This window comes from Camelus ferus, chromosome 4, assembly GCF_009834535.1.
Source record: "Camelus ferus isolate YT-003-E chromosome 4, BCGSAC_Cfer_1.0, whole genome shotgun sequence".
Taxonomy (NCBI): domain Eukaryota; kingdom Metazoa; phylum Chordata; class Mammalia; order Artiodactyla; family Camelidae; genus Camelus; species Camelus ferus.
The window spans coordinates 51360251-51432339 of NC_045699.1; the positions used below are offsets into that span (position 1 = coordinate 51360251).

At 41.3% G+C, this 72089-nt stretch overlaps 1 long non-coding RNA gene across 2 annotated transcripts; it reads left to right on the forward strand.

Annotated features, from left to right (window-relative positions):
• The first annotated feature begins 6527 nt into the window (after positions 1 to 6527).
• Positions 6528 to 60015, forward strand: LOC116663207. Of its 2 annotated transcripts, XR_004319378.1 has the most exons (4): positions 6528 to 6990; positions 7357 to 7516; positions 59114 to 59227; positions 59843 to 60015. It is a non-coding gene; the product is annotated as an uncharacterized LOC116663207 (long non-coding RNA). The 2 variants fall into 2 exon arrangements; XR_004319377.1 differs by lacking the exon at positions 59843 to 60015 and having other exon boundaries at positions 59114 to 59446.
• Positions 60016 to 72089: the final 12074 nt, after the last annotated feature.

Below are 72089 nucleotides of genomic sequence, written 5' to 3' on the forward strand. Positions count from 1 at the left end.
GTGCTTTTCTTTATTCATTTTTCTTTACATTTCACATGCTTCTATACCGGCACCTGTATCTGCCTCACTGTTTGTAATACGTGTTCACGATTCTATTTTATGCCTATACCAGAATGTATTTAATCTGGTCTTTATTGATGGATATTTACATTGGTCCCTGTGTGTTTGCAATTACAAACAATGTTGCAGCGAATATCTCTGTAGCTGTATCTTTGCAGCCACGTGCAAATGTATCTGTAGGGCAGACTCCTAAAATAGAATTGCATTTTAAGTTTGATGGACATTGCCAAACTGTCCTTCCAAGCTGTGTTCCAATTCACACTTCCGTCAGATGTGTGAGAGTGCTCAATTTCTCCACTTTATTTGCAATCCTGGATATTGTGTCTACCATTTTTGAAAACATATAGAGGGGAGAGTGATGTGTCATTGTTTTGTTTTGCACATCCCTAATTAGGAGTGAAGCTGAGAATCTTTCATATATTTATCAGTCACCTATATTTTTTCTATGAATTGTCTGTCCATATTCTTTCCTTTGTTTTTTTATCAAGTTGTTTGCCTTTAAAAAAATTTTAAATTGATTTGTAAATTCCGTATTGTATGGATATTCAAGCTTTGTCTGTTTTAGGTGTGGCGAATATTTTCTCCCAGGGTGTCTTTAGTCTTTGAATATTGATTTTGGTACAACTCCACCTTTTTGGTGGTGGAGAACACTAGGATTCCTGTGTCGACCACATTTCTCTGATGCCTTCCGGTAGCTATCTCAATGTATATTTGAGTAGTTTTTTTTTTTTTTTTTTTCTTTTTTCTGCTTTTTCTTGTCAGCCAAGATTCTCAGGTGTCCCCAGTCTGGGGGACCACAGCTGAACCCTGACCTAGTGGGGAGGAGGACCCTCTCCCTTGCCTTACTGTTGTTGGCTCTCCCATGCTGAGGGCACTTCCTCATTGATTTGCGTGTTTTCCTGCCAACAAAAGCACTTTTTTGTTTGTTTCTTTTGTTTGAACTTTCAAGACTTCACATCTTTGCTCCTGCCCCTTTTCAATCTGAAGTGCTTCTGCCTGAGTTTCCCTCTGAAGAAAGCAGTGGTTTCTGTGCTTAAGCAGTCTTGGAAACTGGTACTGTACTGGGAGGTTTTTATTTCCTAAAAGCCATCAAACTTCATGGGCTTCAAAGAGTGTGTCCTTTGCTCTGCCCCCTTTTAATATGAGGCCATCTGGAAGCTCTGGGGGGACACACATGAGCTTCAGGCTCATGAGGGTGTAAGGCCATCTGGAAAAATTCTTTCTTGGTGAAGGTACTCCATAGTAAGATTCATTAGTATCTCTCAGTTTTAGAGTAACATCCATCCACGTCTGCTCAAACAGATGGATGTTCCCATTTCAACCAAGAGGTTCATTGGGGGCAAGGGTCTAGCAAGAGAGGAAGTGAGTGGAGGGTCATCTCTCAACACATCAATTTTATAAAGGCTGATAATTACCTGTAGCTGTTATGATGCTGTAGACTATATAGTGCCAGGAACTCCAACCACTGAAATAGGTATCTTTTCTAAAACAAAAGTCCAAGGTTGGGCTGCTTCAGGGCTGGTTAAGTCGGCAGCTCAACAAGGATCAAGACTTTTGCCTCTTGCACAAGATGGCTGCTGGTGCTCAGGGGTCACGTGCAGATCCAACTTTGTGCAGCGTTTTCACTGCTGGTGGACTTGCCGCCAGATCTCTTTTCAAGAGTGAGGAATCCTTCTCCCGAAGGTCCTGGCCTGGTTCCCTCATGTCAGTTTGTCAGAACTGAAGCCCAAGCCCACTCCCGGACCAGTCACTGCCCAGGAGGATGGGATTAGTTCAGCCCATTACTATCTGCGCACGACTTCACTCTGAGCGGGGGAGAGGGTCACCTTCTCTTGAGTAGGGGTGACCTGGTCAAAATCAGGGAGGGCATCGTCCAGAAGGAGGGAGGGATGAAGAGGCAATCACAAGTGGGTGCTATGCTGCCGCTTGTATTTTAACCAGTCAGTCAATTAATTATTTTATTTTTCCAGAACATCAGCATGATTATTGTTGGAGCATGATGATCCACTATTGTGGATTTTGCAATCCTCCTCAAATGATTATATATGAGAAAGAGGGTACATATGCACATACCTTAAATCTGGCTTCACTTATGAAGGGGCACTTGGTAGGGAGGCGAATAGAACCTTCTTACTGTGGTAGAGTGCATGGTTAGCAGGCATGAGGTCCTGGGTTCAATCTCCAGCACCTCCATTAAAAATTAAATCAATTAGAGAACTTCCTTGCTGTCAACACAATGGAGCATTCAAGAGACTGAATTGTTGGTATCAAGAAACGAAGTGGGTTGTAGTAAGCTATAATGGAAGAGAATCTGAAAATACATGTATACACATGTGTATGTATACATATAACTGTATCGCTTTGTGTACACCTGAAACTAACATTGTAAATCAACTACACTTCTATAAAAAAATCTTAAAAATTTAAAAAAGAAACAAAGTTGGACATTTATTGGAGGCAGAATTAGGTGTTCAGGTCCTTTATAATGTCCTTACTCTCTTTTCTTTGAGTATGTATTGAACACACACTATCCAATTTCAGAATTTCATCTGTTTGAGTTTGCATCAGTCTAGTTTGGCAACAAAGCTGCCATTGATTCAGAAGAATTTCAATTAATTGGTTAATTATTATTATTTTTTGGATTGGTTGAAAGGAGTTTGGACATGAGGATGGAGACTAAATAGCACTCAGCTGGTTCTGGGTATTTTCTCTCCATGAAACAAAGCCCCAGCTTTTGTTTTTTTCAGTGAAAATCTGCAGGTTCCACGAGTTGGTTAAAGAGAACAATGGGGTTGTGCAACTTGGATTGTGCTCAAGGGGGATTACGGATGTCCATGAAAGTTGGCTCTGTGGCAGGTTAAGGTTGCAATGTGTAGATTCCCCTTGACAGAAATGAGATGGTATCTCTTCTGACATGAGCGGCTGCTGGGCTTCGAAGACCCTGGAAATCTAGTTAAGTCACACACAGTGCATCTCGTTCAGCGCGTGCAGCAGTAACGAGAAGCACTGTGCGCCGGGTCAGGATGTGCGTGGTGCCCAGGGAGCGCCACAGGCACCAGAGAACATGAATTATGCCCTATGTAGCTCCAAGCTATTTGAGCTAAAATTGACCCTCCAGGGATCCAGAACCCAGTCCAAATTTCCTCATGCTGTTTTGCTGTGGAATGCAGGAAAGGGAAGACAAGGCTCCCCACCTTGTGATGCTTTTATGTGCTTTCAGACATCCGAACTGATTCTCCAAAGTAATTTTTCTTCATGCATCCAGACATCTGAACACTGCAACCCAGAGTCGAGTCTTGCGCTTCCATAGCAAGTTATTCTGAAATTAAATACCATTCTCAGCCTTGGCAAGTCTATTTTTCATGACCTCAGAGAGATGTAGCAGGGTCCTGTTCTCTTGGGGGGGCGGGGGCTGGAGATACATCCTGATGATGTGATCTCAGCACGGGGATGAGTATCAGATAAAGGAGATGATGACGAGGATGGTGATGATGATAATGATGATGGTGTGTGTGTGAGACAGAGAGAGAGAGAGAGACTGTCCCTGTTTCTAAGAGAAGCTCTGGTAACAGGTTTCTGGGGAAGTGAAAGTTGTATTGTCTTCCATCAGAGATGACTTGAAAATAAAGTGCTTTAATGCTAATACTGCAGATGTCTGCAGGAAACTCAGCACCACACCGAACACTGTAGTTAGATAGCTGTGCAAAAAAGTACATGAAGGAAAGGGCTAATGTGCAATACTTCTATTTAAGATAGAAGGAGGAAATAGAAATTGTGATAGCATGCTATTTCAAGTAATAATAGAAAGTACTTGATGTTTATATGGTGAATGGATCAATACTAATTCTGTAGTCAGTGCACATACAGTAGTTTGGATTATACAAGTGATAGATGCACTCAGTATAGCTGAAACTTCCACCCTGCAACATTTATTTCTTGCTGCGTGTTAGATGGAATTTTCCACCCCACTATCTGGAAGGATTTGCATAAGAATGGTGATAGAGCAGTATTCTTTAATGATGTGCTTTTCTTTGTTAAACTTCAAAAATGTCTATGGTGCATGATGAGGTTTGGGTGAATTGCCAAGCTAATGCTTTTATATTTTCTTTAAAGAGCTTATCTTCAGTGTGTTGTGGGAGTTACTTTATATTGTGGTTATAAAGGCAGTGGCAGTAAAGCTGAATTTGTAGCAATCCCCAATAAATGCCCCTCCTCCTCGAGGGCTTGGGCTTGCCCAGAAGGGAGTTTGAGGAAGGCTGCCACTGGTTCAGCTGCAGTGAGTCCCTTGGATTTGTTTTCTGTTCTCATACCTAGTTCTGCTCACCAAGAAGTGAGGATGCCATCCTCCTCCGCAAACAATGACCTCTTGTGAGCGAAGATCCGCACCGTTCTTGTCAAGGGGGCTTGGGATCAGCCCAACTGGAGCTCTCACGGAGGATGAGTTGAATTATTCAGATCAGAGCCTGGGAACAAATGCGGTTTGGAAAGTGACCTTTTTGTCCTCCCCACCAGAACCTAATGTTTACAATGTGAGGAGGAAAAGGGATTGGAATCTTGGGAATTCCAGGAATGCAGCCACCAAGCAAAAGAAACTTCCTGGGTTGTACACTTCGAGACTCACTCTCCAAATTTTGCTCCATGGCAAGGATTTGCAAGGACAAAGGTGGAAAAACAAAACCCGAAGGGATAGTCCAATAGAGGACTTCATATTAACCTCAGTTTCAATGAAACAAAGAAGTTGAAAGCCAAGAATGGAAGGAAACTTAAGGTCATCTAATCTCACCCTTTGTCCAGTGCATAAATCTCTCTCCCAGCACAGCTTTGCAGCTCACTGATCATCAGTTGCTGCTTGAATACCTCTAAGGACAAAGAACTCACTTCCTCCAAACAGCAAGGACAACAGATGACAGACTTCCTATGTGTCAGGCCTGTGATAAGCTCTTAAGATTCATGATCTTATTTAATGCTTACAACAACCTTATGAGTACTAATTGCACCACCACTTTGCAGATGGGGAAACTGAGGCTTTGTATATTGCAGAGAAAGGATTTAAAAGTGTGTTCTTAACCCCTGCACCACCCCTGCCCAGGCTGTCCCAGCATTGGTGGCCCTGATTTGTATTCTCGGTTCCGAGGAGACGCTTGGAATACACCTTGCCAGTCTTTTACACGATAGCCCTTCAAACATTTGAAGCAGCCTTCCAGTCTCTCAACCTGCCTCCTAGTTTTCCCTTTTGTCTATTTCACGCCAAACACTGCCCTTTGTCTCAATTGCCAAATTGAGACCATGTTCCTCTAGACCAAGTTCCTCTAGCCCCATTCCTGCTTACCCATACTCTTCCCAAAACACGTGTCATTTATCTATCAAACATTTTGAAGGAACCTGTGGGCTTTGTCTGCAATAGCGAACCGTGAAGGCGTCTATCTATTCTGGGTGCGCAGGGAGGCTTTCCAAAGAGCACATGGTGAACTTTTTCCACGGCCCTTTTCAGGGAGAAGGCACTTCAAAAATCCAGAGCTTTAAAATAAGCCATGGTTGAGCTTCGACGTCATTGCTGGTGGGAAAGGCAATGTCAGAGTAAAGGACGAAGCGTCCTTGCAGGTGTCCACAGTGGTCCTCCAAGGCCCAGGGGAGGCAGCTGCTCTTGGGTCTAACTCAGCCTCTGACCTGGATTTTCCGCAGCTGACTGGTGTGTCCCTGTGACCCTCGGCATGAGCCTCCCAGCTTATGAAAGGTGCTGATGATGTTGACACTCCAGCTTGTATTTCTCATGGAGTGAGGTCTGACGTGGAATCAGGCCATCCGCAGCTTGCTGTGTGACTGTAGGCAAATCCCTCACCTCTTTGGGCTTTAGCATCCTCATCTGTAAAGTGGAGATCAGTATGTCTTCTTAACAGTGTTAAATTAATTAAACAAGGGCGCCATAAAGACGGAAGTGACTCCAATGACATGGCACCTACATCAGCAAACCAAAATCTCAGCCTGTAAATGCCTCAAGATTATGAAATCAAAACGTGAAGGACCACCAATCACAGAGGCTACCTAGGCTTGTTGCAGGAAAATGTGTTACAGTTCAGTTGTGACAGCAGCCTGGATCCGGGCGAGAGACCAAGCAGCACACGCAAAGTTGGAGAACTCAGGTTTAATACACCAGCGGGCCCAGAGAAGTTAATACTTCAAGCTCTGGACCCCGTGTGTAGCTTTACACAGTACGTTTATAGGCTGCCAGTTTTACACTTTGCAACATCATATGCAAATAAAGTAGCAGAAGTTGACCAACCAGGAACAAGCTTTGTAGAAATAGGCCAATCAGGAGAGAGGGGAAATGGGCCAATCAGGAATGAGAGAAATAACCAATCAGGAGTGAGCTTCATGCAAATGAAGTACTACAAACGGGCCAATCAGGAGTTAGGGAAGTGGACCAATCAGAAGTGAGAGTAATAACCAATCAGGAGTGAAGGAAATAACCAATCAGAAATGAGCTCAGGGAACCAATAGAATTTTAGGTGAGAGACGTTTTAGAGGCAAAGAGTGAGATAGAGCCTCTGGGCCAGGGAACCGGAAGGTGCTGGCAGGAGAGCAGCGGCCCTGCCTAGGGGTCCTGCTGGTCTTTCTATGGGGTTTCCTGCCTCAGGCTCTCAGCTGCAGCCAGTCAGTAGTTTCCTTACTTGGCTTCTGCGTCTTTGCTATAAAAGCCGCTCACCAGCACGTATGCGTGGGGTTTGGTGCTGCCTGATTAGAATCGATTTATACTCAAATAAACTCTTCACGTTTTTAATATGCCCTAGCTCGTCTTTTAACAGTTCTGGTGTCAGAAGAGGGACCCACAGGAGAGCCGGATGGGCCTCCAGGAGCAATGAACAACCAGGCGTAGGTACCTGTTGTAGCCCCGCGAGCCGGCTGCCTTCTCTCGGCCTTTGGAGGTGCTGGGTGAGTTCCCTTATAGCTCTGCAGCTTTCAGACTTCACTTGAGCATTTCTTTTTCCGGACTGGGTCTGGAACCTGGTTGGAGTTGGACTGGGTCCTACTTAGAAACTGGTCCAGGTCTAGGGTGGGAGTGGGTCTGACGTGAGCTGGACTGGGGCCAGTGTGATGCCTCAGGTGAATAAAATTTTGTTTTCAGGCTGAACAAGTAGGTTAACTTGACCAAAGATAATCTTGAATTATAGTGGCTGCAGTGGAGAACTTTTAACCTAGATAAGTTTATGCATGTAGGAGGTGCCCTAGGGACAAACGGGTGTCAGCCAGGCACTCACTATAGAGGGTAGAGGGAAAATTATTTTTCCTTCTCTGCAGTTTCTGGTGACCAGGATAAGACCCGCTGGGGCACCCCACTCACGCTGGAGCCTTTAGATGGCATCCCGGGAAAACTGGCAGAAACCAGCAAAGAGTGAGAATTCCTACACAAGCCAGCTCTTCTGGACCTCTGTCTGTGGTGCCTGGTCGAGAGAGGAAGGTAAGATTTCACATTGTCCCTTCCTTTCTAAATTCTACTTGTCAGGAAAAAACACTGGGTATTGATCCTTTCTTTCCCAGAGACAACTACAGCATCTTGTCTGTCTCATGTTGTGTCCTGAGAACTTGGTTTACAACCATCAGGTTGGGGGCCCCCAAAATACAGAAAGGTGGGGTGCACCTGTTTTGCAACTGGGGTCCTGTGGACTGTAGCCAGCTCTTAGGGGAAGTGTTTCTTTCTTCTGGTTATCTTGGAGAGTGTTCTCTGGATTTGGGAGGGTAAGATCTTTTGAACACCCTTTGGGGCCCCTTCTTATGTCCATGGGCTTATTCAGGACTGCCAGGAATATTTACTGTTTGTTCAAACTGAAATCTGGTAAAATACTTGAGAGGATCTTTTAAGTAATTATCTCTGTGGTGAGAAGTTTGCCAAATTGGAAGCTGATATTCAGAGCCTGGTAAGAAAAAAAAGTTGTTTTTTTTAGGCCTCCCCTAAGCTAAAATGAAACTATGTACCCAGAAGGAAAGAAAAACATTCTGAAGCTATGGTGGAAAGATTTACTAAAACATTCCAAAGAAACACAGCTCTGAATCCAGAATATAGGAATCTTGATTTCCATCCTAGTTGACGGTCTTTTCCTTGATACAAAGAAGCCACCTGAGGATAATTTACTTGGATGGCTGGGTGAGTGGCTTGATATCATTCAGGTGGCAACCCAATTATTTGAGGAACTAAAAACAACTGTACTTGCTTTGCAAATCAAGTCTTTGTAAGGATAGACAGGAGGATCTAGAAACAATTGAAAACCCACTATCCTTTTCACCATTGCGCAGACCTCCCCTATTCAAACTGAAGAGTTATTCAGAGTGCCTCGCCAGCCATCACGAGCGTCTTTCTGATGGCCAGGCTGCATCTTTGCAGGCCCACAGGACCCCCATGATGGCGCGGCTCTGCATAAATCCAGATCAGTCAAGCTAGGTTGCCCTTGCGCTAACAAAAGAAATTGATGACAGACGACCACATTGAAATAATTGTAAGTTTAAGGCACAGGCTTGCTAAATCAAGGTTATTTTGAGTTAAAAAATGCTCAACACTAGTAAATTGGAAAAAGAAAAGAAAATCATTTTTTAAGGAGCAATTTACATGAATCACAATTTTCTATAGTCCTTGTGCTTTTCTCCAAATACACATTTCTGAAGAAATAGTTTTCTTTCCTTACCCACCCATCTTTCTTTCCATCTGATTCCACAGCAACGTTGGGAGAGGGGAAAAGAGTGTAACACCGCGTCATTGGTTTAAAGATAGATATTAAGTATTTTATACTTACTATTTTAAATTTTGAGTTGTCATTTAATGAAGTGGGAAGAGTACTGGGCTGTTGGGAGATCTGGTTGCTGGTCCTGGTTCTATGTGACCTTAAGAAAACCACCTTCCCTCTCTGAGTCTCCCATTCCTCTTCCATTGGGGTTAGTGAAGGTGATTGGTAAGGTTGTCCCCGAGCCTGGATTTCATGTGTCAAAGCAGCTACAGGCCTGGCAAGACAAGTCAATTTTGTCAATGCTGCTGGAATCCCTATTAAGCACTAGCCTTGTGCTGGGGATGGGGACACAGTCAGTGGAAACAGAGCTTCAGATCAGGGCAGTTCCAGACGTGGGCCACCTGGGATTATATCCCAAGACTGCCTCTTACTTGCTGGAGAGTCTGAGTCCAGTTGTTTCTCTTCTGGGCCTCATTTTCCTTGTGGGATTGTTGGACTAGTAAAACAAATGAATACATGTCAAGGGGTTCTTATAGTGCCTGGCATGCAGTGAACATTCAGATGATGTTGGCTGTTATTATAATTGTTATCCAAAAAGAAATAGAACATTTCAGCTGTGGTAAGTGCTCTGAGAGCATGGATGGGGGGGGGTGGATTTCCCTGGCCTGGGAAGTAGTGAGTAAGGTTAATATCTAAAGGATAAGGTCACTAGTTGAAGGAGAGTGGAAACGAGTCAGGGGAATGGCGTATGCGAAGCTCCTCTGGTGAGAAGCAGCACAGATTTCTGGGAACTTAGAATAGGCCAGTGTGAAGCAGAACAAGAGAAAGGAAGAGAGGGGAGATTGGAGGTGGGGCCGGGACCAGGCTGTGCTGGGCTCTGTCTGGGTCTAAGATTTGGAAAAACTGGGTTTGTAGGTGCCTCCTGGAAGTCACAGTTCCCAGGTAGACCCATGGCTCTGACACCCTGAAGTGATGTCCAGAAAGGTGTGGCTTTCTTCAGCCTGGAACCCAGCAGGACCAGCTTCTAAGGGACACTAAGAAAGGGCATACGATGAGCTGTGGCTCAGAAGGGTGGACATTACCTGGGCCATCATGCACTTAGGTCATACTCTGGGGACCAAAGTCCCAGACTGTGTTCTGATCATTTCAACGTCCTATTCAGGTTGTCTTATGGCTGGTCAGATTTGAATCAGGTTGAAAGACAAAACTATAAATTCTTTCCTGTCTATAGGGAGACAAGGTTTAATGGATATTCAACTTTTGGGATGACTTTCACCGTTTAAGAATCCGATGAAATCTACTTGAGATCTACTTTAAGCATTTACACACTTAAACACAAATTTGGGTGTGTTTTTAGGTTGGGTTTGTGGGTCCCCCTGAAGCCCAACCATGGTTCCAGGTTAAATTCCTTCCACTGCAAGGCCATGTCCAACACCAGGAACGTTCAATATCCCTTTCAGTGTCTACCCCTTCCCTCCCTGCCCCCCATATGTCCCCTCTTTCCTTCTCTATTGTTGGTGCCTCAGTTTTGGACCCTTACCGATTTCCCCCTAGACTATTTAAAATTTCCCCCTAGACTATTTTAATTTTCTCTGCATTTGTTTCTCTGCCTTTATTTTCTCACCCCTCCAATCAGTTCTCCAGGTATTCCATGGAAAAAATTTTTATTGGGGGATGAAAGTGAAGTAAAATGAATAGAATTAGAAACATTTATCTTCAGAATAGAGTAAATCAGGGTTATTATAGATACTTTGGAAAATACATACAAGTCAAAAAAAAATCCATAGTCCTAGCCCCTAGGGGTAACCAATGGTGTATTTTTTTTTCCTAGTATTTTTCCATGGAAAATTTTGTGTAGTTGTGATCAAACTTGCATATATATTTTTACATTTAAATGTTTTACTTAACATTTATTTTTCTTTTGGCCCTAATACATGTATGTTTAAAATTTCTTTTATTATGCAAAGTATGAGACATACACAAATCAGAGGCAGTATTATCATAAACCTGCCTACCCATCCCATCCATGTACCCAAAATCTAGCTTCAAAAATGATCAGACTGTATCAGTGAACATTTGATACATAACAAATGGCCTCAAAATTCAGTAGCTCAAAATGACACTACTGATTTCATTCATAATTCTCTGGAGACGTGATTTGGGCTGGGCTCAGCTGTGTGATTCTTTTGCTAGTCTTGGCTGGCCTCAGTCATGCACCTGTATTTTGCTGCCACTTAGCGAGAGGGCTCCGCTCCTGGGATTGGCTGGCTGACACATGGGGCCACCAGAGGGAATGGGTTCGTATCTCTCTCATCATCCAGCAGTCATCCCCGGGCTTCTTCACATGGTGATGGAAGGCTTCCAGCCATAGCAAGAGGCAAGTGCCAATGCATACCTGCTTCTCAAGCTCCTGGTTGCAGCTTACTAATATTTCTATTGGTCAAAGCAAGCCACAGGGTCCAATTCACTCTCAGTGGGTGGAGAAATAGATTTTACCTCTTGACAAAGGATCTGCAGCAGCATATTATAAGGGCATAGACCTAAGCAGGAGAGGAATTTATGGCTGTTTTTAGTAAGGATGTGGATACAGGCAGGAGAAGAAGTTGTAGCCATTTGCAGAATCTACTACAAATGTGCTGCTAATACTAACATTGGTAAATCATCATTTCCAATGTTATTGGTAGCTTGTCGTGACTAAAATTTAGATAGCTGAGTAATGTGCCACCCAGTGGATGTGCTGAACCTTGCATGACCATTCCTTTATTGTTGGCTAGCAAGGTCATTGCCATTTTCCTGCCGTTATGAATAATGCTACAATGGATGCTTTGTGCATAAAGCTTTTTCTGGTTTTAGGATTATTTGCTCGGAGTAGTCACAAAAGTGATATTACTGTGTCAAACATTTTAGAGCTCTTAGTACACTTTGCCAAATTGCTTTCCGAAAGGATTGTATCAATTTACACTCCCACCAGTGTGTGTGAGTACCCCACAGGGATCCTTCTAAAATGCAAATCTGATTATCTCATGCCCAGTTTAAAAGTGATCTCTGCTGCCTTTGTAATAAACACTAAACTATGTAAGACAAAACTATGTCTGCTACATGACTTTTGAATAACCAAATGACTATTTTAGCTCAATAAGACCCTATATCCAAGCGTCATAGAATCTAGTGAGGAAACAAAACTGGGTAAGCTCAGAAGCAAGAGAAGTGAAGCCATCACTTTCAAGTTGTCCTGCAATGGAGGTATCATTATTTTAGAAGAAGAAACTGAGGGTCAGAGTTCAGTATTTAAAATGGAAATCTATTCATAGCTTTTTATCTATGGCATTATCTCTTTTAGCATCATACAACCTTTGCAAAGGAATGTACACACACATAAGTTTGAATATGTATTTAATCAATACAAAGAAATTGCAATACATATTTTTTGTTGGTTAGAATTCTTTGGTTCCTAAATCTAAAGATGGTGAGATTTGGAATGAGATGGATCTGAGTTTGAATTCAGATTCTGCCATTTGCTAGAATTTGAACAATACTTAACATTTCTAAGCCCCTATCTTGTTATCTGTAGGATGCAGATAATAATCCCTATGTTTAAGGGGTTTGGAGATGATTCCACACATACACCACATGTCTAGCAGAAAGAACCATTCAATAGAAACTATTTCAACTGTTACTGTTATGTGAGATGAATATATAAGCAGAAGGGAAGCATAAATATAACCAAAATGAGGAGACTTTGATAATCTAGGACTATAAATAAAGCTCTGTGACTTTTGACACCCACGTTGCCATGGTTTGGAACCCAGTTCAGTCTACTCACTGGAAATCTTGCCTTTAGTGAGGTTTCCTTTTCCCCAATACTCTTGAGGATCCTCAGGTTCATGAATCATTCATTCCCTTGATGCTCACCTCGTATCTCCTACCTGGAAAGGGAGAGCAGAGACCAGGATGCACTCCTTGGGGTAAAGTTCCTTGACCTTGAGACTCCAGGCTGCCCGGTCTGTGGCCACTGGAGAAGGGCAGCTGTTGGTGAGAGCTGGGCCCCAGCCTCGGCACTTCTCCACTGCAGTATCTGATGACACTCTCCCTGAGCGCCCAGGAATCCCGGGACTTGCTTGTCATCCACTGCAAATATATATCTGCAGATTTGCTCAAGCCATCCTGGTTTTCAGATGCTCCCTTTTTTTTTTTTTTTAAATTTTCATTTTAATTAATTAATTAATTAATTGAAGTATAGTTGGTTACAAGTGTGTCAATTTCTGGTGTACAGCATAATATCTCAGTCATGCATATTTATACATATTTTCATATTCTTTTTCATTAAAGGTTATTCCAAATATTGAATATAGTTCCCTGTGCTGTACAGAAGAAATTTGTTTTTTATCTATTTTTATATATATTTGCAAATATTTGCAAATCTCAAACTCCCAAATTTATCCTTTCCCACCCCCCTTTCCCCTAGTAACCATAAGATTGTTGACTATGTCTGGGAGTTTGTTTCTGTTTTGTAGATGAGTTCATTAGTGTCCTCTTTTTTCCTTTTCCTTTTCTTTTTTTTTAGATTCCACATATGAGTGATATCATATGGTATTTTTCTTTCTCTTTCTGGCTTACTTCACTTAGAATGATGATCTCTAGATCCATCCATGTTGCTGCAAATAGTGTTATTTTAGTCTTTTCTATGGCTGAGTAGTATTCCATTGTATAAAATATACCACAACTTCTGTGTCTAGTCATCTGTTGATAGACGTTTAAGTTGCTTCCATGTCTTGGCTATTGTCTATAGTGCTGCTATGAACATTGAGGCACATGTATCTTTTTGAATTAGAGTTCCCTCTGGATATATGCCCAGGAGTGGGATTGCTGAGTCATACAGTAAGTCTATTTTTAGTTTTTTAAGGAATCTCCATACTGTTTTCCATAATGGCTGTACCAAACTACATTCCCACCAGCAGTGTAGGAGGATTCCCTTTTCTCCACACCCTCTCTAGCATTTATTTGTGGACTTTTGAATGATGGCCATTCTGACTGGTGATAATTCTTTGTAGTTTTGATTTGCATTTCTCTGATAATTAGTGATACTGAGCATTTTTTCATATACCTATTAGCCTATTTGTATGTCTTTAATGGAGAATTGTTTGTTTAGATCTTCTGCCCATTTTTGGATTGGGTTGTTTGTTTTTTGTTATTAAGTTGTGTGTTGGATGTTCTTAGAGATGTCTTAGTGTTGCACTGTCCAAGAGAGATATAATGTGAGCCACATATATAATGTAACATTTTCTAGCAGATATAATATAGATAAAGAAATAGATGATAATCATTTCAATTTTATGTGTTTCTTAACCCAGTAGATCAAAAATATTATTTCACCATGTGAAACATAGAAAATTTTGATGAAATAATTTACATGATTTTTTTTATCATTATGAAGACTTTGAAACCTAGTGTATATTTTATGCTTATAGAGCACATCTGAAATTGGACTAGCCACCTTTTAAGTGCTCAGTAGCTGCATGTGTCTGATGGGTCCTATCTGGGACAGCACAATTCTAGAACAAAACTTCCTGGGCTCCAAGTACAACTCTCCAGAAGTGTAGTTCTTGATATCCACAAGCAACTATTTTTCTTAAAAAAATCTGCTTCTGGCTCCAGCTTGGAAGGGTCTGTGGGGGGGGTCCATATTACTGTATGTTGTGCTGAGAATTATTTTTTTTAACCTAGTATTGTGTCTGGCTTACCAATTGGGACTCTGTATCCCTTGCAATAAATTCCCTTTTAGGAGTCTCTTATTTTTCCCCATTTTGCTGCCACCGTAATGTATCAGAGAAAAATGTTTTTAATCCTTGAACAACAATAACAACGGGGCAAGAGTGTCAGTTTTATTTTCGTTGCTCCCATGAGGTTCCTCTGCCCCTCTGTGGGTTTGTGGAGACAAAGAATGTGTGGGAATTTGTAACCCAAGTGCACAAGGATGTGATGGGGGTGGATATCTCCTAGCAATGGCCAGTGGCATCTGAGCCTGATACAATGGTCCAGCTAAAATGTAGATTCTTCCTGGGAAGAATTCTCAACTAGTGACAATTGTGTTACTGAGATCCTACAATGCTTAAAAGTTTCACATGCCTTGTTTCCTGAGGTAGGCATTATTATCTCTGTTTTGTTTCTGGGTTTTTTTCTATTTTTTAATGACCTTTTTTATATTGAAATATAGTCAGTTTACAATGTTGTGTCAATTTTTGGTGTACAGCATAATGTTTTAGTCATCCATGTACATACATATATTCCTTTTCATATAGGAATATTGGATATAGTTCCCTGTGCTATACAGTGGAAACTTGTGGTTTATTTATTTTACATATAGTAGTTAGTGTCTTCAGATTTCAAACTCCCAATTTAGATATGGTGTGTGTATATATATATATATATATATATATATATATATATGGATATACATACATATACACACATATACATACAATGGAATACTACTCGGCCATAAAAAAGAATAAAATACTGCCATTTGCAGCAGCATGGATGGACCTGGAGATCATCATTCTAAGTGGAAGAAACCAGAAAGAAAGAAAAATACCATATGATATCATTTATATGTGGAATCTAAAAAGATGACACAAATGAACTTATTTACAAAACAGAAACAGACTCAGACATAGACAACAAATTTATGGTTATTATCCCTATTTTATAGATGAAATAGTGAAAGACCACAAGAAAGAGCCCAGGTCTGGGATCTCCAATGACCCGACTGTTCTCATTACTTTACAGAAATGAGTAGTAGGTGAATAGTAGGTGGCCTTCAATAGTCAATGGCCAAGGATTGGCTCGGGGGACCAGCTAGAGCATACCTTGAGAATTTGCCAGCAGTCAAGAGGTCTTTTTAGCCAACATTTGTGATTTGCCACAAGGGTTATGGTTACAGTGCATTAGTGTTCCAATCACTATCGCTCTGAAATAAATCACCCCAAAACGGCACAGTGCAACCCCTTAATGTGCTCCTGATTCCATGGGTCAGCAGTTTGGACAGAGCAGAGTGGAGCTGGCTTATCTCTGCTCCATGACGTGGTGCCTCGGTTGGAAGACTTGAAGGCCATGGGCTGGAAAGATCTGAATATTTGTTTCCTTGCAGACCTGCTGGTTGAGGTCGCCGGTCAACTAAATGCCTCAAACCTCTCCCTGTGGCCTTCCATGTCGTCTCCCTAAGTGGACAGGTACTGGCTTTCTCACAGCATGGCGGCTGGGTTCCCAATGTGACCAGCCAAGAGTCACATTGCTTATCACTGCCCCACCCTGGAAGCCACTCACCATGCACTTCATGCATTTTACTCCACGAGGTGTCACACAGTCCCATATCAAGGGGCGGTGAAATAGCGTCAGCCTCCTGCGGGGAGGCGGCAAGGCTCCAGCAGGGCGAGTGGGCCCACAGAAGTTGCTATAGCCATTTTTGGAAAATACAGGCTGCCACAGTCATTAGCAATGTTGTGAAGAAGGAAGGAGGTTAGGTAACTGGGAAGGAGAAGTTTTACTGAAGTGCCCATGTCTGTAGTCAATGTCAAAACAGTGAAGGGGGATCAGGAAAATGGTGGAAAGGCTAAGAAGTTCAAATGCAACTGGGGACTATTTGAAAAGGTTTCCCCCAGCTGAACACCCCTTCCCCCAAAATCCGTGGTTGCCGCCCTTGGCTTAGTCCACTGGCCTGGCTTACACTCTTCCTTATGGCCTCAGGTGGTCTCCCGTGGCCAAAGCTCTGTCCCGAGTAACCTTCGACAGCCCAGTCCCAGGCAGGGCCATGGCATCTTGTTTTCAGCCCTCCCTCTTTCTTCATGGCTTTACCCCAAAGCTTCTTTTACTAGAGATTTGGAATTTCATTAAATCAGGGCTTGAACTGAGAAATAACGACTGCCTTTATATGCACTGGCTCTTTACTGGCAAGCTATTAGAGGGAAGATAAGGTTCTCTAACACCGCAGGAATAAAGCCCAGAAAATTACGCGAAAAGCTCCACCATCCAGGATAAATGTTATAGGAGGCATTAACCTTCCATAAAAATCCCTTTGCTAGGCAGGAATTTAAATGACAGCCACTGTGAGAGGAGATATTTAGCCTTAGAAACATTTTATATTGCCACCTTCTCTTAGAATAGCAAGTTCTTTGGTTATCAGCGGTTGGGTATTGTTCCTCTTTCTTGTAAGAATGCCGAATAGAAGAGCAAATATGTCGATGTGGTTTTCTGGGTACACCCCTGTATCGCACTGCAGCCTTCCCATGAAGCTGTATGTACATTCTCTGCCTTTATTTAGAAAAATTGAATAAGAAATTGATATCCAAGAAAAGCTGAAACAAACCCTTCTGATAGCCTCCAAATTACTTGTCTTGAGGGAAAGATAATTTTTCTCTCTAAGGTATAAGTGTGATTCTCCAGTGAATGTGTGAGGCCAGAAATGACAGTGATTATCCTCTCTTTTTATATAAATTTGGCTCTTTCAGCAAACAAGCCAACAAAATCACAGGGCCAAGACTTTATATAGAAGTTTATGCATGTTCTGCCCACGTATTTATACGTGTTGGGGGGGAAATCTTAGGTGATGTAAAAGCGATTCTTCCGCTGAAAATAGTCTCTGTATCTCAACATAGCGCTTGTAACAGGATGAGAAACAGAACTCTGCCCCATTGCCTTAGAGTCTCAGCTGAGGTCCTAGAGCTGCTGCTTGTCTTGCTGGAGTTTGGGATGGAAAAGATGCTGAATTTCCCAGTGGGCTAAGCGGGTGCATGTTATAATACCCACCCTCTTCAGTTCCACTTTGCCTCCTCAGTGATTCCTCTCCAGGAATCCACAAATGGGGCATTATTTTTTTCCATCTGTTGACTGAGCAGGTTTGAAAATATTGTTCGGAAGACCCAGGATTGCAGCTTATCATAACGTGTGGTTGAGGAATCCACAGTTGCTCTTAGTTCGTTTAATCAAGTGGACATACTTATGAGGCAATAACTTTAAGAATTTTAAGACTTTCTCTAAACCAAATCACAATAAAACCAAACAGATTAACTTTGAGAGTTGGAAAGAACTCCCAAGAAATGAAAGGAAAATAGATCTTCTGAAAGGCGTTAGGGTTTTTCCCAATGATAAAACAATGAGGCACCCGACTATTTTTATTAGAACATATTTATTTAGAATATTTAGAATATTAAAATGCTTTGTGCTTTAAAAGGGACTAAGTTAAAAAAAAGTCTTCAGAGAGTTTTATCTGGTCCCAAATGAGACTTGTTATTTTAGGAAGAGTGAAACTAATATTTACTGAGGATGAGTGTGTAGCAGACACTCTACTCATTAAGTCCCTTTAATCATTGGACAGTGTAGGTATTATGATCCCATTATTTACATACAGTAAAACCAAGGCCTAGAGAGGTCTACCACCTTGCTCAGACTTCAGTTTGCCTGGACTAAACCAGAGTTTGTTACTCATCACTTCGTAATCATTCTAGGTCCTTAGAATTTCTCTAAATTTTTCAACATGGCCAGCCAGTTTCTTAAGTGACAGATCTAGGTAAAATATCTGATTCTTCCTTCCATTTATGTCTAGTCCATTGACCAGTCCCCTCAGTGGTATACTCCTAAACTGATCACATATCCACGCATCTCTTTCCATTGTCACTAGAATCATCACTGGAGCCCTGGGCACCATCATCTCTATTCTGACCCCTTCTGTGGTTTCTGGGTGTTCTCCTTGCTTCCGGTCTGCTCACCTCTCATTATACAGAGCGGCCAGAACCATCTTCCAAGAAATTAAGATAAAATCTGCCTCCCCTCTGTTTGGAACTCTGAAGATTTCCTTCTGTACCTAGAATAAAATTTGAAATTCTTACTTCTAAGGCTTCTTAAGATCTGGTAGAACATGGCTCCAGCCTTCTTCTCTTGTCTCATCTCCTACACTCTCTGCTTGGCTCTCCAAACTCCACTCCCCCAGAGATGTCTGACTATTTCTAGAAAAGAACAAGCTCTTTCCTGCTTCTTGGGCTTTTTCTTTCCTTGGAATATTCTTCTCCTGGCTCTTCACATGGCTGGAGTCTTGACCTTCAGGTCTTGGTTTAAAGGCCAGTTCCTTGGCAAGACCGTCTTTCACCACCCTATTAAAGAAGCTCCCTCCACCATGCTATTTGCCATTATGGTGCCTTGCTTGCTTTCTTCATGGCGCTTGTCACTAACTGTAATTTCATATGTGGTGTATTTTCTTACTGGTTTGCTGTCCTTCCCTGCTCCTCACCGAACTCAAACAACGGTCACATGCAACCAGGCATCCTCATCTATCACATTCTTTGCTGTTTGTTACCTCAGTTCCCGACACATGGTAGTCACTCAACAAAACTTTGATGTAGAATTAATCCACACTTGAGTGGTCCTTTGCTCTTAAACTTCCCCACCCCAAATCACAAAGTCTATTCAATAATCCATCATCTTTTTAGTGTCTTACTGGGCAACAATATTGGAGTTGACTTGAAGAACTCTGGTCTCTACTCCCATCTCAGCCATTAATTTGCTGTATGACCTTAAGCAAGTCATTATTTTTCTCCAGATGATCTTTAAATTGCCTCTGAGCCCTGACCCCAGCTTGTTCTCAGTTTCACTCCTGCTGTCCCCCTGAAGCAACCTTAACAGAAGCAACTTGGTTTTAACTAAGTCATTGTGTTCAGATGCAGCCTGCAGTTTATTTGGGTGGACCCAGTGTCTCCCTCTGTTTGGAGATGCTTGGGTGGTGTTAATGGAGTGTGTCAGGGGAAAAGGGATCCTTCCAGGCGGTGTTGCACAAGAGAGGCAGATGAGATTTATTGCTGGCAGCCACTGTAACGATGGGGAGAAACCCGTTTGCCTTTTGCAATGCCTCAGCTGGGCTGAACAAGCACAGAGAAACCAGTACTTAATAGTAGACAGTGTCTGTAATGTCTCAGCGTCATCTGCACCAGGGATCCCAGTCTGCAAAGGCAGCCAGAGGCCAGAGGAGGCAAGTTCCTGCATGTGGGCTGGGTCTGAACTGGGTTGCAGCGCTCAGTTGGCTCCCTGTCCTGTGCCTCCTGCTTGTGGGAACCTGCTTTCTCTTGCAATGTTTACCCCTAGATGGAGGAAGAGAGCAAGGTGGGTGCTATTTGCTGTGCTAAATGCTCTACGTTTATTGCCTCACCAAACACTGTGAGGCAGTAATTATTTTCATACTGTCCCCATTTTCCAGATGAGATGCTGAGGCAGAGAGAAGCCTCAGTGTTAGGAAGCAGCCGATTTTGTGATCTCTACTCCTCTCTCCTGTCCTCAATCAATTTCTGGTGTCACAGGGAACCCTGAACTCTGCAGAAGGGAACCATTTTTCAGGGACTGTTTGAAAAGCCAATATGGCAGATCAAGTGTGCTGGGATTTTATCTGGCAAACAAATTCCCAGCAACTGAGCCTTGTAACTTAAAAAATAAAAGTAGGCAAATTGCATCAGATGTCCACATCAAGAGAAGTAAGTGACTGGAGAAGAATCCTCTGGTTAATAGGGGAAAAAATAAAAGTACTGATGGGAACTTTAAGAAAGGTATATTTTACTTTATCTCTTTATATTGGCATCAAGGCTTTTGAGTGTTTCAGGAAAGCTAAAATTTTCTCAAGCCAGCAAATCAACCTTCTAGGAGGTTTTCTGGGGCCTGAAAGAGAAGGTATTCAACAGTGTTTATGGAATGGTTACATTGGGCCAGGCTCTGCTGCGCACTGAAGAAGTTAATAGCCCCTGCCCTTGAAGAGATAAGGCTGAGGGTGGAGTTGGGGACAGACATGTTAGTAGACAATTTAATATGCTGTGATTCAGGCTGAGAACAGGAGCCTGTGGAGACAGGGGAGAGAAAGTTCCTTAGTGGAGGCAAATTTTGAGATGAGGCTTGAAGGGTAAGCCAGCAAAAATGGGGGAGAAAGTGTGGGCAAAACCACAGAACCATGAAACATGTGGCGTGTCTGGGGCAGGAGGAAAGAGGCTGGAGACATCCACTAAACCTGACTGTGAAGGGTCTTCCATGTTCAACTTTGGAGCATTGATGTTATCCTATGATGACAATTTTAGAAGGATCCCTCTGGAGGGCCATTTGAGAATGTCTTGGAGAAAACAGTCTAGAGGAAGGTTGTACTTATAATCCAGGTAAGACTGAGGTAGACTTGAACTGGGGCAGTGGATGTGTAGGAAAGAAGAGAAGAGGACAGACTCAGTCATGTAAGGAATTCTATTATTGGCAGAATTGTTATATTAAGACGGTAGAATGTGGTATATCTATACAATGGAATACTACTCAGCCATAAAAAAGAACGAAATAATCCATTCACTGCAGCATAGTTAGAGATTATCATACTAAGTGAAGTAAGTCATACAGAAAAAGACAAATACCATATACCACTTATATATGGAATCTAAAAAAATGATACAAATTTATTTACAAACAGAAATAGACTCACAGGCATAGAAAACAAACTTACAACTACCAAAGGGGAAAGAGGATGGGGGAAGAATAAATTAGGAATTTGGGATTAACATCTACATGCTATATATAAAATAGATAAATAATAAGGACCTACTATATATATAGCACAGGGAATTATATTCAATATCATGTAATAACCTATAATGGAAAAACATCTGAAAAAGTGCATATGTGTATAACTGGATCACTTTGCTATACACCTGAGACATTGTAAATCAAGTATACTTCAATTAAAAAAAAAGATAATATAAGGAAAGGTACCTGGCACAAATTAGATACTTACTGAATGAAAGCTGAGGATACAGATGGACTACATTACACATATAGTTTGATATTTACATATACCAGCTATATAATTTTTATGATAAACATACATACCTGGAAATTTTAAGTTAAAATATTTACTTTCATTATAGAAAGTGAATGTGAATTATGGCAATTTTGAAGCATCTAATGTTCTTTGTGTTAGGTTGACAAATTGTTCTTCCCAAATGTTCATATTTAGTAACAAAGTTTTCTACTTGATTGCTTATTATTTTATTGTACTATTACAGATGCTGTATTTGATTTTAGAGTGAAATTTGCTGTTCCATATCATTAAATTCTCAGGGATATAATTTATTTCACTCCTCAGAGAATAGAAGGAATTCAGTAGTTTTGAAGCATATGCCTGTCTTCTAGGGAGTTAGAAAAATACAAAACACCTTATTGAATTTTTTTTTTCCGCAAATAAAGATAGCTTTCTTTTTTGTGTGGGGGAGGGAAGATAATGTTGAAGATGGGATGTATTTATTGTGTAATGAAGATGGGCTCCCCTTTAAGGCTTATGACCACTTATCCTTCAGAGCTGGAGACAGCCCAGGGCTGCCTGCTCACCTAATTTAAATTAGATCCCCCACCTCGGTCCCCCTCATAGCCCCCTGTTCTAACCCTTCACAGTATTTTTGACAATTGTGAATTACGTATTTGGTAGATTAACTACGGCTGCAGATTCCTTCTTGCTCCTTCCATCAGGAAGAAATGGGATCCATGTGCCTTTCCATTGAATCTGGTCGGGGTCTATGACTGAGAGGCCAATAGGACATGGCCCACATTATGATGTGGGAGTTTCTAGGCTCAGACCTGAATAAACTGGTGGCTTCTGCTTCCTGTCTCTTGGAGCAATCTCTGGGGGCCCCAGGCCACTAAGCAAGATGCCTGATTCCCCTGACACTGCCAGGCCAGAGAGCCCCCACAGAGGCACTCGGTCAGCTGTCGTAGCCGAGTCCAGCTTTCTAGCCATTCCTGCCAAAGCATATGACGTGTGGGTGAGCTGTTTGGACCCTCCAGACCACACTATGTATCTGCCTATTGGAATACTTTCATGGGACTTTCACTGGCACCATGCGGAACAGACTGCCTGGCTGAACCCTGTCTGAATTTCTGAGCCTCAGATGTAATATAATGGTTGATGCTTTAAGCCATTACACTTTGGGGTAGCTTACTTTGCACTAATAGACAAATGGAATAATACTGATTAAAGATTATTTATTACTTATTAATATCTACTTTCTCCTTTAGACTGTAAGCATCATGAGGCCCACAGGGACCACGCCTGGTTTGTTCACACTGTGTGCTTGAACACTGAGCCCCCAGTTTTGAGAACACAGTAGGCACTTAATACATATTTATTTAAAGAATGAATGAAAGTTCCATGACTGAATTGGACAGAGGAGAGTTAGCTTAAAACATAGGTGTGGATCTCCTACTCAGATTCCTGAATTTTGTCCTTTCTTCTTTCGTTCATTTTCCTCCAGCGTGCGTCTGTGTCCTGATATTAAAACTCTTCTGCTTGCTTGCAGGCAATGCACTTTGAGGTAAAGGATGTGATTTGCCTCAAGTCAGGGATATTTATTTTCACTAGAACCCATCACACGCCCAGCTGTCTCAGAGAGGTGATGGCAAAGGGGTGAGCAACACCTGCATCTGAAATGAATTAAGAAGCAGCGTCTGTCTGTCTGTCCATCCATCCATCCATCCATCCATCCACCCACCCATCTACCCTACCCATCTAGCATTACTTTGACTCTGATGCAAAACTGGAAGCATAATCGTTGGGCTTATCTGCATTTGATACCACACTGTAAACAGAGAAACAGGTGTGTGTATAGTAGGAAGAACAGCTTCTTTGCCTGATTTGCTTTGATATCCAAGCTTAGGCTCTCTTAGTGTCTACAAATCACAACTATTAATAAGGCTTTCACCAAAGAGTGGAATGCTGGCACTGGGTGCTATGTCTTTTCAATACACAATTCAGTTTCTGTACCAGTGATTCTAATTATTATTATTATAATTATTATTTTGTTTGGTTGCAATTTCACTTTCCACACCACAGTGTATGGTAAACATCCAGTGACTCTTAAAGCATCTTTTTTTTTAATATCTAAAAATTTTTTTATTGAAGTACAGTCAGTTACAATGTGTCAATTTCTGGTGTACACAATGTCTCAACCACACATATACATACATATATCAGCTTTCATATTTTAAAGCATCTTTATTAACTCCCCTGAGAATCTTTTCCATCACCTAGAAGACAAGGTTTCTGGAAAGGGCCAAGCTGATGTGATTGCTGAGGTGGTTTTCCTGTTAGCATTTTGCCTTTTTCAGAGCAGCTTTTTGTAGTGAAGGAAAAAAAAATGCTGCCATGACTCTTTAGCAGGCTTTGTTTTAAATGGCTCGTCCTGTCTTAATGCACATCATTAATTCTACCCTTCGGCTGGGAGGTGGGTGTGTACCAAGGCAGTGGGTCAGTGGACCAGATACCTACTTTCTCACAATGGGGCCATTTTATATTAGGTAAACGAGAGTCCTAAAAGCCCACTTGTTTCACTTATGTAAATTTTTTTACTGATGGGAATTTTAAAGAATTTAATGGCAGCATAATCAGTGATAATGCAAAAAGTAGTGCCTGGTAATAATTTATTAATGTGATTAGTACTATGGGAGACTCAGGGAGCGATTCCATGTGGGGGTCCATTGGGTGGGTACGTGGATGGGAAGTGTTGCTTGTGTTGTCAGTGATCATGTTAAAAGCTGTGTTGCATCAAAAGAGTCTTCAAATTTCATTCACGACTGAAACTAATTGAGAAAAGTTTGTATGTTAGTCAGGATTCATTTGGTTACAAATGACAACACCACTCAGACTATCTTTAAAAAAAAGGAAAATTTATTGACACATAATTGAAAAGTCTAGGTCTTCAGACATGGCTGAATCCAGGTGCTCAATAGTGTTACTGTGTTGGATTTATTCCAAGGAAGGCTTTTTCTGGCTAGTGACAAAGATGGCCTCTAGCAACTCAAGGCTTTTATAATTCTTACAATTTATAATCCCAGAGATCCTTGAATAGATTCTCTTCTAAAAGCTTCAGCAAAAATCCTGGGGGTGATTCTCCTTGGCTTTCTTTAGGTCATATAATTATCCCCAAGCCAGTAACTGTGGCCAGAGGGAGGGTGTGTTCCCAATTATCCAGGTCTGGGCCATGTGCTTCTCCTTGGAACGAGAAAGCAAGGTCAACCCCAGGTGAGTCATACTGACTAGAAATGGTGGTGATGTGGTTTCTGAGAGGACAGTCTCAAGATATAGCCCATTACTGTTGCTTATTAGTCTTCTGGGATCCCAGGAGCAAAGAGTGAGATGCTTCCTGAACTGAAATTAAGGTAAGAGGGACCTGAATCTAAATGCATTGTGCTATTCACTCACTAAATGACTGGGCTGGTCACTTTTCCTTGTGGGGGCTCAGATTCCTCGTTTGTAAGGGGAAGAGTTTGGACCAGGTGATTCTAATGATCCGATCCAGCTCAAAGATTCTATAGTTTTCTTAACCCTAGCTGGAAAGATTATGGGAAGCACCCAGAGAACTGAGGTATCACCTTGTGCTACACACACAGGGATTTCTGATTCTGATGTTGATGGTGGTGATGAAGGCAGTCTTGTTCTCTATTAGATACAGACCCCAAGTCCTCTGCTCTTAGATACCCTGCTTCAGACCTCTCCCCTTCACTGCCCACCCTGCCAGCTCAGCAGCGATGCTGGTGAGAGACATTCTGGCTGCTGTAAGGTCACTGGGATAAATGGGAGGGTTGGCCCATTGCCTGGAAATGAGTTTGGCTTAAAAGTCCTTTGCCCAAGAAAAGAAAACAAAAACCTGCTGGGATAGCCAAGGGGAAAGAGAAGAGCGAGTGACCTCTTTAGAAAAACGGCAGCCCTGGAAATCTGACTAATGGCTGGAGAGGGTACGTGATGATAACTCACAGCGGCCACTTGGATTTAATTATAGCAACATTTGCAGATAGTAAGTGGGTCTTGAGTGAAGCTGGCCTGGTGATACGGCAGTGACAAAAGCTAATCTGGGTTTCTGGCCAAAAGGATGGATGAGAAATGACAAATGACTTGAAAATATTTCCTCTAGGAGAGAGGTGTGTGTGTGTGTGTGTGTGTGTGTGTAATTTTTGCTATCACTGTGGTCAAATATTCATAAAGGTTCCTGTGGTGAAGATGTTCTAAACTGTGGCAAGAGAAGTGGACCTGGAGTTTGGAAACCTGGACTCACTTCTAGAGTTTGACTTCTTCACTGAGCCTCATTCTCATCATTGGCAGAATGAGGAGCTTTGTTTTTTGCAGTCTTGAAAATTAGTAGTTTTGAGACTAGAGGTTTCCTAGGATACATTCTGTTTCATTTTTTTCTTCACATTCTGTGCTTTTTTAGTTTTGTGGCTTACATATAATTAAAAAAGTTAAGATTCCTGACTTCTAGGTAGGAGTCTTCTAATCTCCTAAGACTCCTGACTTCTGACTCTCAGTAAGAACTCATTAGAGTAGCAGAAAATCCAAGAATTTTCAATAATAAGCTGTCAGTAAGCTTTTGGCAGAAAAAAAATGTGGTCTGAACAGCAAAGTCAAACATTTTTTTCCAACAAGCTGCTGTTTGTTGAGTGTCTAATATGTGTTAGCACTGTGCTTTGTGTTTTACATACAAATCGGCACTGTAGGGTGGGTTTTACTAAACCCATTTCAAAGCTTAGGATGCTGAAGGTCAGATAGGCTAAATAATTTGATCAAAAAAAAAAAAAAAAAAGAATATGCTTTAATCAGCGTATAGTCCTCTAACCTCAAATTTACTAATGGTCCTAAAAGGATTCTGATTACATTCCATATCTATGTAGTATTCACAACTCTCAGATGATTATTTTCTTTTGGTTAAATGATTATTTCCCAGCCCTGTGAATGTTCTCAGCCACTGTTTCAGTTGACTTTTGCTGCTTACAGACTTTTCTAAAATACAGTGATTTAAAACATCAAATGTATATTTAGATTATGATTCTGTGGATCAGTAGCTAGGGCTCGGCTCAGCTGAGTGATTCTTCTGGTGTTGGATGGCCTTAGTCTTGCATCAACTTCCAGTCAGCTAGATGGCTCTGATTAGGGGAGTTGGTGGGGGAGATGGGGCGACTGGGTCACATGTCTTTCATTATCCAGCAGGATAACCTGGACTAGTTCACTTGATGCCTGGAAGGGATCCCATGAGAGAGAGGGGACCTTCTTCAGTTCTCTTGAGTCTCAGAACTGTCATAACTTTACTTCTGCTGCATTCTATTTACTCAAACAAATCACAAAACCCATCTGGATTCAAGGAGTAGGGAGATAGCCTTCACCTTCTGATGAGAGTTGCTGCAAAGTCACGTTCCAAAGTTGCATTCATACATGGAGGAAAATCATCGTGTCAGTTTTTGGAAACAGTCTACCGCGGCTGTTCCTCTTGGCACTGAGCTGATGAATGACTGCAGAGATTGTCACAGTTGCTATGGAGTCATGGCACCCTGCAATAAGAGAATAGGGCATTGTCTTTAGCAACTAAGTGGAGCTTTGATTGCAGATTTTTATCCTTTATTTTTCTTTAAGCTCAGAAGGAATTTGGGGTGGCTTTTAGAGTTGTAAGTAATACAGCAAAAGGGAAAATGGAAGGTATAGAGAAAATCAAAATAGTTGCAAAAGGTGAAGCCAGGCGCACAGTTAGTGTAAGAATGCATGCTCAGAAGTCTGTGTAGTTGCTAGAGGGGGACATATTTGGATCTGGGCTCCCGGGAGCCAAGGCACAGAGGAGAACATGATCAGTTGTGTGAACCACGGATTCCATAAGAGAGGAGGAAGCTACTGTCTAATGTTGGGTTTGGTAGGTTAGAGTTGGTATGAGTAATGGCTCAGGGAGGGAGCTTTTTAAAACAGTTCTCATAGAACAATTAGTGGGGTAAAATGTACTAAGCAAAATTTGAAAAGAGGCTAAGAATAACCCAAATCAATATGTATATAGTGAGTATATTTGATGAGACTAAGGCTAAGAGTCACATTTTACAGGGTTCAGGTGCTTTTTGGATTATAAAGTACTGTACAGTATTGTCTATTTGTGGTCTCTGACGGTGGTGTGAAGCACGTAGGGGAGCTATGGTAATATGACTCATGTATCAGAAAGGGAAACTCAGAGAGGTCAAGTGAGTTGTTCAAGGTTATGTACTAATAAGGCATGTCTTCTAACTTCCAAGTCAGTGTGCTGTGTGGGAAATACTGGGTGAGATGCCTTGGAAGATAGGAGTGCCATGGTATCAGGAAACTATGAACTCTTTGGGGGAGAAAGGATTTAATAAAAGTAACAATTGTAACAAAGTTTAGTTTTCTTTTGGCTTCTTTTTTATGTGTATTATTTCTTTTGCTCTTTGCAGTCCCTTTGAGCTATTATCCCCATTTTTCAGATGGTAAACAGAGGCTCAAAGAGCATAAATAACTTGACTGTGGTCTCCCAGATGGTAGCAGCAATGTTAGTCTGCCACTGTAGGTCTCTCGTATAAAATTCTAGGGCTTTCAACTAATTGATGCTGGCTGAGACTCAAGCAGACTTGCTATTAATAGGGGACACTGTAAGATAGTGTGTGACAGTATACAAATAGAGCCTTAGGACATCAGAAGGGGCAGGGACCAGCAGAGGCCATATTAGTGGGGGACACAGAATGAGTGGGGACCTGAAGGGCCGGCAGAGATGTGAAGGGGAAGTGAAAGCTGAAGCGCTAGGCTAGCGGGGAGTGGCACGAGCGCAGGTGCAGAGGCAGGCTTGAGGGAGGCGTGTTCAGGGCAATGGGGGAAAAATGGGTCTATTATATCGGACAGTTACTTTTCAAAATTTAATTCAACACAATGAGGACTTAGATGCAAAAGGCGAAAACAAGATGAATTAAATGTGACTTGATCCTCAGAAAACTCAGCAGACAAACATACACAACCAGAGGAGAGTACTGGCACCTGAGATTGGGGCAGTACTGGTTGACCAAATATTGGGAGAATTGCCAGGACAAAAATCTTGGGCTTGATTCAGTTGGGGATAAAGAAAGAACCACGGATGTAACAAGGATTCCATGAGCCAGGTCCCAGATGTAGAGAGGAGACAGCCCTAATGTCAACTATTAAATGGAAACTCTGGTAGAAAATCCCAGGCTGTGTGTCACAGGGAGGGTTAAAGTCCAGATCCCTGGACCGATCTGTGGCAGAAAGTTCGAGCTTTCTGAATGCCGACTACCTCAGCACCATCGAGTGCCTGGTCTGCAGAGGATAGTCAGACCTCAGGTGCATTGATGTGACCCTCTTTAAAATAAAGTCATATTGTTTTCTCTGATAATGTAATATATGTTCATCATAGGAAATTTTAAAAATACAAGAGAGTTTTAAAAAGATAATATACCACCAGAGAAGAACATTGTGAACCTTTTGAAGAACCTGTTTTTTTTTTTTATAGTTTTTTTCCCCTACTTAATGTGTCTTACACAGAGATACTCATCCAATTCTTACACGTGCATCAGAGAGATAGCTCAGTCCTTGCCCTCATCTCTGATATTTTTTTTAAGGAGTCTTAAAAATGAAATCACTTGGTTGTATTAAGGATCATCATATTATTAAATTTTTTTTTCTAGGAACGGTACAGCAATTTTTACTCTCACAATGTAGGAAGATGCTTATCTTAATGTACCTTTGTCAGTCTTGAGCATAATCATTAAAACTGAATCTGCTATTCTCAACCCATAAAACCAATATGTTCATTCTTCAGGCAAGTCCCAATAGAAGGTCATTTTACAAAATACCTGATTAGTACTTCTCAAAACTGTCAAAGTCATCAAAAACAGGGAAAGCCTGAGAAACTCTCATAACCAAGAGGAGCCTCAGGCGACGTGATGACTTAATGTAATGTGGTGTCCTGGATGGGAGTTCCAGAACAGAAAAAGGCCGTTAGATAAAGCTAAGGAAATGTGACTCAAGTAGGAATTTTAGTTAATAATAATGTATCAGTATTAACCAGTTGAATCAGATTTGCCATATTAGTGGTGTGTGGTATATCTTCACGATTTTTCCCTAAATCTGAAGCTGTTCTAAAATACAAGTTTATTAAAAACAAATACAGCAAATGAAGTAATGAAAAGATGGCTATAAATATGTTTTAAAAATTTGCTAAAATTACTGGTGTGTCCCTAGTAACATGACTCATTTGTGGTCTGTAAGGTTTCCTTGAAATAAGCAGAGATCAGAGATGAAGTTGCTGAAAAGCATTGTATGTTTTATGTTGGATGGAAAGTGCGGTGCTGAAGAGCCTACAGACTGAAATCAGAATGCCTCAGCTTAAGCCTGATTCTATTATTTACCTGCTGGTTGACCTTGGGTTAGTTATTTCATGAACCTGTGTCTTAGTTTCTCACCCTGTGAACTGGTGATAACAATAGACTTCAGTAAAGTTGGTCTGAGAATGCTACGTTGATATTTATACAGCACTTAGAACGATGCCACGTATTTAGTGCTATAAGTGTTTGTAACAAATAAAAAATGAGAAAAAAATCTGTTAATTTACGTAATGACTAAACATCCATGGAGTACACCTGCATGCCAGCCATTGGGTTTGGTGCTAAGAACACAACTGTAAAAAGACAGACAGTACCCTTAAAAAGTTGACTGTTCAGTAGGCAGAGACAGATGATAAACAAGCCATCATAGATTGCAGTAATGGCTAAGAAGGAATTAATAAGGCAAAATGATGTTTGAAAAGGTGTTTTATTGTCTTTAATTTATATTTTCTTCTCTGTCCTTTGCATTCTTGAAGGACTTTTCAAACTTGCTTTTGTGCCATGAAATTGATTTTCTACAGTGTCTACCGTTAAATTTTCTGCTTCTAATGTAGATTTTGGTTCTGTTATTCCATTTTTAGTTTCCTTCTTATCTCAGCAAGCTTGTTTTTATGTCTCTGCCTGTATTTCATTCACCTGTTTTTTTATTGCATCTGACACTTGATAGTCTCAACTTTTATTTGCTTAATGTTGTCCTTAATTTCTTGAATCTAATTGAAAACTAAGATTGATGTTTTCTACATTTCTTTAGTTTTCTATGTAAATAATTTTCAGAAAGCAGCTGTTGAATAAATCAGGGTTCTTAGTTTGATGTAAAAGAACCTGACTTTGGCTAGTTTAAGTAGAAAAGACTTTATTAAAAGGCTATTGGGTAGTTCATGGAGTTGCTGGGATGGAGGGTGTGTGCAAGGAAACTGGACCTGGAGGCGACATGGCCAGAGTTGTTAAAATCACACCGCAGAACCGATCAGGGAGCATTCACTGCTAACTATGCCAAGCACTGATGGCGTAGCTTCTGCCCCTGTCACTAGTGCCTCTAGAAACTGGATATCACTCACTGGGTTTAATTTGGATTTCCCTGATTACTTGTGATTTCAGCATTTCCCCCTCATTTGTGTATTGGCCCTTTGTTTATATTCGTTTGTGAAGTGTCTATTCAAGTCTCTTGCCCACAGTTTAATTTTGTCATTTTCTTCTTCTTATTGTGTTGGTATAGTTCTTTATGTACTTCAAATACTAGTCCTTTGTCAGACTGAATATTTTCTCTCATTATGTGGCTTATCTTTTCATATTCTTAAAGCTGTCTGTTGTTGAGCAAAAGTTTCAAATTTTGATGAGATCCAGTGTACCCATTTCTTTTAATATTTTGTGGTTTTTGTGTTCTAGTTAAGAAGCTATTCCTTACTCAGGGTTGCACAGATTTTCTTCATTGTTTTCTTTGTTTTTCTTTTGTTTGCATCACATTTAGTTATATGGACAATTTTGATTAATTTCCGTTGATGTTAGGTGAGAGTCAATGTACATTTCCCTTCTTAGGCATTTCTAGTTGTTTCAGCACAACTTAGTGCAAAGATTTTCTTTCTTCATTCAATTACCTCAGCATCTTTGTTGAAAGTTAATTGACCATATGTGTGTGAGCCTTATTCTTGAGTCTTACTCTGTATGAATTGATCTGTGTTTTTTCTTTTTGTCATTACTGCCTTGATTACTGTGTCTTTAGAGTAAGTCTTGAAGTCAGGTAGTGTAAGTAGGCCAACTTTGTTCATTTTCATTTTCAGTTATATATGTATATGTATATATATATATATATATATATATATATATATATATATATATATATATATATATATTTTATAATCAACTGGTGATTTTCTATAAAAAAAAAAGTCCTGCTGGAATTTTTGTTGGCATCATGTTGAAACCATAGATAAATTTGGAGAGAGATATTTTAATTATTGGGTCATCTAATCCATGAACCTTGTATATCTCTCCATTTATTTAGATATTTAATTAATTTCTCTTAGCAATATTCTATACTTTTTGTTGTAGGAGTCTTATACGGATTTTGTTAAATGTGTTCCTAAGGATATTTTCATTTTTTGGTGCTATTAAAAATGAAATAAAAAGTTGTGTTCCTGTTGTTTGCTGCTGGTATATAAAAATTCAATTAATTTTGATTTTAACCTTGATTTTTAGAAATTGAAATCTATATTGTGAGATCTTACTGAATTCAGCTATTAGTTTTAGCAGCCATCTTGTGTCTTTTTGAGAATTTTCTATGTAAGTAATCATGTCATCTGCAAATAAAGACAGTCTTCCTTCTTTTTTTGATCTTTATGACCTTCAGTTTTTCTTTTTTTAAACATTTTTTATTGATTTATAATCATTTTACAATGTTGTGTCAAATTCCAGTGTAGAGCACAATTTTTCAGTTATACGTGAACATATATATATTCATTGTCACATTTTTTTCACTGTGAGCTACCATAAGATCTTGCATATATTTCCCTGTGCTATACAGTATAGTCTTGTTTATCTATTCTACATTTTGAAATCCCAGTCTGTCCCTTCCCACCCCCTTCCCCCCTTGGCAACCACAAGTTTGTATTCTATGTCTATGAGTCTGTTTCTGTTTTGTATTTCTGTGTTTTTTTTTTTTTTTTAGATTCCACATAAGAGCCATCTCATGGTATTTTTCTTTCTCTTTCTGGCTTACTTCATTAAGAATGACAGTCTTCACGTCCATCAATGTTGTTGCAAATGCCATTATTTTAGTCTTTTTATGGCTGAGTTGTATTCCATTGTGTATATATATGCCACAACTTCTTTATCCAGTCATCTATTGATGGACATTTAGGCTGTTTCCATGTCTTGGCTATTGTAAATAGTGCTGCTATGAACACTGGGGTGCAGGTGTCATTTTGAAGTAGGGTTCCTTCTGGATATATGCCCAGGAGCGGGATTCCTGGGTCATATGGTAAGTCTATTCCTAGTCTTTTGACGAATCTCCATACTGTTTTCCACAGTGGCTGCACCAAACTGCATTCCCACCAGCAGTGTAGGAGGGTTCCCTTTTCTCCACAGCCTCTCCAGCATTTGTCATTTGTGAATTTTTGAATGCTGGCCATTCTGACTGGTGTGAGGTGATACCTCATTGTATTTTGATTTGCATTTCTCTGATTAGTGATATTGAATATTTTTTCTCATGTGCCTATTGATTGTTTGTATTTCTTCCTTGGAGAATTGCTTGTTTAGGTCTTTGGCCCATTTTTGGATTGGGTTGTTTGTTTTTTTCTTATTAAGTCGTATGAGCTGCTTACATATTCTGGAGATAAAGCCTTTGTTGGTTTCATTTGCAAAAATTTTCTCCCGTTCCGTAGGTTGTTTTTTTGTTTTACTCATGGTTTCCTTTGCTGTGCAGAAGCAGTTATTCTTAATTTATTGCAGTTGCTAGCATCACCAGTGTTAGAGCAGACATCCTTGCCTTTTGCCTGGTCTTAAGGAGGAAACATTCATTATTTCACCTGTAAGTATGATATTAGATGTAAGTTTTTCCCAAGATGTCCTTTACCACACAGAAGAAATTTCCTTCTGTTCAGAGCTTGCTTCTGAGAATTTTTATCATGAATGGGTATGGAATTTTGTCAAATTACTTTTTTCTGCATGTGATTTTTCTCCTTTGTTCTGTTAATAAGATGAATTGGTTTGGTTCCTGTTTAAATGTTAAAGCAACCTTGAATTATTGGCATAAATCTCACTCAGTCATGATTTATTATTCTTTTGATATATTGCTGGATTTGATTTGCTTAAAATTTGTTAAGAATTTTTTCATCTATGTTCATGAAAGATACGGATCTGTAGTTTCCTTTTTTGTGATACCTCAGTATGTATTAGCATCAGGATAATGTCCCTTTTCTTCTGTATTTTCTGGAGCAGTCTGTGTAGAATCAGTATTTCTCTTAAGTTTGGCAGAATTCACCACTAGGGACATCTGGGTTCAGAGTTTTTCTTTATAGGAAGAATTTTTAACAAGGGATTTTATTTCTATAAAAGCTAACAAGTAATCTATTTCTTCTGGATTATATTTTGCTAGCTTTCAAGGAAACTTTCATTTAAGTTGTCAAATTTTTGAACATAAAATTGTTTATAATTTTTCTTATCTTTTTAATAGTGTTTGTACTTATAACCCCCTTTTTATTCTCAATATTGGTCACTTGTGTCCTCTTCCCCACTCCACCTGCACTTTCAACTCAGTTCAGCTAGGAATCTAAGAACAGGCTTTTGGCTTTATTATTTTATTTATTGTTTGTCTGTCTTTCTTTCTCTCTCTTTCTTTCTTTCTTTCTTTCTTTCTTTCTTCTTTCTTTCTTTCTCTCTCTCTCTCTCTCTCTCTCTTCTCTCTCTTTCTCTCTCTTTCTCTCTCTTTCTCTTTCTCGCTCTCTCTCTCTTTCTCTCTCTCTTTCTTTCTCTCTCTCTTTTTCTCTTAATTTTATTTCCTTTTTTTTTATCTGCTTTGGGTTTACTTTGCTTTCCTTTTTCTAGATTCTTGAAGTCATTAATTGTAGATCCTTCCTTTTCTTCTCTAAGTATTGAAAACCATAATTTTTTTTTCTCTAAGCACTATTTTATCTGCATCCCACAAATATTTATATGTTATATTATTGTTATCATTCAGTTTCAGATATTTTCTAGTCCTTCTGTGATTTCTTCTTTGACCCTTGGATTGTTGAAAAGACTATTACCAGATTTCCAAACGTTTGTGATTGTCCTAGCTACATTACTGGTATTGATTTCTAGTACAAGCTTTTAGTACTCAAAGAACATTCTTTGTATGACCATAATCCTTCAAAATTATTAAAACTTGCATTATGGCATAACATATGGTTTTTGTTGGTGAATCTCCCATGTGCACCTGAAAATGATGTGTATTGTGCAGTTTTTGGGTGTAAAGTTCTGTAAAAACAAAATTGGCGGTATGAGTGATATGTCCACTTATTCTGCTCTATGTACTTACTGGTTTTTGTCTAGTTTTTCTATCATTTGCTGAAAGAGGGCCCACAAGACAATGTTATACTTTTTGCTGTGAACAGTCATATGTATTCTATAGCAGTTGAACTAAAAAGCATTTTATATTTACCCACATATTTGTCATTTATGTATGGTACTTTTCAGTTGTTCCTGAAAGTCCAAGATTCCCTTTGATATCATTTCCCTCAATCTGAAGTACTTTCATTTTTTTTATTTTAACTTTTTTCTGATGTACTTTTAGTACAAATCTGATAGTGACAAATTTCCTGATTTTTTATTGTCTAAAAATGTCTTTACTTCACTTTTATTCATCAAGGATATTTTGCTAAATTTGAAATTCTGTGTTGGCAGTTATTTTCTTTAAGACTTAGATGTCCCACTGTCTCCTAGCCTCCATGGTTTCTGGTAAAATGCCTATGATAATTTTTCTCTCATTCTCCTATATATATAATGTGTTTTTCTATGATAGTTTTCAAATTTTTTTCTTTCTCCATGCTGGTCAGCAGTTTGACTATAGTGTATTGAGGCATAAGTTTTTTTTCATATTAATTCTGTTTGAGATTTTTTGAGCTTCCTGAATCTATAAATTTATTTCTTTCAAAAATTTAACATGGTTTCTGGTACTTTTTTCCTTCAAAATTTTTTTCCTGCCCTATTCTCTCTCTCAGTGAGACATTCTGAAGTTATTTCACAAGTCCCTGAGATTCTGTTAATTTTCTTTTCAATTTTTTCATTATTCTTATTCAAATTGTGTGATTTCTATTGATCCATTTTTCCTTTCATTTTCTTTTTGCCAATCAATTGAATTTTTAATTTCAGATGTTGTATGTTTTAGTTCTAAAATTTCCATTTGTTTCATTTTTATGTTTACTATTTCTCTGCTGAAATTTCTACCATTAATTATGAGTATATTTTCCACTGAATATACTTATAAAATCTATTTTAAAATACTTTTATCATAAACCAACATAGTGACCATCTTGAGGTCGGCATCTATTTACATTTTCCCTTTAGACTGAGTCATATGTTGAGTATTTTTATATTATATCCTGGACATTGTGAATGTTATATTGTAAGAGACTCTGGATTTTGTTCTATTGCTTTAAAGAATGTTGATACTTTATTTTAGCAGGCAACCAACTTGGTTTGACTTAAACTGAAAAGTGTAATGCCTGTGGTGAGTGGAATTTCAGACCTGAGATCAGTTCTGTAAGCCTTAACTGCTAGCTGTTTTCCACTTGACCCCCGTAATACATGGTTCAGAGGTCAGGCTAAGACTTAGGCTAAATTTAAGCACAAAATGTAGTGTTTTTCTTTCTTGACTTTCTTTTTCCCCTCACTCTGGTTGTCCAGTTTCCATGAGCTTTTTTTTTTTTTTTCCGCCTGGTTCTTCCAGCCAGAACAGTAGCAGATTTTTTTTTTTTTTTTTTTTAATTTCAGACATGCCACCTTGGCCACAATTCTAGCTGCCTTCAGGGCATACCTGAAAAAACAGGAATCTACTTTGTGTTGGTGTCTAGCTGCAATGTTTGATTGCCTTCCAAAATATGCCTGAGTTTTTTGAGTTCCTGGAGTCCTCAAGGGTTTATTTTTTAATTCCAGTATTTATAGATGTTATTTATGAGAGGACAAGTTGTTAGACACTTCACCCCTTCTTGTTAAGAGCAAAACTTTGTACTTTGTTTCCTATCCTTGGAGGTCTGTGATTTGCTTAGTGCTTCCTCCATTAATCCTTGCTAAATTTACTTGAGCTGGCTTGATTGGATTTCTTTCTTTCAAAACCATAACAGAAGCCATTAGTTATGGAGTGCAGGACTGCTGTGTTGACTTGGCAGAATGGGGCAGTGACAAGGGCATAGGTTTGGGAAACAGACATACCACTATATTTCAGCTATTGGACTTAAGCAAGTATTTGCATTAGTTATCTATTGTTGTATAACAAATTACCCAAACAGTAACTTAAAACCAGAAACACTATCTCCCATGAATTCTGAGGGTCAGGAATTTGGGAGTTACTTAGATGGATGGTTCTGGTTTAGAGTCTCTCATGGGGTTGCAATCAAGCTGTCAGACAAGGCTGCAGTGCTAAAAGACCTGACTGGGGCTGGAAAATCTATCTCTAAGCTCACTCACTGTTGGCAGGAGGGATTTGGCAGGAGGCTTCCGTTCTTTGCCACATGGGCCTCTCTAAAGGGCTGCTGACAACGTGACTCCCTCCAAAGCAAGTGGAGAGAGAGGGAGATAGAGAAGGAGAAAGGGAGGGAGGGAGAGAGAGAGAGAGACAGACAGACAGACAAGAGACAGAGAGAGAGGAAGAAAGTGGTTAGCACTTAATCCACATAAATAAGCCTCCTTTCTTATGCTGCCCTTAGCAATTGACTTTGAATTGCCTGGAATCTAAACTGCTAGGTGGCTGGGTTTGCTAACTGTGGCTTTCATAGGTCTTGGTCACATTGAACCTGTAGAGATGCCACAGTGACATTACCAAAACCTGGAGCAGTCTTATAGTTCTGAGATGACTTTGGAGATACACAAGAATCCTGAGTATCTGACCTTGACTCACTGATGTCTTGAGAGTCCATTTTGAAATTTTTGAAGACCACCCAGGGCGCAGGAGCATGGAAAGTTAAGAGGGAAGTAACCGGGCTGTCATTTAATAGCACTCCCTCCCCTCCTTCAAAAGCTCTCCTGCCTTTTCCCACACTGTGGCCAACACTATTCCATTCATTCTTTTCTTATTCCTGAGAAGGAAGAGTGGGACCTGAATGGTCAGCTCCTGTAAGATTCCCCTGGCTGTCCCCAGCTGTGGGACTTTTCTTTTGTGCCATCTCTGGAGTTTCCCATTCTGAATCTCTTTGTACTTTTTGGAGCCGTATTATTTGTGTCATAAAATTGGTTACGGAAACCAGCATTTTGGTTGTAGCTTGTGAACCTTAGGGTGTATGTAAATTCTGTGGGGCTTTTTAGATTAGGAGACTGCTGAACACGTGGAAATATGGTTTCTTTTAACCTTTGACACCTGTAACATCCTCTCTGTGAGGGAACCTGGAGAACCTGACATGTGAACCAAGTCTCCCTTTTGGCTTTTGCCAGGATGTCTGCTTATATTCCCACCCTCAAGAATTAGACAGTAAAGATGCCTTCACCTGTCACTTCCATACATCTCCCTCAATCTTCAAAGGTACCGTTCAAATAATAAGCACACTCAACTATATGTCTAAATGATGCTTGAGACCAAAGAGGACGTGGGAGGGAAGGCAGGAACCAACGTGCTTCTAGGCTTCCTCAGTTTCCCCAGTGGTTTGGGGAATTGGTTGTTTTGAAGAGACACCGACTGCAGGAGGCACAAGCTTACTTGGGCACCTTTTTGAACTAGTGGATGTACCATCACAACCCTTTCTGAATTCTTCATGTCAGAGAGTATAAGCCCATGGGTTACCTGTTCCATACTCAAAATTACATCCTAGTGCCTCTGAGAAAAAGAGGAGTACTTACTGCTTAAAGCTCTCTGATGTCTTTAATTGAGTAGGTTCCATTTGCTTCTTTGCATCCTACAGCAGTGGTCACTAGTGTACACTCTAGAGCCAGTCTGCCTGGGTTTGCATCCTGGCTCTGGCGCTTAGTAACTATGTAGCCTTGAGCAAATCACATACTCCTTGCTTTGTGCCTCCTTTTTCTTATCTGTTCAATGGGGATAATTATGGTACCACCCTATAGAGATGCTATGAATACTAAATGAGTTAATAACCATGAATAGCTTAGAACAAGCACTGTAAGTATCAGTTGCTCTTCTTGGTCCTCCCTCTCTTCTCCTTTTATTTGTCCTTCTCTTCTTTTTCTTTTGTTTTCTGGATCCTGGCCTTTCCTCTGACTCCTGAGATGACCAAAAGATGTGCCAAAATAGAGAGGAGCAGACAGCAAGGCTGGTGATACTACCCTTCAGGCCCATATAATTTGTATTTCTGGGAAAAATAACTTCCGTATTGGATCCTTAATATACATTACATGCTTAACATGCATTTCTCTAATTCTTACAGCAATGCTAGGAGGTAGATGTCATTATTACTATTTTACAGGTGAAGAAACAGAACGATAACTTGCCCTGAGTCCTACAGTTAGTAAGGGCAGCACTGAAAATCACACTTTAAAGCCCATGCAGTTTTCTCTAGGCTAGCAGGACTTCTGTGATTTCTGAGCCCCTTCCACTGAAATTCTCAACCCTAGTCCTGGGGAAATTGGTGAACAGGAGAGGCTGTATGTATTTGGATGATGCCAGGAGCTCTCCTTGCAGAAAAGGGCTACGGGTCATGTGGCTGATTGAGTGTGCATCTCCCAGGTCAACAGGCTGCAGGTAGCACCACCGAATCTGTGGCATTTCACCCTTTACAAACTTAATCTTGGCCTTGGTATATTTCAGATTAACTAGACCAAGTGCCTTTGGGTATATGTCTAGCTTTGTACAGGGCAGTACAATGGGTGGGAGCGTCTTTATTCTGAGTGATGTTGATACAGGTTTGCCCAGATGCATAGACTAGTCCCATCTCCATGGATTCCTTTCCTGGTAACAAGATCATGGGCCACACATGGACTCACCCACGTACCTTTCTACCGAAAGACAAGTATGGCGGCGTGTTTTTGTGCCAGTAAGCAGAAGAGTTGTCAGCTTTTCTTTTCCTTCTCATTTTCCCCAGGGTTGTCACTGGGCATTCTGGGTAACGTGCGTATTGATTGGTGCCTATTGACTGGAAATTGCAGCCATCATAACAAAATGTACAAATGTGATATAGAGTTTCTCTTTTGTCTTACAAATTTGGGGCAAGATGCTGAACTAAGGAGAAGATGCCTTGGTACAAAATAAAGTGAGTCAGGCTGGCAGCAGAAGTGCTAAGAGGGAGACATTTTATAATTTATCAAGTTTTAAGTTGAAGTCTCAGTCTCACCAGTAGTCAGCAGTCTTACTCATTTGGATTAGCTAAAGAGCCTTCTCACAGACAGGGATCTGAGTCTGAGTTTGGGGATTCCTTGCTGATTATAAGTTAAGGCTCCTGAATGGGTTTCCTTGTCATCTCCCCTTTCCCACCCAGCAGAAGATGGAGTTCTTGGCAGTTATATTCCAGCTCTGTAATTCCTGATTTTGCCTCCTTCCTCACCAATTCGTTCTGAACTCCAGACACACTGATTTCTTCTTGCTTCCAACTGATTTTTACCTAATTATTAACACAGCAGGAAGAATTAACTTTTAACTCCAGTGTTGTTTTTGTGTCTCTTGAGACATCTCAGCATGACTGAGCACCATGAAATCTGAGCAGTGATTTCTGGACCTGGAGCACAGTTGTAGAGGAGGAAACTTGAGGGGTGGCTTGTAACATAAGGAAATCGTTTTGATGGGAGTAAATGTCTGCAAGTGAACATTCACTAATGAGGCTGAGAGCTTATTTGTGGCAAATAATAATAAAGTTATTATTCTTCCCTTGCTATGAATCACTCCAGCACTGGCTCATGCACAACATGCCAAGGTTTTCGCTAAGTGTTCCCTCTTTAAGTCATAGGGACAAGACAATTTAAACATGTGAAGAGTAATCCAATTAGAGGAGTGAGGAGTTTTCTTGATCTTCTATGTCACTAAGTCAATAAATAAAGACAAACAATGTGTATATATGTGAAATAATAGATCTGCAGACAGCATAGTCAAGGACGGGTGGGTAGAGTCCATTGAGAGAGAGGGACAGTGTGCGAAAGAGAATAATAAGTAGAGTTAAATGTTATTTGCTATAAATTTGTTGAGCTCTTATTGAGCTCTTACATGGTGCCAGGCGAATCTCAGTGCTCTCTGGTTTTTGAGATAGTTTTATTGACACAGTCACGTCCGTTTGTGCATGGATTGTCCACTGATGTTTTCACGCTATCACAGCAGAGTAGATTAGTTGCCAGGTGACCACATGGCCCACAGTGCCTAAAATATGTACTATCTGGCCCTTTATAGAAAAGGTTAGCTGACCTCTGTATTACCCTTCATTTGGATCTCAAAATATTCTTAGGTGACTATAATTATCCCCATCTTGCAGATAAAGAACCTGAAGCCCAGACAGGTCAAATAACTTGCAAAGTCATATAGCTAGGCGGTGGCTGTCTCAAGATTCAAACTGAAGCAGTCTGACTTCAAAGCCTGTGCTCTTAACTGCTACATCATAATTGCCCTTCTTGCCGTGTAAGACACGATTCTAGAATTCTAGCTGCCTTGCAATGTAGAAAACAGTTTGAACTCACCACTCTGCTGTGCCTTTCACCAGCCTGGCTCAGGCTCTGTCTGGACAGAAGGGCAATTTGGGTGAGTTCGAGGCTACAGTGGGGAAGTTGAAGATGGAGTCCAGGTATGCTAGACTGAGTTCCACTTGGGCAGCCATTGCTCTTTCCTTCATGAAAATTTACCTCTTGCCTTGCACAATAGGAATTCAAAGGATATTTGTAGAATAAAGGATCGGATGTCATTGTGGGGTTCCTGCCCAGATTTCATTACCTCTCCTTCCTAATAACAGCACCTCGAATTTCCTTTGAGAAAGTACCTCTCCATTATAGTCATTCATGTAGACTGAGTGGGATTGACCTCACCCCTGACTCCAGTGGCAGGTTCTGACTTAACCAAAGTACCCCTCCCTTCTGCCTATTATGATTGGTTCAGATATGGACACATGACTTAAGCTAGTCCAGTCAGAGAGAAGCTCACCGCCTGTGACAGAAGTGCAGAGACAACTCCCATGGAGGATGGTACTGGGAGGACATGAGGAATAGAACTGCCTCTACCAGAGGGGAGAACTTGTAGTTGTTAGAGCGCCACCATGTGGAGGGAGCTAACCAGGACTTTAACCAGAGATCTGAAACCAGACTTATCCCTTTTTAGTTCTGTAAACAAACAAACAAACAAAAGAGGGAGAGAGAGAAGGAAAAATTCACTTTTTTGTTTAATTAGATTTGAATTGGAGTACTACTGTTGACCACCAAAAGATTTCTGATTGTTACAGGCAATAATCTGGTATAGTTCAAAGGAGATGGGACTGGAGTGGGGAGATCTGTGTTTAAGACATAGCTTTCCCACTAAGAAGTTGTGTGTTTCCACATATGATGCCCTATTTGTGATTCTTCAGGTTTCCCAATTGAAGAAAGGATGCTGCTGCATCTTCGTCATAGGAATGCTGTGAGGAGGATACAGTATTTACATGCTCAGAGTTAAGTCTGAGGGTAGAGAAAGAGAGCATCCCCTGCAGGGGATGACTTCTGGCAGACCAAAGTCAACTCTGTTCTGTCCACTGGGGTATAGCAAAGCCTCACAGAGCTTTCTCAGGTTTGTTGCCCTGGAGATCACCCCGTGATCAGATGATTCCATTTATGTATCTAGTTTGATAGATACCGCACTCTGTTGGTTCCCCAGGGGAAAGATTCTTCTGTGAGTCTCTCCTGGAGTTTCCATTTTGGGTCAGGAGTAGAGGATGCAGGGGTAAGCAGATGACTAAGGAGAATGTCATGCTGACTCAGATGGAAAGAGTCAGGTGGAGGATAGATGACTGCACGTTAGGATACAGAGCGGACACAATGGCACCTGACCTACATGAGCTCCATACTTGTGTGCAGGTGGAAATTTTAAGTAGTTGGCTCAATGTACCATTGGATAGGAAGGAAGCAGGCAACCAGGCTTTTGGTCCAGGTACCTCCTCTCTGTGCAACACTGGGCTAGTGGCTGAAGGACTAAAATCCCCTGAGGTCTTGGGTTTTCTCCTCTGCTAAATGGGTATCCTGTGCTTGCCTCGGCAACCTCGCATTGCTGGTATGGGGGTACAATGAGAGAATACCAGTGAAAATGCTTTGCATTTTTAGAAAGCCGCAATAAGATGACATATTTGCAAAACTCCAGAAGCTGCCTGTATTTTTAAGACTTAAGTTCATGCTCACTGAAATACTTTGCAAAGGGGATTCTTGCTCTGTGAATTATACTTCCCAAGGGCGTATCTCACAGGGCATGGTAACATCTAAGCTACTAGTGATCTTTAGGACTCAATGTGTATATGTAGCTACTTCCTAGAAAAAGCCTGTGAATCATCATCATCATCATCACTATCACCACATCATCTCGGACATCTACACCCTCAGCATTACAACCATTTATTTATTAAACACCAAAGGTATATCAGGTATTACGGTTGGCGCTTTACATACGATCTCTAATTTAAACCTTATGATAACTCTGTGAGATATCCTCTTTTCATATATGAGAAAATCAAGATTCAGGGAGATTGGGTTTCCCAAGGTCACATAGTTAGGGGAGGGACGTGCTGTAACCTAAGCCTTTGCTCTTTTCACTGCACACATTGCCTCTACCAAAGGGAGCGTTGGAATTAGACCTGGAAGTTCTGATCTCATTCCATTGCTTCAGCAATTCAGCATGAAGGCTCTGGTCCAACCGCTTTCCTTTTGTGTCTCAGTAAGTAATATTTCATCCCTCTCTCCCCTCTGATCCCACCCTCATTGCCAGATTCTGGAACGGTCTGCATGTTTCTGGTCTGTAGTTCAGCTTCTCTCCCCAGGCATTTGAGGAAGGCCTGCTCCACACAAAGGGAAACCACGTTTTATTAACGCAAACATGCCGTCCTCAGCACTTTCACTTATCTTATTTATACACTGCAGTGCAGCTTTCTATGACCTAGTGATTATCATTTCCCAGAATGATCATCATTTTAAAGCTACCTGTTCATCCCGCTTCAGCAGATGGTACTACACTAGGAGTATTGTAAGAGCTTTAAAGAAAGAAAACAAACAAACAAAGGAGAGATGCGCAGTGGGTTCAGCGAGAGGAAGAGCTCACTTGCTCCTGAGACTGTTCCGCTTCAGCTGGGGCTGCGGGGTGGGGAGTTTCTCCTGGATGTCTCCAACTGCTAGGGAGATTTCGGTGGCGAGTTTTTGTTCTTTTTTTCCCTTTCAATGGGTGATGTGGAATAGACAGTCTACATACATTTGGCTTAAAGAATTCCTGTACTCGATCTTTCTAATGAAAGCTCTTTATTAAAGTCATTTCCCCTTCCCTCATTCATGTGACCAAACACTTTTTCCTTGCCTACCCCGTGTAGGGTGCTGTTCTGGGTTTGAGTTTGAACTTCCACACATAGTAAGTATTATGTCCTTGGACCAACCCTTTGCTTCTCTGGACCTCAGTTTTTCCTTCTGTAAAATGAGGGGCTGGATCAGCTTGCTAAATCTACTCTCAAAAGCAAAGGGATTGGAATCCGTAAAAGCCTTTTATGGAGAGAAAATCCTCAGGTTGCAAACAAGCCAGGCTCATTCTCCAAGGAGAGCTCCCCGCAGAGTTACAATTCAAGTTCTGTAGGCAGCTCAAACTGACCAAGCTATCCCTCTTTTCTGTTTCAAATTCTCTGAAATTCTTAATACCCTAGAGCAGAGTTTCTCAACCTTTTTTCCATGATCTCTTCCATAAAGAAACTTTTTAAACTGTGTTTTTTCCAAATCCCTCTCCCCCCATGAAATTTTAGTTCAGCAAAATACTGAATACTTGTTTATGTGCTATGGCTCTGGGGAAGAGGGTGGAGAACTATTGTAGTAGCTAAGATTTGGGGCCCTCAGGAACCAAATTTCACCCCCTTGGGGGTAATATTGTCTCCCATGGCCCCCTTGAGAATGCATGCCCTAAAGCAGTGATTTTCAAGCCTGTTTTTTTAGTCTATACAAATTCTATGCAAATTCAGTATATGAAATTGATAAAATCATTATTTTGGTAGTATATACATACTTTAAATGTTAAATTATATAAACATGTTCTATCATACAGTCACCCAATGAGAAAACTAGTTAATATCCTGGTAGTCTCCAAAAGGTTATCAGGAAAAAAAAAAAAGGTTATCAGCAAGTATATAACCCTTGAATGTACCTCTTTTTAAAGTCATTTTTGAGTATTTTAAAAGCTATTTAAAAATTCAAATCAAACACTTGAGGAACCCCTAAAATACTGGGACACAGTCTTATAAACCATTGCTCTTAGTGAGGAGGATACAGCTCAGTGATAGGGTGCATGCCTAGCATGCACAATGTCCTGGGTTCAATCCCCAGTACTTCTATCGATTTAATAAATAAATAAGTAAACCTAATTACCTTCCCCTGCAAAACACAAAAATAACAACAAAAAAACCATTGCTTTGAATCTTCTGGAACATAGGCTTTGGAATTGGCCAGAATGGGTCTGGGTTTCTCAGGTCCACCTTCTCCCAGCTATAAGATTGTGGGCAAGTCCTAACGCTCCTGTTTCATCCTTTGTAAGATGGATATTGGGATATTTACCTTGTAAGGTAACTCTGAGGATTGAAAGAGGTAATCAGCTGGGCCTGGCCCGCAGTGGGCACTCAGTGAACGTTAGTTATCTTTTGCTTCGCTCTGTGTCTTTATATTTTCCACTGACTGTGGCAACTCATGCCTGAACACACAGAAGACAATAGCTGCACAGGAATCCGTGGCCAAATCAAACAAGGAGGGGTCCCAGTATCATCCTCAGTGACTCTGTTTTTCTTTTCCTGGACCTGGGAGAGCAGGGAAGGGTTTTATCACTCTGCCTGAGACCATGTTAAACTGGCATGGATCCCGACTTGGTTTTTTTTTTGTTTTGTTTTTTTTTAATGAAACTAGTAGGCTCAGCTCTGAACTCTCCATATTTTGAGGAGTGTAACTCTTGTCTTGAAAAAAAAAATCACATATCATTAAATGGAGATCACCCAGTTTTATAGGTGGGAACACCAAATGCGGTTTCATAACAGACTTTGTAATAAAGTGCGCTCCCTCTTAATAGAATTTAGCAGTGTGTGCCGTTTTTCCTTTGGACACAGGAGTAGTCTGTGTATATTTATGGATTCAGGTGCATCTTGAATGTAATGACAGCCATTAAATATCACTGACTAGATCTTTTGCGAAGCTCTCATTGTTGCTCTCCATAAGGATGAGAAGTGACTTCGTTGAGTTTGGGACCAGGATCATTCAGAATGCCACCACGTATGGATGTTATAAGGACAATGCAGAGAATGGGGCTGTGACCTAGTCGCATTTGAATCGATTCTGGGATTTTGCTGTGGTCATCTGTAGAAGGGGCAGTGTGAGTTCATGTCATATGCAGTCTTTTAGACCCATCAAGGTGAAAACCAGAAATGATGATCCCAGTGACCCCTTTCTCCACCCTCACGCGTTTGGAGAGGAAAAAATGATGCGGGGAGGAGCAAGGGAACAAGAAAAACATGCACCAATGGTTTGCTGGGTTAACTTTTAACGTTTCTGCTAGGGGAAAAAAATGCGTATTTCTCCTTTTGTATGTGTGTTGAAGCCTCTGGTTGATAAAACTGAAGTTCTACATCATAAATTCCCATTTGGACATTCAGTTCTGAGAACCTGCATGCAGCAAGCCTTATCACTTTGAAGTGAAGTCACAATCACTAATGGAATCTGCTAGCTTTTCACACGCTGAAATTAGCTTTGATTCTTTCCCCCAAACATATGTTGAAAAGCAACATGCTCATACTGTACACTGACCCATCCAAGCCATCAGTGCCATGGAGGAGGCTTGTGGACTCACCTGCTGAGGTTGGGATAAAGAAATGTACCTTTTTTCAAGAGTAGAAACAGAATTTCTGAGCCCTCTTCTGGCCCCAACGAAGGGAGAGCCTCCTCCTTCCCTCCCTATGAAGAAAGAGAAAGTAAATGCCATTTCCTTTGCGACTGTGAATAATAACATTTATGCTCTGAGATCGGTTTGCTTCTTTAATATGAAAAACGATACCCTGCTTGGATGAGACATTTCCTTGAATGCTTAGCATAAATTGAGCCCTTAAGCTTTTAACAAGAAATTCTGGGCTGTCTTGCTCACAAACTCAGAGTGGATCTTGGAAACATTGCAGGTTTCTTGATTTGCAAAAACTAGCCTTTTCCATGAGATTACTAACAGCACTCTTGTGTTTGATATTCAGAAAGAGCCACCGGAAATAATCCTTGTTTGTCATTTTTTCTGTCTCTGTCTTTGTCTCATTGTCTCTCTCTGATTTTAGTGCTCACTTGTCCCTTTCTGCCTCTCTTTCTCTCTTCCCAGTTGCTCTTTCTCTCATATGTGTTCGTGCGTGTGCGCGCGCGCACACACACACACAGACACATACACACACCTTTTCCTTTTTGTTTTTTATCACACTCCGAAATGACCCTGGGCCCAGTTAAGGTATTACAAAGCTGAGTGGTAAGTATCCTGGAGCAGGAAATGCATTTTTCGTCACTCATGACGGTGACAATTAAAATGACAACAACGAGGCCAGACTCTTCCATCTTGGTTTTTAATGCTGTCAGCACCAACTTTGCCAGAATTATCCTGTCTGATGCATGAGTGGGCTTAGTCATTTTTCACCTTGTGCCATCCAGAGCCTCAGTCTCATTTAAGAGAGTCAATTAGCTTCCATCTCATTTAAATGAGCACTGTGAAAACTCTTTTCAGCAGCATGCTCTCCTAGCCAGTGAAGGGTAATTTGGTGGGCTGGGACGTGTCTATGGATGTAAAATCTCTCTCTCGGTAGCATAGATGATGGTTTGAATTCTGCTGTCAAGAGACCCAAGGCATTTTGGTGAACCACATTTGGTTTACTAAGCGGATTCAGTGGGTTAAATTGTAGCCACTAAAACTGGGATTTCAATATATATATGGATATACGTATATAAAATATTCTAATATAGATAAAATATATTCATATGTTCTATTCTAGTATCTAGTAAATATATTCATATACTATTCTAATATATATTAAGTATATTCATATATAATCTATTCTAATAGGTATTAAGTATATTCATATAGATTCAATTCTAATATATATAAAATATATTCGTATGTGTATTTATATATGTGTATATATATATACACACAATGAGACATCTAATATATACTTTGATCGTCATTCAGTTCTGGAGAACACACACAGGATGAGAGAATCACTTGGAGTCCTTCCAGGGGAATATAAATGGCTAGTTGTTTCATAGCGTGGTTTGCATTTTTGTACCAGGCAGGGTGCAGCTCCACACTAAGCAGAGACTTCACTGAACCTCTTTGAGGAAGGGTCCCCATCCTGTGCCTGGGTTCCCTGCCCTGCTTCTCCCTTCTCATTTGGACCCTGCAGTGGATAGTCTACTGATGGACTGACCGGGGTCCAGAGAGGGCCCGTATCGTGTCTGCAGCTGCCAGAGACCTCAGAGAATTTTATTCTCTCAGTGGTTTTCTGGAGAGGGAGTGAGTGGGAGCGTTGACTGCCGGGAAGAGGCTGGGGCCACTAAAATCTCACTTGGAGAGACTGAAGTCTGACCTTTCTCATAACATGTAAACTTCTAAAGTAGACCCTTGGGTGACATAAAATCAATTCTTGATCAATAGGGAGCATGGATGATAGAAACCCAACAAATCTGACTTGGCCAAGTCAACACAGTTTTGTGTTCCTGGAGGTAGCTGTATTTCAAAATATATTTATTTGCTTCTCTAGAATTGTGACCTCACTTTAGGCCTCTTTTTCTTTTGTCCTTCTCTCCAATGGTTAACCTCTTTAAGCCTCAACTCAAGTGACTTAAAAAAATTTTTTTTTTCTCTCTCTCACTGCAAAAGACCGAGTCTGACTCATCTCTGTGCCCCAGGACCTAGTGCCTGGCATATTCTAGCTGTTTGGTGAATGCTGAATTGAATCCCACAAACCAGTTTATAAAACTGTTTTGAGAAAAGGAAGTATGATTTTGTGTTCTTGTGCCAAGACATTCCCAGCCTTGGTTCAGGTACATGCTTGGAGAAAATTCAGAAACCATGGCATGGAGAAGGGTTATAAATCATTTAAGAAAAGTCAAAGGAAGTTGAGCATCCCTGGGAACTCATCAATCCTAATTTACTAGGAGTGGGAGATGTTTCACATTTCAAACTCTGCCTTTCTGGTTTTCGAGGGTAATGCCGTATTGACCAATTGTTCATGCCCAAGGTCCCCTCCACCCCCCCGCTTTTCGTCTGTGAATAGCAATCTCATTGATGTTGGGAGATGTTCATGGACGTTGAAAGCATTTCACTTTGTTGTTTAAAGAAGCCTTTGTCCTGAAGGCATGAGATTATTCTTTCACATGAGGTGGAAAGGAAAATAAGAAAGCCTCCCTCTGTCCTTGGGTTCACATGGTAGGAACTCTTTCTTGCAGCAATAAAAGCCTTTGGAGGAGACCTTTCATTATAAGGGTTTCATGTTAAGTACTGCACATGGGGACGGACGCTAAATCCCCATTTGCTCAGCTGTATTTCCCAAGGCTTGTTCCCTTGCAGTACAGAAGCTCCGGGTAAGCTCCATCAGGCCACTGCAGACCAAGCCAGAGGATTTGAATATTAATGCCATTTGGGTTTCCTTTTAGAGGAAGCCCTCTTAGTCACAATAGGGAGACACTGCCCATGAAAATAAAGAGTTCAGAGTATATCAATAAAATGAAAGATCCAGAAAAGGCACACAAATCATGCCCAGCTGCCCAACCCATCCCACCTTCTCTCTATCTGTGGTAGAGAATGCTTTCCCCAGGGACGTGCTCGTTGCATAATGAAGTCTTGTCATTTAGGAGCCAAAATAAAATCAGTTTTCCATGTAGTCAGATACATTCTTGATGAGATCCCGAGTCTCACAAAAGAATGCTGCAGATTCCTTCCCCTCACGTCAAGCATCTAAATGTTGATCTGGAGAAACAAAGAAATGGGAAAAGAAAAATGAGTCTGTTGTCAAATTGAAATACCACGTTTTTGTATCGCTGGCTGATGTATCTGTAATTCTCATCTGCCATTCCTTCATCGTATGTGTGTCAGTGTGCAAGTGTGTGTGTGTGTGTGTGTGTGTATAATTTTTCCCTCCAAACCTGCAAAACATTGCAAAACTGGATTTAAATATTTCAGGCGGACGGCGCCCAGCATTTGCATTCCTCTGACTCATTCAGAGAAAAGACATCTGAGCAGAAATACAGCAGATAAAAGAGAAACCATTAATCCAAGGAAGATTACTGGCACAGAATCTTTATCCCGTATCCTTCCTGAAATGAGACAAAGATCTCACTATGTACATCCCTCTGGCTTAGCTTCAGATAGTAAGCAATATAGAAGGATAGACATGGTCCTTTTTAAAGGCACACTGCATTTGTCTGCCTTCTGAGGCATCTGTTAGATTCTTGCTGTCTTGAGTGTCTTGCTTTCTTCCCCAGTGTCTTCTGCCCTTGCTCTCATTCCTTCCATGGTAGCTTTCTTAATGGGACTCTTGCCTTTTCTAGGATACTAGAGTTGACTTTTAAAAGACTATTACATGAAGTCCAGTGTAGTAGTAAGTGCTCTGGGCCATGAGGATGAGAGACAGGGTCTCAAATCATTAACTAAAGGATTCTAGGTATAACTTTACTTTCTGCCTCTGTAAAATGGGCTCATAACTGATCCTTACACCCTACTTTACACACAGAAATGTTGGGTTCATTTGAAGAAGTTTTGGGAGTAGAAGCAATGTGAAAATACAAGCTATAATATTTTTAAGGGTAATATTAAAAGCAAGTTTGAATACAGAATTATATCATTTGGGGGAATATTCGTCCTATTTGCTAAGGACATGTAAATCACCCTTTTTTAGGAAGGAGCTCTGCTGCCTTCTTAGTTAAAGCCAGCTGCTGGAATGGTCATTACCCCTGCCATTTCTTGAGCATGTTCTGCACTGTGCCAGGCATTATTTAGGAGTTATCTCATTCCATTCTTACAACAACTCCGAGAAGTATTCTCTATTTAACATTTTCATTTTGAAGATGAAGAAATGGAAGCTTAGAGAGGGTAAGAAATTTGCCCAAAGTTAGATAGCTTTGGGGGTCTGTATTTGAACTCAGGGTTGAGTTGAAACTCTCAATTATTATTTAAACCCTAAATTATTTTCAACACATTATCCTGCTACTGCAATTTCCAAGAGTCCAATCAGGTTAATGTTCTCAACTTTTATGCTTCTCCATTTACATATTTCCACTGCAGATGGATGAGAATATGTACAGTTATAAATGTATTAAGACATGGTGGTTTAATCAGCAATTTCCAAGTTTAACAACCCTTGCTGTCATTTCCTGATGAATCACCCCAGTCTATGGGTCACCCAATGCCTCCCTTGTTTTTTTTAAAAGATCTTCCAATTAAAAAAAAAAACTTTTTTTAATGGAGATACAGGGGATTGATACCCAGGACCTCGTATATGCTAAACATGCATTCTACCACTGAGCTACACCCAGCCTTAAAATTTTTTTTAATGGCTTGCCTCTCATTCTTGATGAAAACCAGGAGCACTGGTCCTCACTCTCCATCCTCAAAGGGACATCCTTACCCCAAGTGTCCCATGATGAGGGCAGGGCCGAACCTGACTCTCCCACGGAGAAGTGACAGTGGCCTGATGTGTATCTGGGCACTGAGATCATCTCCATCTTTGTGTATCAGAAAGGTGTTATCACACAAAGTCTGCGCAAACCCTCCAATACCCCTGTGCTCTGCAAATGGAAGGGATGACGAGGGGGAGGAGGAAGATGCTTTAAAGCAGGGATTGGCAGAGTGAGAGGCCAGCTAGTAAATATTTTAAGCTTTGCGGGCCACACAGTCTCTGTCCTTAACTACTGAACTCTATCTTTACAGTGCAAATCAGCCATAGATAGTATGGCAATGGGTGCACGTGGCTGGTTTCCAACAAAGCTTTATTTACAAATACAGGCAGTGATCTAGATTTGGACTGCGGGTATAATTTGCCAACCCCTGACTAAAAGGAAGGCGACTTTGGTATTTTGAGCAGAGATGATAGTCCAGAGCTGTTCATTCCATTTTCATCTCAGTGGACCTCTGTAACTAAAGGTAAAAAGAACATGGATGATGGTTGTCCTTTCTGGTCATTGTCCCTCTTTAAGATTACTAGACAAATGTAAGGCAGGATGGTGACAATGATGATGATTATAATACAGTGAAGCTACTCACAGCCATCTGAAATTGGCATAAGCAATTGTTTCCATCCCAAGCAATAATTGGAAGTCAATTTTTTTTTTCTGACCATTGTGCCTGCTGGGCTGGCTGTGGTCACTGGCCGTTTTTTAAAATAATGTATTTCCATGTTGCAACAAGAGCGAAACCCACTGTGTCCAATTAAATCTCCACTTACGGCAGCCCAGGGAGGGTGATGGCTTTCTGGAGGTAGATCCGTGTCCCTGTGACCGTATCTTCTTATACTTGGCTTTCAGCTATGAAATTAAATTGCAGGAAATGATTCAGTTTTGAATCACTCCATTCAAAAAAGGCGGAAGCCCAAAGTTCTCCTGTGAGTGACAAACATGTGGACTGCTTTCTTAGAGGGAAGACATCTTCAAGCAGCCTCTGTAAACTGGGCCAGAGGTTCACACATCTCCAGTCCTGTGGGGCTGGAGCCTTCAGATCTGCCCCAGCCAGTTTTTATTTCTGACAAAGGCCCTTATTCAGATAAAGGCAGTTTGCCTGTCTCGTTTCCTAGGAAACTTTTTTTTTTTTTTTAAGTTCCTTGGAAAAGATGCTTCTAGAGGCATTCTCAATCTGACTTCCTCTTCTGGTTAAGAAACTGAAGGACAACATGAAAACTTGAGGATATGGAGAATAACACCAACCGGGAATAAGCTGTGATTATTTTGTTGATTTAAACCGACAGAAAGGTGAGGTCAGAATAAAATCTTGTTTCTGCTGTAATTTAGAGGCTAGGAACCATGATGGCTTTTTCCCCCGCTAATAATGCTCTAATTAGCCATTCAGAAAGATTTGATTTCAGGTTTGAAGCTGGAGATCACAGTAATAATCTTTCTCAGTATGAAGCACTTATTTACGGAGGAGTCTTTGCCATTTTTAATTGCACTTTCCCCTCATGCCCTTATTAATTATCTCTCTGGTTCCTCTTAGGTCTTGTCCTGATGCCAAATATTGAAATAGAAAGGTTTGTTTATTTCCAAAGACATACAGAATGGCACAGGTTTTACAACTTGCTGTTCTGACTCTTAAAGCTTCATACTTTCAGAAAGAATGCTCTGTGAAAATTGGGGTGCTTCATGCAAATCACTGCCCCCCGGATTTCCTGTTGGTAACAGATCCTTGGGACCATTACTTCCTTGGAGCATCCCTGGACTTCTCACAAAGTGAGGTGTTTTGTGAGCCTAGTGAAGTAGCAGTTTTTTTCTTTTCTTTTCTGTCTGTCTTTTTTTTTTTTTCTTTTTGAAATAAATATAACCTTTATTTTATAGGAGAGAAAATCAAAACTTACAAATGTTAACTGATATGCCCGTATGCCCATATGCTTACATAGCTGGAAAATAGCAGACCAGAATACTGGTCATTCCAATTTAAATATTACAAAAAGTTTGGAAAATAAAGGAAACTAAAATTGAAATTAAAACTAAAATTTCCATTAATTCCAATAGTTATCTTTTTATGTTTTCCTTTTTTGGGTAGTTCTCAATTATGATGCTCCTTTGCTCAAAAATGGTCAGCGGCTACCAAATGCTCCTGGGGGTCCCACACTGCTTCCTCTGATATGATCCCCACTTAATTTCCCTCCTCTTTCCCCTTCGCAGACAAATAAATCCCTTCAGTGTGCCCAAACTGGTCGTATCACTTTTCTGCATCAATACTCATGTCGTTTCCTGCATTTGGAATATCCCTGTCCATGCCCCAGTCTGCTGAAACCTTACATATAAGCCTGCAAGGCTCATCAAATTTTCCATTTTGTATGGAGCCTTTTGTAAACCCTTCTTTGACCCTACTTTGGTGCTTGGATTATGCCTCTTTTTTTTCAAGTTTTTTTTTCCATTTTTTATTGAAGTATAGTTAGTTTACAGTGTTGTGTCAATTTCTGGTGTACAACATGATGTTTCAGTCATACATACACATACATATATTCGTTCTCATATTCTTTTTCATTATAGTTACTACAAGATATTGAATATCATTCTGTATGCTATATAGAAGAAACTTGTTGTTTATCTATTTTATACATAGTAGTTAGTCTCTGCAAATCTTGAATTCCCAATTTATCCCTTCCCACCTCCTTTCCCCCCGGTAACCATAAGTTTGTTTTCTATGTGTGTGAGTCTATTTCTGTTTTGTAAATAAGTTCATTTGTGTCTTTTTTTTTTCTTTAAGATTCCACATATAAGTGATATCATATGGTATTTGTCTTTCTCTTTCTGGCTTACTTCACATAGAATGACAGTCTCCAGGTCCATCCATGTTGCTGCAAGTGACATTTTATTTAATTTTTTATGGCAAGGTAGTATTCCATTGTGTATATATAACACCACTTCTTTATCTAGTCATGCTGATGGACATTTAGGTTGCTTCCATATTTTAGCTGTTGTAAATAGTGCTGCTATGAACATTGGGGTGCATGTATCTTTTTGAATTAGAGTTCCCTCTGGATATAAGTATTATGCTTCTTTTGTGGCCTATGTGGGCCAGCTGTATGTCGTCACCATTAGCAATCTTTTAACTATCTCAATTGTGAACTCCTTAAGGACAAGAAGGTGGTGAATAATTTCTGTAGTCCCCCCAGGGCTTCGCAGTATGCTGTGTGCAGCAGGTTTCCTACTTGGGCCTGGATGAACTCAATTGCAACAAAATATTTCAGTTCCGTTCTTGAGGATCTACTCCAGAGATGGCTGGCCATAAAGACAGTCTTCGGAAGGAACAGGTCTGTCACGCCAGGGCTTTGAACACTCCAGGGAAGTAAGATGAGGCCTGAAACATACCTGATCCTGAAACTTATGGGGAGTTGCAATACCACAATATCCCCTTCCTCCACCCTTGGTGACAGAGACATGAGAAAATGAGACAATCCTTGGCAGTAAACTTAAAAAAAAAAAAAAAAAAAAAAAAACTCTGTGGCTGAGAGGTGATCTGGGCTGAATTTTTTGGATTTGAAATACCTATAAATTGTAGAAGAACATTTTGGAGTTACATCAGGATCTTTTTGAGGTTGACTATAACCTTCTTGTACAAAAATATTCTTTGTGATGAGTGTTAGAGATGAGGTTGCCCAGAGAGACAACTTTTATGTTTCTGCTCTTAAAGAATAATTCCATAATTCCACTTCTCAAACATACCCTGTTCTAACTGGTAGGGCAGTTGAACGTCTTCTATCTGAATCTCAGTAGGATGTGCTGAGCTTCTTAGGAGGTTGGCATTCCAGCAAACACTGGGTTTAGAGAATTCCTAAAACAGCATCAGTGTACCCTGAAGGGCAGTTAAAATTCAAGAAGCCAGTGGAAGCTTTGTGTGTTTCACTCTCTGGAATGTGAAAGCTAGGGTCCTCCCTCACAATTTTTTTTTTTCTTTTTCTCTCATACTGATTACACACTCAGATCCCATATGTAATAGAGTGTATATTATGTTATTCCCAGACTATTTTAAAGGAAACTAAACATTCCTCCCTTCATGAGTCAGTTTCCTAGCTGTGGTATAGGAAAAAAGCAACCTGTCGAGAAGCCAATGAAATGACGGATTATTTTTTTTAATGGGCTTCAATTTTCTGTGATCTCCTAAGTCGGATTCATCAGCTGAGTAGCTTTCCTTTTCGTGTGTGTGTGTGTGTGTGTGTGTGTCTTTTAAAAGTGCCAGCTGTGGTGGAATGTTAATAGTCAATCTGACCACTGATCTCTGAAGACACGGAGTGTCTTTCCAAATGTGCTGACTGTGACGTTTAATACAATTTTATGCTCTTGGTGTGGAGAGAAAAGAGAAGACAATTATATATGGGTGGGATTTGTTTGTTTTTGACATTTTGACATTTTTCCCTTCCTCCATCCCTCATTTCTCCAGCCAGCAAATATTTATTGTGCACACCTACTCAGTGCCAGGGAGCTGGGAGGTGTCTGAAAATGCAAAGACCTCATGGAAGACAACAAAAGAACAATTTCCAAGGAAAAAAGCTTCAGACAGCTCCCTGATCACTGCCCCTTCAGAGCCACTGTGGCCTGCTGCTGGCCTGACACAAACCCTCTTTCCTCCTTTCCTGACCCCACGGTCCCCGAGACCTTTGTGTGCCTGAGAGGTCAGCTCACAGCTGTGGCCCCGGGACACCCTCCTCTTTATCTCTAGTGTACTTACAAGAGGTGGAGGCACATGGGTCTTTTATGATTTTTTTTTTCCCTTTTGCTTTTTTGATTAGCATCTGCACAAATGGCCTGAGTTCATTGCTTTAAACTAATCCGGCTTGTTAAGACGGAGATTGTCACCCACAAGTTGTTATTAGCAGGCTTCTAAAGGAAGAGGGTCTCCGTCGGAGCAGGGCTGGCGGGGAGAAAGGTTATAGCATATAATACGTTCTCCAGGCGCCGTGCGAGAGGGAGACAATGCTGTCTTCCAGGACCTGCTCTCAAGTGCTGCTTAGAGGCTTACCCAGCCCTGCCTATTCTACCTCATGAAAAGGGAGATCCAATCATTGCTTTCTGGAGACCATTCTCCTCATCTCTTTGGCTGTCATATGTATTTAACAGTAGTGCCCTCAAGGACAATGGGTGGGGGAGCGTGCTCGGGGGCCTCCAGGCTCCAGCCCGTAGTTTTTCATTTCACATTGCAGGCTTTGCGAAGAATGGTCTTCTTTGTTTCCATTTTGAGTCATGGCTGAATTCTTATATGTTGTCTGATCTTCAGGCTCAAATACCCAAGGGACCAGGCAGCTGTGAATCAACCCTGTGTGTATGTGAGAGTGTGTGTGTGTGTGTGTGTGTGTGAGAGAGAGAGAGAGAGAGAGAGAGTGTGAGCTAGCAGGTACTGTAGCAAAGAAGACAGTACCCTTTTCCCTATTTCTTTAAATCGATAGGGATTTGGAGGAAAAGACTTTAATAAAATAGAATTGTGACTGATGATTTTCCCCTTTCCGAGCTCTGCTGTAAAATCAGGAGGTTATGAATAGCATGAGGGAAAAAAAATAATTAAAAAAAAAAACCCATTTCTAATGTAGTCCTGTGGGTTTAAACCCAAACCTTCGATTTATAATGAAAGCTCAGTGTCTATATACTAACCCCCACCAGATGAGACGGCTCTCCTCTCGGACGGCAGAGTGTAAGGAAACCCTTCACATGTGTTCGCTTATCAGGAAGGTACTCAGTTGCTTCTCTGTTGTTTTTCTTCTATGTAGTCTATGTTAGGATTTGGAAATGCGACACCATGTATTTTTCCCCCAGGCCAGATGTTTTATCCTGCAACATTAAGTCATCTTGACGTGTTGCCACGAAGTGGAAGCAACGGCTAGTTTTAATATTGCTCCATATCTTTATTACAAGGTACATCTCATGCATCTTAATTCCTCAGATTCTCCCTCTCTGTTGTTCTCGGATCTTCTTCCTCCCAACAACCCCCCCCCCCCCCCCCCCCCCGCTTCCCCTTTGCTCCTGAAGAAGGCACACTGTAATTGTCTGGCAGTGGTGTCCCAGTAGCTAAAGAGGTTCTAGATAGCGTGACGAATATGCAGCACATTATCTCCCAGGATGTGTGCCTGTGTCTTTAATCACAGCTGGAATGCAAAATCGGGCCCCACCTTTCAACTCTATCTCCATCATGCTGAGAGAGTGAGAGAGAGCAAGCCGGAGACTGCTAGACAGCTCGAAAGAGATTGCAGCTCAGATGTCCTGAAAAACAGCAAATCCCTCAGACCTGGCAGATTCCGTTACCATGAGAACTGCAGATATTTCCATTGTGATGGTTTGCTCCAGCAGCCATCTGTTACACCCATTTGATTAGGAAGTACAGTTCAGCTTGTATGGGATTTTCATCACACCTTATCCCAGGGCAGTATACAGAGACGCTTGCTTTTTTATATGCTAAACTCCAAGGCTTCAAAGTACTGTAATTTACGGAGGCGGAGGGCATTTAATGAAACGGCCTGAGAAGGTCACTAAAGACCGAAGCTCCAAGAAGAAAGACACACAGGAGATGTTAAAAGAGGATTTGACTCCACAGCAGAAATGCAGCCAACTCAGGAAATTAACCATAGTTAGCAACCCCCTTTTCTCTCGGTGGAGGGGAAAGAAATGAAGACCTCAATTCTGAGACCTGCAAGGAGGAAGATGTTTTGTGTCGTCCTGGTATGAATGCTTCTAGACCAGTAATTCTGTCTTCAGACTCCAGGACAGACAAAAGAAAGGGGGAGAAGGGTAATGCCTCAGACACATCTCATCAGTTGAGTTGATTCCACTGTAGAAAGATTCCATTAGCTCTAAAAATTTTATGATGCCATCTAACTTTTCCGTAGACACAAAACGACCTTAAAAGTTCCTTGAAGCAGTGCTGTAATTTACAGATTTAAACCAGTTATTTGGACTAGTAGTCCCTCTGTGTATTCTTGTGGGGGAGGAAATGCTGATGCTACATCATATCGACATAAAAATAGGAATTCCCTTCAATTAAGTCTCTTCAAATACTCTTCCTGGGCGGTAGGCATTCAAGGTCCAAGCTTATGAGATGGTTGGTGGCATCTGGAAGGAGCTGCCTAGAGTGACTGAAATTGCCTGGAGTTCCTGTAAACCCTGGAAGCTAATTAAATGCTTACACACCAACATGAATCTGTGATTGCTGCACTGGGACACTGGAGGTGACCTCCCTTTGTCTCCCAGCCTGCATTTTCTAGAACGGACTCTGATAATATATCACTCAGACTAAGCAAAAGCTGCCAAAATTTCCAAACTTGCTGTCTGCAAGCCCCATGATGTCATGTTCTTTCTGTTGGTTTGGCTTCTGGGTGACTCTGAACAAGGGAAATACTTCCCTATCTGATTGCACTGTGGGCTGGAGAACTTTCCCCCATTCTCATTTCCTGGCTGGGTGTCAGGTTGCCATCCAAGGATCCTGGGATGTCCAGAGGGACCAGAGAACTCATGCCCGGCTTTGATGCCAAAGATAAATTTCTAGCAAGATCAAATTAGTGACCAGGACCTTAGAGATGAAACACTGGGACACCACCTTGCCCGCACCTCCCTTTTTTCCCCCTGAAATGTGGACTTTTTTTTTTTAATCTTTGCAGTGGGAAAGCTCGAACTTCATGGATGAAGACGTGTGTTTTCACTGAATGAGGAACCAACTGGCGTAGCCGGCAGCTGAAGGTCCAGACGAATCGTGGTCCCTCCTTCGAGAATGGGTAGGTAGAAGGCACTCTTCCATCCCAGCAGCAAATGCCTCGCACCGTGATCTTTCAGTTGGTGTTGACTTTCCCATTAAACCCTCAATCCTACACTCTGGAGATTGCCCTTTCCCCAAAGTTTTTGAGCCAGGGCCCTGGTTTTATGAACACAGTGTCTGTCTCTAAAAGGCAGCAGATGCAATGAGGGCTGGGATGGAAACAATAAACACCATTCAGGTTTCCTGCACAGAACATCTTATAGTGGTGTCTTTGTTGAAGGAAACATGGACTAAAATGCCTCCCCCCCTTCACCAGTCCCCTTTCCCTGAGAGGATCTCAACCACCTTTGGAAAGTAAAGGTTAAGTATCTGAGGCGAAATCCTTTGACACACAAAAGGGACTAAAGCGAGGGTATCACTCACTTGCCAGCAGTAGGGTGGGGCAGAGAGCTTTTGGGGAGGGGAATGAATTTTCCTGGAAGAAAAGCAGCCCTTGGAGGGGAGTGCTAGCTAGAAATATTCTCCTCTGAGCTGAGATGTTAACAGTGGCACCTTCTGACTTAATGTGGCATCTTTCTTCATCGTTATCAATCTCATGAGAGCTTTCCTGCCATCTGTACCATTCGTGTTTCAGGCTCCCATATGAAAGTCCAATCTGGCGGCGTAAATACTGGCTAATGAAGAGTAGGTGTCTGACTGACTGGGAGAGAAGGAATCCTGTGTCAGTGATGGAGCAGAATTCATTCATTTAAAAAAATCTGCATTTATATAGCCATTCAGGAAGAAATCCTCTCTCCTTCTCTCTTTTTCTCCCCCTCCCTCCTCTCTCTTATCCTCCTTTCTCATTTTCATCCTGTGTCATCCTCCGTTAATGGAGTTCATGCAAAAGTCAGCATAAAAATGGTCTTTGCCTAGAATGTTATACCTCGGAGATTAAAAATAGGAACGCGATGTGGACTTGCCGACATGTGGCGTTTTTTTTTTTTTTTCCCCTCTTCAGTGGGAAAGCTATAACTATATAGATTAGCAAAACTTGTGCAAGAATGGATGTAAAACAGATTTATCTCTGTGTCAGCTTTATCTGATCCATTTGGTCTTGCAGAGTTTGGATGGCTTCCTTTGTTATAATAACCAGCTTTCAAACATCTATATCCTTAGGGTATTAAATGTCAGCCTCCTGATGTACCAGTCAAGGATGGAGGGTTGACAGTCTGTGGGCTGGGGAAGCGCTCTGTGTGCGCAGCGCACAGGGGTTGCTGGTGCACCAAGGTCGGCTCCTGGTATGACCTACAGAAACCCCTCCCACCCCCAGGTGTCACCATGAAGGGGTGCTGAAGCTTACCACCGCCATTAATATCCTTTTACAAAGAATTCAAAAAGATTTCCTGTCACTGACAAGGACAGATCTGTTAGAGGTCTCTCAAGGAAATGGACAATAACTAATTAATTGAGCTCTCCAGGACTTTCCGTCCTGTCGTTCCTCATTTATCTGTTCTCGTTTCTCACCACGTAAGCCTAGTTCTTCTTCCTCTTTCTTTTCTCTCTTTTATTTGTCTGTCATTCCCATATTTCCCTCTGGATTCATTTTCTCCTAGCTCCCTTCTCTCTCTCTCTTATAGAATCTATGCATGAAAGAATCCAAACCCAAAACCAAACCCAAACCCCTAGCAGGGCACATATATGCAAAGATTTTTTTGCTAGGAATATTAGTCCGTTTTTTTAAAATTCTCTTTCTTTCTTTTTTTTTAATGGAGGTACTGGGGATTGAACCCAGGACTTCAAGCATGCTAAGCATTTGCTGTACCACTGAGCTATACCCTCCACCCCCAGTCCATTTTTTCTGAGATTGAAAATTACCATCTTCCAGGATTGGAAGGGGCCTCAGAGTTTCTGCTTTGTACTGGATATATAAGTAATCTTTAATATCTTTGATAAGGAATTGCAGGCTTTTTGTTAAAAATCTACAGTGACTTTGTATCTTTATCTGCATCTGTATTTATATCTAGAATCTCTTGTGTAATTAAATGGAAACTTCATTATAACCTGCAGACAGTTCCATGAGATCTTGAATCCCCCATGGAGACGTTGCTTCATCTTTCTCCTCCTAACTGGGCTGCCTGGCTCGTTGGGTTGGAGCAGGGCACCAACAAACTCAAGGTTTCCTCTTTTCTTTTCTGTTGCTCTTTGCACAGAGAAGCCAAGTTCCCAGTATGCCTGCTCCACTGCCTCTGTACAGAGAAACAGGGCATGCGTGGAGTGGGGTGGTTGGAGGTGGCGCTGGATCAAAACAAACAGATCTGGGATTGAACCCTGGCTCTGCCACTTTCTTTATGTATGTGATCTTTAGCTGTCATTCGACCTTTTGGTGCCTCAGTTTTGCCATCTGCAAAGTGGGGATACCAACATCTTGCATCTCAGTCAAACTTACTGTATGAATCAGATGAAGTAAGCCTGGGAACGTGTTGGAAACAGTGCTGACTCAACAGTCAGCTGTCCTAGTTTGCTTAAGAGTGGAGAGTTGCTTGGGGACTTTCAGTGCTAAAACTGGGAAAACTGGGATGGTTGATCATTCTACTTAGAGCAATTCATTCCTCCCCACCCCCTTCCCAGGAGGACCCAAGCCAGCTTAAACAAGTACCCCAGTGGGTGCTGGAACTTTCTCCATGATTGAAGGAAGCCTTGTTTTCTTCTGTGGGCTAATTGCCTGCTCTCTTCTGGGTCAGTAGATTCAACTCTGGTTTGGAGGCTTACTCACTGTCCCTCCCCTCAGTATCTCAAGGGGTGGCATGAAACTTAGAACAGAAGTATGAAAGTGTTTACAATGAAGTGAGCACAAATTCCTTCCTCTGGAAAGCTGGAGATTTTTCATTCTTCAAGACCCAGTACATCTGTTACCCCATTCGTGAACCTTTACCCACATGATCTCTCGCCTCAGCACGATCTGGGCTTTTAGGGGGTAATGTATTATGTTATCGCTTGACCTCCAACTATATTTTTAAACTCCTTGAACATAGACAGCCTGCCTTATATTTTCTGAGTATGCACTGAATGAATGAATAAATGAGGGAATGAATGATTTAGAGGAGGGGAATGAGTCAGAGGGAGTAAATGGAGCATGAGGGAGTGAATAAATGCATGAGTGAATTAATGATTTTTCTGTGTTAATTAACAAGCATACCTGCCTTTTTAGCCTCAACCTGTTGTGTATCTCATGTCTAGAATTTTTGAACTTCGGATCCTGAATCCCAAGCCCTAGTTCTCAGCCTGAGCTGCCATATCAAATTCCTAACACTCAAAGCGACCCAGCTCAGCCTGGGGACACCACTTGTTGTTTGATAAACTGGGATAATATAACTTACTTTTTCTTAAAAATTTTAAGGATTAATTTTAAAATGAGTAAAAAATCTGTCTATGGCAAATAGAAAAAAAATCATTCTAACTATGAAGGGATCTCAAGTGAAAAGTAGATACTGTCTTGTCATACCCCCCATACCCCCACTTCATTTCTCTGAAATTAAGGTTTCTGCTTTTAGTATTTTGGTGGCTACAACTGACTTTTTAAATAAAAGAAATTTATGTTTTTGACATAGCGACACATTTGAGGGTGTATTTTGACATCCTGTTGTGGAAATTGGTCATTTTCAGTGTTGTCCGTTCCCTTCCCTTCTCTACCTCCTGAGATACAGTGATGCTAATGGTTAGCTTTATGCCTTTGGGGATTGTTTCTTTTCTACTTGTTGACTTATATTTAGTCATTATCTGTGGAATTTCCACCGTACAGTCCCTGTACATTTATTTCTACAATTCTCTTCTGCTCCTGATTCTCATTGTATTCATTTTTATGTTGTCAAATTTTACAATATTTACATCCTGTTCTGTCACTCTAATTGTATTTAGTAGTGCGCTATCCACAGGTTAAATCTAAATATTAACCAAAGAATGCTAGAACTCAGCCTGGGGAGGTGACTGGGTCCAAAAGAAGGAAATCTCAAAAGAGATCCTAAGTCACAGGGCCCAGCGGTTTGGCTCTTGATTTCTTAGGAGCTCTCTTTCTTTGTGGGTCAGGCTTAGCTGTAATTTTTCTTCGTGTATTTATCTTATCTCATTTTTCTTCTTATGTTACATTTTCATTTCACTAGAGCTCCTCATCAAAACTTTTTTTCATATGGCATCTAAGGGGGTAACATTAAAATCCTTCATGTGTCTGAGAATGTCTTTATTTTGATTTCACATTTGACCGATAGTTTGGCGGGGTACGGATTTCTAGTTTCAAGCATTTGCCCCAGAATTTTGGAGGGATTGCTGTTGAGAAGTATGCTGTCATTCTGATCTTGCTCCTTTGTAGGCAACCCCTCTTCTCCATGATAATTTTTAGGATTTTGTCTTTGCCCTTGGAATTCTGGAAGTTCACCAAAATTTGTTCAGATGGGCACTATTTCCATTCACTTTGCTTTTAACTTAGTAAATCTTTTCATTATAAAGAGTTATCTTCTTTATTTACCTCTGGGACTTCCTCTCTCCCCCTCACTCCCATTATTTCTTTGATTATTTTCTTTTCTCTCTTGTCTCTATTTTTGTTTCTAGGACTCAGATCTACATTGACTTCCTGGCCCTATCTTCCATAATCTCTTAATTTTCTACCTCTTTTCCTTTTTGCTCTTTGTAATGGGAAATTTTCTTACTCTATCTAATCTTTGGCCTTATCCATTGTAGTTATCCAATCTATACATTGCTTTTTAAACCGTAATTTTTTTCTTGCACTCTGATTACTCTTATTTCATAGCAGCAATTATTCTTAATTAATTACTTATTTTGAAGAGGTACAAACCTCCATCTACAATGACTGATTTATTTTGATGTCTAGTCAACATCCCTCTAATGCCTCTAAAGACACATATTAGAACATCAGAAAAATTTTAATTTTCTTTTATCATTTCTGTTTCTTTTGATGTCATATTGGGTTCCTCCTTTTAATGAAAATTGATTTTCTCAAATGTCTTGTGATCCTGATTATAAATGAAGGAGTGGTTTGATTCATATCGGTCCCTTATATAGGATTTTCTCTGCAGGTTTTAAGAGTCTGTGTCCTCCATAGGCTTCTCCCTTGATTAGGATGTCTTAGGGCTCCTATAAAGGTGAGTAGGTGGGCAGATTTTCCCATAGGGTCCATAGGCAAGGAAGGTGCACATTCCCACAAGCTCCAGAGTAACAGACCTTTACTCCGAGGTTAGAGACCTTTATTTTGCACCTAAATGGAGCTAAAGCCTCCCAGACCTCCTCTCCACTTGGTCTAATGTGAAAGTAGACAGTGATTTCTTCCCAGATTTTCAAGCCCTGTTTCCTATACTAACTCCCTTTCCCAGCCCCATCCCCGTTATTCCTAGAGAGAAGTTGGCGGGCTTTATCCTCGGGGTATAAAGTTCTGCTGCCGGTCTGTTAAGCTCCGTAAGCCTGGGGACAGAGCAGAAGTCTGATTAACACGGTGTTCCTATTATAGTTTTGTAGTTTATCACCCTGTTGATGAACCCTCTGCTCATGTAGGCTCTGTCCCACCCTTGAAAAGGGCTACTTTGACTGTTCCTCTTTGGGCTGTGGTTTTCCCAGCTCTTACTCTATTGATCATACCCTAGCCGCTTTATATTTTGCAGAGTTTCTTCAATATTTCTGTGACAGCTGGCTCACTTGCTTGCATTTGGTTTGATCAAGAAAGAAGTTTTCTTCTATCATATCAATATATCAGTATGATGTCAGTAGGTGCAGAGGTGATTGGTTTGTCAGCTGGAAGCAAAGGGCAAAAGAGAATTTCTGAGAAAGTGTGTGTAGGGGTGATGGGGTGACTGAGGCACTTAAGATGTCTATTTTTCTTAAAATTACCTTTTCCCTTTGGCCAAACACAGTTTCTTCATTTCTCTGTCGACCTGTCCTCTGCCACCTACGTCACAAGCCCAGCTGCCATAGCATTTTCTCTCTGAAGCTTTCTTTGACTTCTCCTGCCCACTGAGAGTCTTTGTTTCTAGAACTTGAGAAGCACCTCAGGTGATGGCCGGAGAGGTGAACGCGTGACATTTTTACAGCTTTTGTCTGTCTGTTTTCTCCCCCTAAATGGATGGTAAAAACCCCTTCAGGACTCAACTGTGTGTCTTTGTTCTTGTGTATTTGTAAGTGTGTGCGCTGGTAGGCAGGACAGGGTTTAGTGGGTGAAGGGATGTGGTTTGCTAGCCCCACAGATGCATGATTACCACTTACTGATGAATTAAGAAAAAAATGAAAATCTATTCTTGTAATGAGCTTGCTGATGCATTGTTTCTCTTCCACGACTTTACTTAAAATTGTGTTAGAACTGTGCTACTGAAAACTTGATGAAAACAAAGTTCTTCAGTTTCAATGACGTTTTAAAAAACACTTTAAAAATAGCTCATTAGTGCCCGAGGGGTTAGGTTTATAATACATAATGAGGAGTCCTCTCCCCTCCGCCATCCCCTGGAAATCTCATATCACGTATACACCGGAGTTCAACATCTCTGTGATCTTATTCTTTGCTTTCTTGCACAAGGAAGGTTGAAAGATTAATTGCTGCATCAGGTACTTTAAGATTTAATACTTGCCTCCATTCTATGGGCCACCTACCTCCCGCCTGACTTCTTTCTACTCTCCCAGATGTCTGGGAAATAAGCAGCTCTGCAAGTGACCTACGAATTATATTCAAATTCATGTGTCCAAATGATCCTTTCTTCAGTCTCTAAAATGACTCTACTAGAGGCGTGCTAGTGAACTGCAACTGGAAACATTATGTTTTCCACCTACTCATATTCCTGTTAAATATGTTAGTGTTAGGAAAGGAAAGGAACTGGTGAAATGGGCCCTCAGATCTCTGCCGGCTGGAGAGGCTGCCTGGGTGCAGTGGGGCACCCTGGTTCAAGTCAGTCAACCTTGGCTATTGAAAGAAAGCCAGAAGAATGAGGATGAAATTGTTCGTTGTGAGAAGAGACATTTTTTCGTGTGAACTCTCATTTGGCATGCCACTGCTCTCAGACAATGAGAAAAATTCTTGATTCCAGTCATTGTTTAATGTTCTTAAAATATGCCAGAGAGAGGGTGTGAGGGCTGGGTTATCATATGAGCATCACAAGACATCCATTTCTTATCATTTGGCTGAGTGGTATTTCAAGTTTCACACCATCTGGCTCATGCTGCTAATCTAACATTGTCTCCAGCCTCCAATCCCAGTGGGGCAGAGACCTCACCATTCTCGGTGTATGTCAGTTTCTGCTCATCCTCACCTCCACGCCTTTCCTCCTGCCTTCCTCCTGCCTGGCACGTTCTTTATTCCTCTCCATCTATAAATCTTTTCCAATGAGCAAGGAGCCTCTCCACGCTCTCCCTCCACGTCAAAGAACTAAATGATTTCTTAATGAGATCCTATTATGCTCCTGATATTCTGTTAGCTCTGTAGGTCGTAGAGAAAGATTCATAATTAACACTTATTTAGCCCCCACTATGTGCAAGGCATTGGACAAGGGCATTTGCATGGAGCATTTTCTGAGCCAACGCTTATATCTTAACACAATTTCTGGTTTGTAGATAAAGAAACAAGACTTGGAAGTTATCCACCTAGTAAATGGAAGAACTTTTATTTGAACCCATGTCTGTCCAGGCTCCAAATTCCATGTTCTTTTCATCTCACCATGATGTCCATGCCAAAAGATTTATAATTACTTGGGGTGCAAGACAGGGATATCTAGAATCATAAAATACTAACAATTTCGAAGTTGGGAGGGTTTTTTATTTTTTTTGTGATATCATGTAGTTCACCCTTCTCCTGGATACTGAATATTCTGTATAATATCTTAAGAATGAAAAAAAGTTTCTATCAGAAAATCTGCAGTGACAGGGATTCCTTACCTGTCATGTGGATGAATGGACCTGGGTAAAAACATCTTAAATTTGTCTCTATTGAGTGCCATATTGCCAGTGTTGGCTCTTTTCCCAACTAATTCAGAAAATTTTAAAACTTTATTTGGTCATTCAGTATTATTTTTTTCTCCAAGTTATATATTTTCTCAGAGTGCCAAAATTATTACCATCCTGCCATTGACAAAAATATTCTGGGGTTGGACCTGTGAGCACAACCCTGGCGTTCTCTTTGCTAGGTGACGACTATGCAATGATTGACATCATGTAGGTGTGGTCACTGGATTATCTAGAATGGTCATCAAGCTTATTGCTCTTTAGTTTGTGGTAAGGAGAGACTTTAAGTACTTTGATGAAATGCAGAAACATTGAATTTATTCCATGTTTCCACTTCACCTTTATAAAATTCTCTGAGCGAAAGGAATTAAGTAGTCTAGTGTGACTTGTTCCTGCTGAGCTCAGGTTGGCATCATGACATCTTTTAATTTCTTTCCAAGCCTGCACAAGCTGCCTGTTTGCTAATCCGTTCTAGGATTTGTCCCAAAGTGACACAGATGACTTGTGACATCCACATTCTTGCAATTTTGAAAAAACTAGGGCGCTTTGTGAAAGAACACAAGACGATGACCTGGTTACAAGCAGTCTATAATGTAGCACCTTGTTTGTAATAGACCATATGTACTTGGGGAGAGCAGAAGGGCATGATGTCACCTAGAAAGTATTCAGTTAAGAGGTGGACTTTGGAAGGTGGTTAGAATTGAGTCACAAAGTGAGAAGATGAAAGAGAATTCTAGATGATGGGAATAGGATGAGCAAAGGAATGGCGGTCTAAACTATGAAACCATTTGGTGTGTTTGTGGACCCAAAGGCATTGGTTTGACTGCAGTGGTGGGTACCTGCTGGGTACTGTCAAGAATGCAATGAGACAGGCAGGGTGGAACTTGCTGGTAGGATAGTCTTGAAGGCAACGCAGAGAATGTTGGCTCTGAATGCTGTGGTAAGATAAAAGGCGTTGAAGATTTTTGAGCAGAGGAGTGACCTGGCAAGAGGAGCGTCCTGGAAGGAGGTGGCGCCCACGGGCAGGAATGCATAGTACGGAAGAGCTGCTGGAATTGCGGAGGCGTGGTTGGAACTCCCATGATGATCCCATCCACACAGTGATCCCAGGATGAAGACAGAAGAGCCTTGCTTACTGTAGGGATACTGGAACTGAAGAGGGATGGACACAAGGGTCATTTCAATGGGAAATGGGCTAGATTGAATGTGTGATGGTTAATTTTAAGTGTCAACTTAACTGGGCCATGGGGTGTCTAAATATCTAGTTAAATAGTATTTCTGAATGTGTCTGTAAGGGTATTTATGGAAAAGACTAGCCTTTGAATCTGCAGCCCCAGTTCAGATTGCCCTCCCCAATGCAAGTAGGTACCATCCAATCCACCGAGGGCCTGAATAGAACAAAAAAGGCAACGAAAGGGGGAACTCTCTCTCTGCCTGACTGACTGAGCTGGAATATCAGTCTTCTGCCTTTGAACCATCCCTACTCCTGGTTCCTAGACCTTTGGATTTGAACTGGAACTTACACCATTGGCTTTCTTGAGTTGGTCTCCAGCTTGTGGATGGCTGACTGCAGAATTTCTAGCTTCCAGAATCACATGAGCCAATTCCTCATAATAAATATCCTTATCTATCTATCTGCCTGCCTGCCTATCTATCTACCTGTCTATCTGTCTGTCTGTCTGTCTGTCTATCTATCTGTCTGTCTATCTATCTATCTATCTATCTATCTATCTATCTAATATATCCTATTGATTCTGTTTCTCTGGTGAGCCCTGACTAATTCAGAATCCTTGACTAGCTCAGTGCTGAAATGATTGAGCAGATAGAAGGAATGAAGGAAGGTGGTGAATCAAAGGCAAGTTTAACCTTTCCAGTCTTGGTGCCTGGGAGGAATCTGTTGTCATTAAAAAAAAAAAATAGCGTAGGGGGATCAGGGTGGACATATATACCTTGGCGGCAACACTGGATCAATTGGAAATGAAATCTTTGTAGAACTATTGCTTTCAGAGAGTTTTCTAAATACTCCTCTACTGTAGGTATCTCTTTAAATATATACGTAAGGGCAGCAAAATAACCTCCCACCCCAAATCGTTAGAGAAAATAAGAGGCCCCTGTGACTATTGAGGAAAAATACATTCACCTTCAAATTATATTGTTTTAGAGGTTAAAAGTATATAATTTCCCAAGGAACACATCGCGATCCAGCCTGCTGGGAGGCTATTGCTCAATTACTCCCAGTGGTGGCCAAGGTGCCTACAGTTCCTGCAGCTCTGCTTGCGCTGGTGGGAGCAGAGGCCTTACCCAGGCTGCGGGCTTGCAGGGCAAATTCGGTCCTGACGGGGTACACGGTCCTGCCCCTTGGGCCACGGTCTCTCTGCTCTGATGTGTCAGGAGCCTGTCTAATGGCAGGTTGCCCGCACAGGTGGCCCTGGCCCCTGCTCCCCACACCTGCCGGTTCATTTGTCTGGCTGGCCTGTCTCTGTGTTGCAGGCTCCATTCTCGGGGTGGGACCCAGTGGAAACATTCAGTGTGGTGTCTTGTCTCCACGGAAAGAGGCCAGGTCTGAGCTCAGCCAATTGGAGGGGCCGGGGTGACCGCTGGAAGTGACCCTGCCCTTGCACTTGTAGACTCTGTCACCTTCAAGCTGCCACGGCTTCGCTGAGCAGGCTGGGCTGCTGAGAGCTCAGCAGCTTCAAGACTTGATGCCTGAGGACGCATCTTATTAAGACACAGTCATTTGTTGTCGGTCATTGTGAGGAGTGATGGCCCCCTTGAATTTTTGTCATTTTAATAATTTAGCATATGATGTCAGCAGTGATTTCCAGTGAGACACAGGGGGTCATCAGACTTGCATACACCAGCATGCATGGGATCATCTGTAGATATAATTTGCTTTTCTGAATTCTTTTCCCCTCTGTACAGCGTCTTGATGTTCTGGTCGTTTTGAAAAACTATTGTCAAAGCTCACTTAAGGATTTTAGATCTGGCTTTCTTCCTGCTGCCCTTGCTTCTTGTTGTTCATTCAGATGTCCCTTGGCATGAGGAGAAGCAGCACTTGGGCTGGGCAGAGGGTGGAGGTGACAGTGAATTGGTGGCTTCAAAAAGGAGCAGAAAAAAAATAAAGTGGGAGGAAAGGAGCAGGAAAGTGGGAGTGGGTGGGGGTCTGGGAAGCTGTCACATCCTCCCCCTCCGGCCATCCATCCCTCCCACTGGCAATCCTTGAAAGGTTGCTCATTAAAACTTCGAGAAGGTGAAACCAAAACAAATCCACTATAATCAATTCAAAGGTTGATTCTGGTCTGCAGTTGGAGGTTTTGAAAAAGGATCACCAGCTCACGTTAAAGATTTATAAACAGGCTCCAATGTCAGTCAAAGGCAGAGCTTCAAGAAAGGAAAATGCTGGCGTCTGTGACTCATCAAAGAGGGTCTATGGCTTTTCCAGCTCTCACTCCTCTCTTTCTCAGCGTCTCTCCTGGTAACAAGGAGAGTTTGGAAATTGTTTTTTAGCAAATGCATTAGAGGGGAGGTTGAAGGGAAGTGACATACTGACAAGTGACAAAGGGAAGAAACCTGGGGAAGGATGGTTAAAAAAAAAGGTTGCTGAAAATGAGGGCTCGCCAAACCCCTGCAAGGTGTAGTGGCAGGTGTGCAGCTGACCCGCGTAACTGGGAACTGGAAAGGCTGCGGCAGTGTATCTCCTTCCGTTTGAGAACCCAACAGATCTTCAGATAGTCCTACTGCAGAGGCAGGAGCCCTTGCCCGAATTGTTCAGGGCTGGCTCTGACCCGACTGCCTGCTGCCCGCCATCTGCGGTTTGGTTTACGCGTCTCTATCCTCCACCTTTGTGCAGGTTTCCTAGAGCTGGTTATCATCATCATTGTCCTCAGCTTCAGCCTAGAGACAGCTAACATGTGCTAATGCTCACTCTGTGCCAGGCACTATACTCAGGGATTGTTTTTCCCCCTAAAGTAAGCCTATGAGGTCATCATCATTATTATTTCCATTTTACAGAAGGACTTAAAGAATTGAGTGCTTTGTTCAAGTCACACATCCAGTGAGTCATGAAGTTGGGTTTCAATTCAGGAAGCCTGTCTCCAGGGCCTCTGTGCTGTAAATGAGTAGTTGGATGGATGGATGGATGGACAGATGAACAGACGAATACATGACTTTCCAGTAGGCTCTCCAGAAGGGTTCTCTTTGCCCTGACTTCAAATTCTCAGGACCTGGAGGAGTGGGCTTGGCATCTCTCTGCAGTCCTCATCAGTGGACATTCCTCCTTGGGGGTGTGTCCCCCTGCTCAGGCACATAGCCCTCCTGGGGCAAACTCCTGGCACCTCTGTGTACCTAAGGGAGCCCTACCCCAGCCTCCATGGCAGCATGGGGCAGAGGACCTCTGAGAGTCTCAGAAATTCCAGAAAGAATAGTGTCCTCACCTCATGTACCAGAGCCACCTTCAAGCCTCTTGGCTGCATCCAAATTCAGAGGGACCAGGTCAAGCACCCTGTCCGTGAGTAGAGATGGGAGGGGAAGTGGGGGGGCCAAAGTCCAATCCCTCAAATCACCAAACTCTACTCCAGCTCTGGAGGCCCCCTCTGTAATGGGTTGAATTGTGTCCCCGAAAAGACGTGTTCTGGTCCTAACATTACCCTGGTATCTGTGAACATGACTATTTGGAAATACAGTCTTTGCATGTGCAACTCGTTAAGTTGGAGGCACACTGAATTAGGGTGGGCCCTAAACCAGTGACCGGTGTCCTTCAGGAGAAAAGGGAGGACACACGTAGGGAAGAAGGCCATGTGAAGATGGAGGCAGGGATTGGAGAGAGGTAGCTACGAGGCGAGGAACAGCAAGGATCGCTGGGAGCCCCTGGAAGATAGGAAGAACCAAGGAAGGGTTCTCCCCTCGCACCTTCA